This window comes from Helianthus annuus, chromosome 9 (genome assembly GCF_002127325.2).
Source record: "Helianthus annuus cultivar XRQ/B chromosome 9, HanXRQr2.0-SUNRISE, whole genome shotgun sequence".
Classification (NCBI taxonomy): domain Eukaryota; kingdom Viridiplantae; phylum Streptophyta; class Magnoliopsida; order Asterales; family Asteraceae; genus Helianthus; species Helianthus annuus.
The window spans coordinates 61,706,705-61,778,793 of NC_035441.2; the positions used below are offsets into that span (position 1 = coordinate 61,706,705).

At 35.4% G+C, this 72,089-nt stretch overlaps 2 long non-coding RNA genes across 2 annotated transcripts; one reads left to right on the plus strand and one right to left on the minus strand.

Annotated features, from left to right (window-relative positions):
• Window positions 1–35,180: 35,180 nt before the first annotated feature.
• LOC110874390 lies at window positions 35,181–36,961 on the minus strand. Its single transcript, XR_002555909.2, has 2 exons — window positions 36,285–36,961; window positions 35,181–36,184 (listed from the first exon to the last, which is right to left on the minus strand). It is a non-coding gene; the product is annotated as an uncharacterized LOC110874390 (long non-coding RNA).
• Window positions 36,962–43,278: 6,317 nt separating this feature from the next.
• On the plus strand, window positions 43,279–44,112 carry LOC118482008. The gene is made up of 4 exons (XR_004866713.1): window positions 43,279–43,377; window positions 43,506–43,563; window positions 43,858–43,974; window positions 44,069–44,112. It is a non-coding gene; the product is annotated as an uncharacterized LOC118482008 (long non-coding RNA).
• The last annotated feature ends 27,977 nt before the right edge of the window (window positions 44,113–72,089 follow it).

Sequence of the window (72,089 nt, forward strand, 5' to 3'; positions counted from 1 at the left end):
TGTAAATGAATTATCCTTTGAACTTCTAGGTCACATTGATTAGTTCGAGGATCAAGATGAGATAATGATAATTCATTCCAAATAATACTATTATCCAACTGTTTTTTTGTCTCCCCCTAATGTTGGAATGTTGATTCAACAAATGACAATCACTAAATCGAGCTGTAAATAAATCACCCGTTGCAGGTTCTAAATACTTAATAATTGATGGTGATTCATACCCATCATATATTCCTAACCTCCTTTGAGGCCCCATCTGTGTGCGTTGTGGTGGAGCGATTGGAACATATACAACATAACCAAAAATCGTTAGATGGGAAATATTTGGTTCCTGACCAAGAACCAACTTTAATGGGGATGAAGTATGATAACTCGTTGGCCTGATGCGAATTAGTGTTGCTGCATGTAAAATTGCATGTCCCCAAGCAGATGCTGGTAGTTTTGATTTCATAATCATTCGTCTTGCAACCATTTTAAGTCGCTTGATAAGCGATTCAGCAAGCCCATTTTGTGTATGTACATGAGGTACAGGATGCTCTACATTTATACCAATAGACATGCAATAATCATTAAATGTTTGGGATGTAAATTCACCAGCATTGTCTAATCGAATATTCTTGATGGGGTAATCAGGAAAATGTGCTCTTAGCCTTATTAATTGAGCAAGTAGTCGTGCAAATGCCATGACTTGATAGTAGGCACACGTGTGACCATCTAGTTGATGCATCAATTAAGACCATAAAATATCTAAATGGTCCACTAGAAGGATGTATAGGTCCACAAATATCCCCATGTATTCTTTCCAAAAAAATCAGGGATTTAGTCCCCACCTTCATTGGTGATGGGCGAGTAATCAACTTCCCTTGTGAACATGCAACACATGTAATATCCTTGGACTGAAGAATCTTCTGGTTCTTCAAAGAATGCCCAACTGAATTTTCTATAATTTTTTGCATCATTGTTGATCCGGGATGGCCTAACCAGTCATGCCGTATGATAAAATTTTCTTGGTCTATAAACTTCTTGTTTATGACTGCATTTGATTCGATTGCATTAATATTAGTATAATACAAACCAGAAGCAAGTGCGGGCAACTTTTCTAACACATGTTTTTTACCCGAACTTATATTTGTGATATGAAGGTACTCATCATGTCCCTCAGATGTAGTCTCAAGATGATATCTGTTTAAACGAACATCTTTAAAACTTATTAGATTTCTTTGAGACATGGGGGAAAATAACGCATTGGTTATTTTAAATGGTATTCCACCTGGCAACACTACATAAGCTTCTCCAAAGCCTTCAATTAATTTTGATTTACCAGATATAGTACCAACATTTGCCTTTTTCATGGTTAAAGTAGAGAAATAATTCTTTTCCTTAAGAATTGTATACGTTGATACGCTGTCTATTAGACATATATCTTCTCCATTAATATGAATCTTAATTAAACACTCCATATGCTTCAAAACAAAACAAAATCATATAAATAAAATGTCTAAAATGCTTCAAACATAACAAATCCCAAATGTTTCATACGCATAAAAACAAAACAAAATACTCAAACAAAATGTCTTAAAGATATGAAGGAAATAACATAACTTAAAAACTAATAATTCATATGTAAGGAAAATTGCAAGCATCCAACTGGGTTGTATCAGCCACGATATCACCAGAATCCAAGTTAGTTCGCTCAATAAGGAAATCATCATAATCCAGGTTAGTTGTATCATTATGGTCTTTAAAAACATTTGCAATCTCACATGTAAAATTTGTCTCTATTTCTTTTGCTTTGTCTTTGATGGATTGTTGATAAAGTTCCACCAAGTGTTTAGCCGTACGATAAGTCTTCGACCAATGATTGTTACTTTCAAATCGGTAACATGCATTCGATGAAGATCGCACCTTCTTTTTATTTTTTCATCACTGGATTTATTTTCATTATTATGCCACTTTTGGTGAGTCCCTTTGTTTTTAAACTAAACACTATGATAATTTCCTCGGCCACGTCCACAACCATGAACACGACCACGACCATGTCCACGACCACGACCACGACCACGACCACAATGATAACCTCGACCACGTCCGTAACTTTCACTTTGGTCATTATATGTTGCCATATTAGCTTCAGGGATTGAGGTTGCTCCAACCGGACGAGTCTCATGATTTTTCGTTAAACATGATATTAGTTCACTATATTTGGTGAAACCCCTTTCACGATATTGTTGTTGTAGTATCACATTTGAGGGGTGAAAGGTTAAGAATGTTTTTCCAACATTTCTTTATCAGTAATATTTTTACCACATAGAATCAATTGTGATGTGATTCTAAACATTGCCGAGTTGTACTCGCTTATAGACTTAAAGTCTTGCAACCTTAAATTGATCCACTCGTAACGAGCTCTCGGTAATATTACCGTTTTCTCTGGTGGTCATACCTTTCTTTCAGGTTGGTCCAAAGGACAAGTGGATCCTTGATAGTGAGATACTTCACTTTTCAAAGCCTCATGAATATGATGGCGTAAGAAGATCATAGCTTTTGCCTTATCTTGGGTACTTGCTTTATTTCCTTCTTTAATAGTTTCACCCAGATTATTGGCATTCAAATGTATTTCAGCATCCAATACCCATGACAAATAGTTTTTCCCAGTAATATCTAAAGTCATGAACTCAAATTTTGCAAGATTTGTCATGATGAACTGTGTTAAAAAGATACATATTAATTAAAACTATAAACAACATTGATTGGAATATAATTATTGTATTCATTATTACATTTAAATAATAGGTTTAAACATTTAAAACAAATCCTTAACAAAACACTAAATTAGATCTATGTAGTCCTTTCTTTTTCTAAAGGGTGAATGTTACAACTTATAATAATTCGATTCTTAAATGGATTGTCAAGTTTCACTATTAAAATTTTTCTTAATTGCTCTAATCCTTTGGTGATTGAATAATCTCCCCCTTTTACCAATAATTTTATATCGTTTAAAGTGTTTGAAAGGAAAAAAAAATTCGACAGTTTCAATTTTAAGCACGACAGATTAAAAAAAAATGAATGCATACATTGATTCTGAACGTAAACTTGTATACTAACAAATATATAAACAATATTTTATTAATCAAAGACTATGTATAACTGTATATAATTAACAATATTAGAGTTTTGATTAGGCATATATAACTGTATATAATTAACAATATTATAGTTTTGATTAGGCATAGCAGATTAAACTCATTCAATGAAGCATCAATGAAAATTGATAGAAATTCAAAAGAATAATAACATGAATCTCTAACATAACCCACAATCGTATGAATTACAATATAGATTATGTATGAGTGTGATGAATAATGATAAAATATTTAGAGAATATGATATACCTTATGATGTGTGATCCAAAACAAGCGTGATGATAACGTGTTATAAACAAGCCTAATAGCAAGAAGATGAGAAGAGATAATTGGGAGAGAAAGAGATGTTTAATATTAAATGGTGCATCTTTTACATTAGAATACATTGAGTATTTATAAGGGGAAAAGGCTTGGAGAACAAGTTGGACTATATTAGGAATTGATAATCACAATATAATTAATTATTTATAACACTAACCAACATATTAGACTCTTATTTATATATTTTTTTTATTCAGTTACTATATTATCTATTTTTTATCATACTTTTATGTTTTTATTGAATCAATTCTTTGTTTTTTTTCTTCCACTTACCCATAATAGTTTATTATAGCAACTCAATATGCTGATATAGGTTTAATCAGGAGCGACATCCTCGATTGAAATTAGAATTAACCATCATGAACTGAATCAGAATTGAAAAAAGGTCAACAACTTTTACACAAGTAATCTTAGATTTTGAAAAAGTCTATTTATGAGATATAATTGAAAGAATCGGTAATTTTATATTGTTTTTGGGCATAACAAAATTATGTGCTCTCCTTGTGCTTTCATAAATTGTTTTGTCATGGTGAAATTAATATTTATTAGATCTTTTATGAAGTTTTCTCTGTGATTCTTTGCTCCTACAGAAATCTTTAAATACATATATGTTGGTAAGAAAAACTAAGTTGACGAAAGAAAAAAAATACTGAAATGATTGAATAAAACATAAAAAAATATAATAAAAAGTAGATAATAGATTAACTCAATAAAAAAATTGTAAAAAAGGCCTAATATGTTGGTTAGAAAATAAAAGATAAATACAAAATATATGAAACACCAGTTTGGTAAATACTTTTTAAGAAACACTATTTAGGTAAATACTTTTTCCATCAACACTAGTTTGTAAAAAAACTCAATTCGTGTGAGCATAGTTATTAATCTTGGCATAAATTTACAAAAAGATTAACAAATAATAAACAAATACAAAACAATTTAATAACAGATATTAAAAAGATATCACAAAATTTAGACTATATAAAAGACCAAACTAGTATTATTATTAAGGAGACAGGAAAAAATAAAAATAATATTACAGAAAGTAGTAACACACCTCTAGAAGTAGAAAAATTTACAGAAGCCTTACAAAACCTAAACATAAATTCAACTAAAAAACCTATTCCTTATACACATTGGCAACCAAGAAAATGAATAATAATAGTTTCTTAGTGTGACAACCCTCACTAAACCAGGTATCCGTACGACTTAATTAATAACTAATTACTGCTTAATTACTGTGCTTACTTGAAATTACTGATGAACTGCTACTTGATTCCTGATACTTGCATATTTCTGCATCATACTTTACATACCGTCACTACATTATTTACATACTGAACCCTAGTGACAAACATGATGCACAAAAGCACAGTAGCACCATGAACGGATAACCTATTGAACATGCTGATAAGCCAGCATCAGGCAGATACTGCCTCTAAGGCCTGTATGAGCCAGAAATACTTTACTACACCCATAGTGAGTGTAGGGATACAAGGGTTGTAGAACTGCGTCTCTAGGAATAAGTTACAATGACTGGATGTGCCTAAAACATACACTGAGCACAAAACACAGCACTTTAATTAACAGTTCAGCAATTGGATAACTAATAAAGTGCCAAAATATGAGAAAAATATTACTAGACACTTTCCAAAGTGTCAGGAATAAGTTGTGTCACTAAAAAGGGTATTAACGACACTTAAAAGCTTTGTTAAGCGCATTAACGGATTACTATCCAACCGAACAATCGGACTATACCCGGAACATGAAAATATTGTCATAAACATTATTTGTCTTTTTCTGAGCCAGTTAGGGTCCCTGAATACCCTAACACCCACCATAAAACACGACACACAACTAACCGGGTTAATACTTAACTTAACTACTAACCTAACTAATAGTTAAAATGGAACTAGAACCCCCCCCCCCCCTGAAACCGGCCCCAACTAGAGGGGACATACCTTGTCCTTCCATGCATTATTTTAATCCCAATGTTTAGTATCTACTTAACACATGATCCATTGGTCCATGATCTCACAATTTGTCTATAAGAACAAGTTAGTGCACAAGTGAACATTCACCATCCAACACCACAAAAACTCACCTCTCTCTCCCTCTACAACTTACGGCCGAACACCCCCCTCCCCCTACATCCATTTTCGAGTTCCCATCTCCTCATTCCAAGATCATACAAGCTTCAAGGGTCACGTATTAGGAGGCTTGGTGCACTCGGAGTTTGAAGGACCTCTTTCTCTAGCTTTTATCCTCTCATTTTGCGCTTACATTCTTCCCTAGCCTCGAGCTAGAGGTATGATGCTTAAAACACTATCTTGAACTAATCTAAGGTGGTTAATATGTTGTGTAACGATTAAAACTCGAAATCTTGCAAAATGAAGCATTAAAGTCTACTAAAAACATGAATAATGATGGTTAAAAGCTTACAAGTTGTGTAAATGTTGTAGTATTTATTTTGTGTGGTTATTTGGACCCGATCTATTTTGTGGTAGCTCGGATCATCGTTTAACCCGGTTTGGTCATGATCATGGATCATGACATAAGGATCTTTTGAATGGAACAAGGGTTAAAAGGTGAAACTCTACACACACGAATCATGAACTTGTGTAAAAGTGTTTTTACTTGTAAAATAGTGTTTAAAACTAGCGGATCTACGTATGTACAAATGGTATTTTCAAAGAACCGAGTGTCAAGAAAATCATGTCTTTCTAAAAACGGATCTTACACATACAAATATGATTTTTAGAACACACAAGTGTGTAAACACTTGTGTAGCACAAAAGTTTCGACAAAATAACAATTATTGTAAAAATGACGAGAAGTTGTAAAGACGGATTTTCTCTAAAAACGAGGTTTTTACGAGATCGAATTACTTTATATAAAGATCCACAAAGTATAATGAGATTTACACCATAGTTTTGGGAAAACTACAAGTTCATGTGATTTATGCGATTTACATAATTGTTAACTAGTTTGTTGTGTTGGAGATTGTTTTGATCAGATAAAGAAAATTGTTGAGTTGATTTGTAAAAGAAAATGATACGCTTGAAAGCGTGGCCACCTCCAGTTACAGAGGAAACTCTGGCGAAATTTTTCTAAAAACCTAACACTTAGAAACATTTTCACTATAAGTGTTAGAAATACTTTTCGACATGTTTTCAAAATATAAGTTTCGCAATGAATTTATTTACAAATATCGGAGGTGGGATTTTCACAAAACTAAACGTGATAAATATATATTTAGTAAATATATTTTCACAACATTGTTTATGATTATTTTGTGAAAATACATAAATATTATTTTTAGAGTAAAAATAATATTATCGAACGTTAACAAATCCAAAATAATACGAACGCATTCACGACAAACACATAAGTTACACCGGTAATTATTATTGCCACTTAATCGTTAAAATGTAACTTACGCATTTTACGGAAATATTATGAACGCGTATTTTGTCAACGTATTATTTTTGGGAAAATTATGTGAAATGAAAATATAATATTTTTGAGAAAAATATTTATATTTTGGAATTAGAAATAAAGTATAATTTAAGTGGGACTTAATAATAGGTTCCGAACGCACATGTATTGAATCCCCCATCCTTGGGAAGGGAAAATAACTACCAAGTATATACGAAAAGTAAACACGAAATAGTTGTCTAACTATTTCCCAAAAACTTAAACTATAAAGCTAAGGCACGGCCGTCCGTCTAAGAGAGTTAGCACATGTAGGTCGTTGCACAGCTGCTTGATTTGCAGTATACTTGGTAGAGACGCACTGACTGTGAGTTCATGTCCCCCTTTTCTCTTAACTGTTTTTTTTTTCAGTTTTCTAAACTGCGGGCGTGAAATACATGTTACTTGATTTATGAATACTTTATACATGGTATGGTTAGTGTCACGACCCCCGACCTGGTTTTACCCGTTTCAGGAGCCGCGAGACAGAAATCCCGTGATATTTATTTATGTGATTTTAGCAGCGGAATTTTAACATCAGGATCGTTTTAAAGCTAAAAACTTTTCCCGATTATTTTATTTCACAACTCGGGTTAAAACACCGATAATTTACAATAATAAGATTTTTCTGATAAATCTTTATTATTAAAACATATTTCTTTATTTTATACTGAGCCACTATCTTAAGCTTGAAATGCTTCCCGACATTTTTTCCTGAATTACAGTAGATCACTTGAAACATGTTTGAAAAAGGTTTTGTCAGCGGGAAATACTGAGTGAATCATTCTATTAACTAAAAACGACACATTTGTTATAATTCACAGTATTAAGAGTTTTTACATATGTTTATTATCAACCAACTACCCACAGTATTTGTCACTCGACCGGATCTGTGACTGTGGTCATATCACCATTGGCTGCCCCAATGAATGACGTATATCACTTAATTTTAGGTTCGCCCACCTAATGTGATTAAAACAGTAGTAATGTGCACAATACCCCACATACTGGCTGTAATTTGGTGATTAAATAAACTTAATCACTGTAATTATAATTCTGAAAAATGATTTGGAGTATTGTAAAACAGTTGATAAAAAGAGAATGACTCACATTGCGGATTTAACACGGACAGAATATGATTTAGCCTCGTTAACCTAATTTAATAATAATGCACACAAAACCGGGTTAGTGATCAATACAGCAGTTACGATAACTCACGAGATCAAATTCTCACAATGAACGACAAAGTGCAATCCTTAAACATTCATCGATTTAACGACGAACGACAAAGTATAACCCTATGTGGGCGGCACTTAAACATTCTTTGGATATGTTGATCTCGGAAAATGAATCGTAATAGCGATCGAGTGATTACCCTGTGTTGCGGCAGCAATTCGATATTAGTGTGTGTGTGTGTATGAACTGATTATACTATAACTTGACGTATACAGCGTATTTGAACGTCATTTCAACTTCTAGATTCAAGTCCCAAGGCCCTCTATTTATACTGAAAATTGGCATCTCTCGCGTGTCGCGGAAGAATTCGGGGAACCTCCCGCGTATCGCCTGGGATGTCAATTTAGGGTAGGGTAGGTTTCGTGTCCAGTAACTTGGGTGAGTTGATAGTTTTGTTTCATTCAATTCAGACAACGAATTTAGAGGATAATATCGATTAGGGTTTAACCCCCCCCCCCCCTGAGTTTTAGGGGCCCTGATCCTGATTCCGATTGTTTCGAAAATTTTAGGGTTAGTGCAGAATTACTCGGGTTTCTCAATTAGGGTTTTCTTAATAGCTAATTACCACCCTAAGCTTTAATTTTAGTGAGAGTTGTTACATCCTCCCCACCTTAAGAAAAATCTCGTCCTCGAGATTTACTGAAATAGATGAGGGTATTTCCGTTTCATTTCTGATTCTAGCTCCCAAGTGTATTCTGGTCCTCTCTTTGAATCCCATTTGACTTTCACCAGTACTAGTCGCTTGTGTTTGAGAAACTTGATCTTCCGGTCTTCTACTTGTAAAGGTTTCTCTATGAATTTCAGTTTTTCATTTACCTCCACATCTTGAAGAGGTACTACCGGGGATTCGTCTGATAGACATTTCTTGAGATTGGATACATGAAATACATCATGTACTCCAGCTAATTCTTCTGGTAGTTGTAAGCGATAAGCAACTGGTCCGATTCGTTGAATCATTGGGAATGGTCCAACATATCTTGGACTCAGTTTTCCTTTCTTACCGAATCGTACTACTCCTTTCCAAGGAGATACTTTCAAAAGTACTTTGTCTCCTATCTGGAATTCGAGTGGCTTGCGATGATTGTCTGCATAGCTCTTTTGGCGATCTCTGGCTGTTTTCAATCTTCCTTTGATTTGAGTTATCTTGTCTGTGGTTTCTTGCACGATTTCTGGACCTGATAATTGACTTTCTCCTATTTCTGCCCAAGATACGGGAGTTCTGCACTTGCGTCCATACAGTGCTTCGAATGGCGCAGCTTCGATGCTTGAGTGATAACTATTGTTATAGGAGAATTCGATTAATGGTAAATGGTTATCCCAATTACCACCAAAGTCAATTACACATGCTCGGAGCATGTCTTCTAGAGTTTGGATCGTCCTTTCACTTTGTCCGTCTGTTTGTGGATGATATGCAGTACTTAAATTGAGTCGAGTTCCCATTGCCTCCTGGAAACTTGTCCAGAAACCAGAAGTGAAACGACTATCTCTATCTGATACAATGGAGAGTGGAACTCCATGTAAGGATACTATTTCATCTACGTACAACTTGGCTAACCTTTCCATGCTAAAGGTTTCCTTTATTGGTAGAAAATGAGCGGATTTGGTTAATCGATCCACGATCACCCAAATGGCATCATTACCTTTTCTGGTTTTGGGTAACTTAGTAACAAAGTCCATTGTTATGAGTTCCCATTTCCATACAGGCATTTCTAACTATTGTAGTAGACCTGAAGGTTTTTGATGTTCGGCTTTAACTTGTGAACAGGTTAGACACTTAGATACGTATTCGGCTATATCCTTTTTCATCCCTATCCACCAGAAATTCTTTCTTAAATCTTGGTACATCTTATTGTTTCCCGGGTGTATAGTATACCTAGATTTATGAGCTTCCTCTAAAATCTTTGATCTTAAATTTCCCTGCTTAGGTACCCAAATTCTGCTTTTGTGGAATTTCCAAATTCTATCATTTCCTTGTGCCAATTCTTTTAGGTAACCTTTCATTCCTTCGGCATCGTCCTTGATTGCCGTTTCCTGAATTTCCTTCAATTGTTCCATTAAATCTACTTGTAGATTTATTCTAAGGGCACGGACTCGCCTTTGCTTCTCATGATACTTACGACTTAAGGCATCTGCGACTACGTTTGCCTTTCCTTCGTGATATTGAATATCACAGTCGTAATCACTCAGGATTTTCATCCATCTTCTTTGTCTCATGTTTAACTCTTTTTGCCCAAATATATATCTTAAACTCTTATGATCTGTATAAACAGTAAACTTACTTCCATACAGATAATGTCTCCATATCTTAAGGGCAAAAACTATAGCTCCTAATTCTAAATCATGAGTCGTATAGTTTTCTTCGTGCTTTTTCAATTGTCTGAAAGCATATGCATCACCTTTTTGCGTTGCATAAGCACACATCCATATCCTAATTTTGAAGCATCACAGTATACTTCAAAGTCTTCTATTCCTTCTGGTAAGGCTAAGATTGGAGCGTTAGTTAATTTCTGCTTTAAGATTCTGAAGGCCTTTTCTTGCTTAGGTCCCCACTCAAACTTAGTGGCTTTACAGGTTAGCTTAGTTAATGGTATAGCTATTTTGGAAAAATCCTTAATAAACCGTCTATAATACCCAGCTAAACCTATAAAACTTCTAATTTCCATTGCAGTTTGCGGAACCTTCCAATTGGTAATTGCTTCTATCTTGGCAGGATCTACGTGAATACCTTCGTGATTCACCATGTGCCCTAAGAATTGCACTTCTTGTAGCCAAAATTCACACTTCGAGAATTTAGCGTACAACTTTTCTTTTCTTAACAAAGTTAAGAGTGCATGCAAGTGCTGACAATATTCGACCTGACTTTTTGAATAAATAAGTATATCGTCTATGAAAACAATTACAAATTTATCCAAATATGGTTTACAGATCCTGTTCATCATGTCCATAATTGTTGCAGGTGCATTAGTTAACCCGAAGGGCATGACTGTAAACTCATAATGTCCATACCTAGTTCTAAAAGCAGTTTTAGGTATGTCCTCTTCTTGAACCTTTAATTGATGATATTCGGAGCGCAAGTCTATCTTAGAAAAATATTTAGCGCCTTGCAATTGATCAAAAAGATCATCAATCCTAGGTAATGGGTATCGATTCTTAATTGTAACTTTATTCAATTCTCTATAATCAATACACATTCTCATTGATCCATCTTTCTTTTTCACAAACAACACTGGTGCACCCCAAGGGGATGAACTAGGTTGTATAAATCCTTTGCTTAGTAATTCATCTAATTGCTTCTTCAATTCTATCATTTCGGTGGGAGCTAATCGATAGGGTGCCTTGGCTATCGGTGTAGTTCCTGGAATTAGATGAATTCTAAATTCTACTTCCCTATCTGGTGGTAACCCAGGTAAATCTTTCGGAAATACATCTGGGTATTCTGAGACTACAGGAATTTCCTTAAGTTCTTTACCTTTAGTACAAATGATTACTGAAATCATATATACTATTCCTTGTTTCCGTTCATAATTAGCAACTTTCATTACTGATATGAACTTCAGCGGCCTTCGAGGTTTATCTCCTGTAATCATGATTACTTCTCCAGTAGGTGCTTGAATTTCTATAGAGTTTCTATCACAAATGATTTGAGCATGGTTGGCTATTAACCAATCCATTCCTAACACAACATCAAATTCAGCTAATTTCATAGGTAATAGGTTTGCAGTAAATTTATGACCTGAGAGTTCTATTTCTACTTTTTGTAAAACCTGATTGATTTTTACTGAATTCCCATCTGCGGTTTCAACTGTAAAAATCTACCTAACGGTAGTTGAAGGTAACTTAAGAGCTTGGCAAAATGAAGTATTTATAAAACTTTGGTTTGCACCAGAGTCAAATAATACTTTTGCATAAACGTTGTGAACTAAAAACGTACCGGCTATCACATCCGGAATGAGCTCCGCTTCTTGAGTAGTTAGCTGGAATGCTCTGGCATTCTTCTTAGTAGTTCCTTCGGCTGCCTTGGGTTTGTTGTCTACTGGGTTGACTAACTTAGGACATTCTGTTTTGAAATGTCCGGCTTCTCCACAATTGTAACAAATTATGGATTTCTTCCTGCAGTTTTCTTCACGATGTCCTATCGTTTTGCAAAAATTGCAAAGTTTGTTACATTTTCCAAAATGTTTCTTTTTGCAAATTTTGCAGAATGGCGAAGTTGAAGATTGCCCTGTTCCTCTTTTCTTGAAATTATTACTATTACCCACCCTAAATCCTTGGGTAATTTTCTGGGCTAGTTCCTTCTTCCTATCTTCATCTCTTGTGCGTATCAGTTCATCAGTTAGGGTGTTAGCTAATTCTACTGCATCGTCAATAGTGCGAGGTCTCGCAGCCTTAACGATATTGCGAATTTCGCTAATTAATCCCCAAATATAGCGAGAAATGAGTACCGGTTCTGGCGAAGCCAGTGTTGGTACCACTCTAGCATATTCAAAGAATGTCGAAGTATAACCACGACAATCTACACCTATCATCCGATGGTTTAGGAACTTATTTGCCATTTGTTCCTTTTCATACTCAGGACAGAATTTTCTTTCTACCAGATTCTTAAATTCTTCCCAAGTCATAGCATAAGCCCTATCTCTTCCTTTAGCTTGTAACACAGTGTTCCACCATTCAAGTGCTCCTTCTTTAAACAGATTTGAGGCGTACATGAGCTGATCATCTTTGGCACACTTACTTATTGCAATTACTGCTTCGGTTTTCTCTAACCAACGTAGTGATGCAGTTGGCCCTTCATTGCCTGCAAATTCAGTGGGTTTACAAGCAAGGAATTCTTTGAAAGTGCAACCAGGTGTTGCAGTCTTCCGTTTCTTAGGAAGCGGCGTGTGCTGGGATTCATTATCATGATTAGCATGATTATTGCCCCCGTTTATACTATTACTGAAGTTATCCTCAGTAGTACGTTTACTGGGAATGATATGTTGCGGTTCGATTAGACTTTTTACAGCAGCAACGAATGTTGGAATAGCATTGGCTATCCCTTGAGCAACAATATTTTCAATATCTTGTCTAGTCATATATTGATCCCCTGGATGTTGCTCCGATTGATTAACCTCATTTACTGGTTCACTACCATTATTTGCCATCTGATAAATAATTTTTTATTAGTATTTGATAAATAACAGTTTATATACAAACAATCAGACAATTCACAATACACGTAAAGTCAAAACTATCGATTTCTCGATTTCATTTTATAATGATTATAGTATGCATCAATACACACCACTATTTTACAACGTTTTATTTGTTATGTTACATACTGATTTCAATCTTTACTTTTACTATTACACAACTATAGTTTTACCATCCTCCTATCCCTCGTCACTTGTCATCCTAAAAATGAAGTTCCCTTTCGTCATACTTCCAGGCAATTTGTCCCCCTATCTCCCTGATTCTATTACCTGCATCCATCAAATCTTCACCGAAATGGCGAAGTTCAGCCATATTCTCAGTGCTCATTGGTGGATTAGGTAGGGGTTCTGGATCGAATTGCGGAAGAAAAGAATAAGGGTCGTTGACAATATTCTGAAATTGCCAATCATTTGTCCACCATTCTTCCATTTCTACAGGTTGGGAGTGGACTATTAGTTCTGGGATTGCTGGTTCAAAATTCATAGGGAGTGGATTTTCAATAGGATAGGTAAAAATATTCATATTGACAGGCTGAATAGTCTCACAGTTTGCCAATAGAATATCTATCTCCTCCTGAAAAGTTATTCTTTGGATTTGGTTGGAGCTCTCTCCGATTTCTACCCGAGTTGGTCTAGAACCTTGCCCTATTTCCACTTCTATTTCTTGAGAATATTCCTCAAACTGTATCTCCATTTGCCTAGAATTTTCCTCGACTTCAATTCCCATCTCCTGCTGTTTACCAGTTTCTTTTTCTATTTCTAAAGGATTGTTTATTTTAGGGAGTTTTGGAGCTGGCTTTTTCCTACGTATACGATTCCCCCATACGTAATTCTTCTTTTTCTTTTGTTTTGGTTTTGTCAAAGGTGGAGCATTGAATTCTAAATGTTGGTCCACATCAGCAAAGTATCCAGTAAATTCTTGGGAAACTTCTATATTCACCGGGTAAAGATTGAGGTTCTAAAAAGCTTCAGATATCTCGTTCATGCTGTGTAGCATATATGCAAAATGCACAAAAATGCTAAGTTAAAACTTTGGAACAAAGTTTAACAAATAAACATCGAAGTTTTATTGCACACTATTTGTACAAAATACAGGAAAGAACACACTCAGATTTATTTATTTATTTACTTACTGGGAAGTGCTATTACTAGATTTAGGGTATTTAAAGATTTACATGTTCTGCTACAGTGGCTAGCATATACAAATTTGCCCATTTCTCATCTAGCTTGTCTTCCCAAGGTGATTTATTGATTAACTCCTGGGTTTCCTTTTTAATCCCCTTTTCTCGGATTTGCTCTTTACTTTTCTTAATAATCATACTCCTTTTTCTAGGAGAAAGCGGTTTCTCATATTGTGATTTTCCCACAAATATTCCTTCTTCAGGAATTGTAGGGAGTTTTGAAAATTTAGTTTTGGATTAACTTCCCTCTTCGTAGACTGACCTATCTAATTTAAGATAGATATCTTGCAACTTTTGTTTACCCATACTGTAACTAACAAATAGTCAGTTTAATAAAACACATAATCACATAATAGTAATCAGAAAAAATTAAGTATCTTTAAATACTTAATTAGCTTAACTCGGTGGCTCTGATACCACCTTATTTCTGTCACGACCCCCGACCCGGTTTTACCCGTTTCAGGAGCCGCGGGACAGAAATCCCGTGATATTTATTTATGTGATTTTAGCAGCAGAATTTTAACATCAGGATCGTTTTAAATCTAAAAACTTTTCCCGATTATTTTATTTCACAACTCGGGTTAAAACCCCGATAATTTACAATAATAAGATTTTTCTGATAAATCTTTATTATTAAAACATATTTCTTTATTTTATACTGAGCCACTATCTTAAGCTTGAAATGCTTCCCGGCATTTTTTCCTGAATTACAGTAGATCACCTGAAACATGTTTGAAAAAGGTTTTGTCAGCGGGAAATTCTGAGTGAATCATTCTATTTACTAAAAACGACACATTTGTTATAATTCACAGTATTAAGAGTTTTTACATATGTTTATTATCAACCAACTACCCACAGTATTTGTCACTCGACCGGATCTGTGACTGTGGTCATATCACCATTGGCTGCCCCAATGAATGACGTATATCACTTAATTTTAGGTTCGCCCACCTAATGTGATTAAAACAGTAGTAATGTGCACAATACCCCACATACTGGCTGTAATTTGGTGATTACATAAACTTAATCACTGTTATTATAATTCTGAAAAATGATTTGGAGTATTGTAAAACAGTTGATAAAAAGAGAATGACTCACATTGCGGATTTAACACGGACAGAATATGATTTAGCCTCGTTAACCTAATTTAATAATAATGCACACAAAACCGGGTTAGTGATTAATACAGCAGTTACGATAACTCACGAGATCAAATTCTCACAATGAACGACAAAGTGCAATCCTTAAACATTCATCGATTTAACGACGAACGACAAAGTATAACCCTATGTGGGCGGCACTTAAACATTCTTTGGATATATTGATCTCGGAAAATGAATCGTAATAGCGATCGAGTGATTACCCTGTGTTGCGGCAGCAATTCGATATTAGTGTGTGTGTGTGTGAACTGATTATACTATAAATTGACGTATACAGCGTATTTGAACGTCGTTTCAACTTCCAGATTCAAGTCCCAAGGCCCTCTATTTATACTGAAAATTGGCATCTCCCGCGTGTCGCGGAAGAATTCGGGGAACCTCCCGCGTATCGCCTGGGATGTCAATTTAGGGTAGGGTAGGTTTCGTGTCCAGTAGCTTGGGTGAGTTGACAGTTTTGTTTAATTCAATTCAGACAACGAATTTAGAGGATAATATCGACTAGGGTTTAACCCTCGCCCCCCCCCCCTGAGTTTTAGGGGCCCTGATCCTGATTCCGATTGTTTCGAAAATTTTAGGGTTAGTGCATGTCACAACCCCCGATCCCAATTTCCGGGGAACGGGGGGCGTGAGCCAGTTTCGGTGGTATCACATTTATTTATCCAATTTGGCAGCGGAATTTTCATCAGGACCGTAGTTAGGAAATATTTAAATCAGAGTAAACCACCATATTTTATAATATTAAACACATGGGTAAAACCCAAATTTTTATTACAAACTGAATTACAGGGATAAATCCCACTTTATTGAAATAAACGCTTTCTTTTATTTAGGTAACTTTTATTGCCACTTTTCCAAGCCTCCAGTGCTGTCCAGCTGGCTTCTATTTGGCTTTCACATTTCGTTACCTGAAACGCGTTGAAAAAAAGTTTTGTCAGTGGGAAATACTGGTGAGTGAATCCCAGTTTAATCAAGTTTAAATAGAAAGTCACAGTGAACAGTATTGAGGGCGCATCCGCAATTACATTTGTTTCCAAGTTATATCAATTATCACCCGTGGTACTGTCGACACCCGACTTGTGGTAATGTTACTCCATAACCAGGTTGTAACCAATTTTGTATACAAAACCCCAACATACCCACGATAATTGTATTCTTACAAATACTCAATAACTGTTATTTGCATAGAAAAGTATGCAAGGTTTTGTAAAAACAGTTAACAAAAAGTGGATCAACTCACATTGCTGTTTTAGGTTATCCTTTATGATTTCCTGGTGAATATCTATAATTTACACAAATGCACGTGTGTTAGTATAATAACCCAATTTAACATTAGTAATACCCTCCCCGAGACGGCATTCCAACGACTACGTCGGGCAGAACCACGACAGCCGTTACGGAACCCTAGATCAATCGGGCAGCGTATCTAATACGTCTCCAGGGGTTATAATACTTACATCGTAGCAGAACCTCGCTATTTTAGGGGGTATTGGACTCGGGTATAATGCCCACTATTTAAAAGTTAGAGAGAAAGAAAGAAAATCGAGCGAAACGGACTGAAGGCCGTTGCCTTCTATTTATAGTGTCTGATCCGAGGTTTCTCGCGGCCCGCGTGACATCTGGGCTAAGCTTACGCGGCCCGCGTCAAAGCTGGGTCAACGCGTAGCTTGGCCCAGTCATTGTATAGCTTCGACGAGTGTTGGGCCAGGTGGCGGCCCAGGGTGTTGCCAGATTTCATGTGCTCGCGGCCCGCCTTCACTTATCCAAACATGTACGCGGCCCGCCTTAACTTATGGTTTTGGCGAAGTCTAGTTACCCACTCGCGCGGCCCGCATGAACTTGAGGTGAGGCCCTACGCGGCCCGCCTCAGCTTAACAATTATTGTTTTTATTTATTTTATATATTATAATCTATTTTGGGACTCGGTTTTCACATACGGGGTACATATAATGACACATTGATATATTTAAAGACATATTAGGGCATCGGAATTATTATGAGGATGTCGGTTTTACCGAGGGTTGTTATATCCTCCCCACCTTGTTTTAGAGCTCGTCCTCGAGATCTACTGGAACAAGTGTGGATATTTCTTTTTCATTTCTGATTCAAGCCCCCACGTGTACTCGGGTCCTCTTTTGGAGTCCCACTTCACTTTGACCAAAACTAGTCTTTTATGCTTGAGATTCTTGATTTTCCTATCTTCAATTTGCAGAGGCTTCTCTACAAACTTGAGTTGTTCATTAACCTCTATATCCTTAAGAGGTACTATGAGTGATTCGTCAGCTAGACACTTTTTGAGATTAGATACATGAAATACATCATGTATTCCTGCCATTTCCTTTGGCAGTCGTAGCTGATAAGCTACAGGTCCTATTCTTCTGATAATTTCAAAAGGTCTAATATATCTGGAACTTAGCTTTCCTCTTTTGATGAATCTTATCACTCCTTTCCAGGGAGAGACTTTTAATAATACTTTATCTCCCACTTGAAATTCTAAGGGTTTACGCCTGTTGTCAGCGTAGCTCTTCTGGCGATCACGTGCGGTTTTTAGTCGTTCCTTGACTTGAATAATTTTGTCGGTTGTTTCTTGTACTATCTCAGGTCCAGATAGTTGCTTTTCTCCAATTTCCGCCCAACAGACTGGGGTTCTGCACTTTCGTCCATAAAGTGCTTCGAATGGTGCAGCATTGATACTTGTGTGATAACTGTTATTATAAGAAAATTCTATCAAAGGTAAGTGTTCGTCCCAATTACCTCCGAAGCCAATTACACAAGCTCTAAGCATGTCTTCCATCGTTTGAATTGTTCTTTCACTTTGCCTGTCTGTTTGAGGATGATAAGCGGTGCTTAGGTTTAGCCTGGTTCCCATTGCTTTTTGAAAACTTGACCAAAAGTGAGAAGTAAAACGGCTATCCCTATCAGAAACAATTGATAAAGGAATGCCATGTAAAGAAATGATTTTATTTACATACAATTTAGCTAATTGTTCCATGCTAAAGGTTTTCTTCATTGGTAAGAAATGAGCTGATTTGGTTAGCCTATCTACAATCACCCAGATTGTATCATTACCTTTTCTTGTTTTGGGTAATTTAGTAACAAAATCCATTGTTATCAATTCCCATTTCCAGACTGGAATTTCTAATTGCTGTAACAAACCTGAGGGTTTCTGGTGTTCAGCTTTAACTTGTGAGCAAGTTAAACATTTAGAAACATAATCTGCTATGTCCCTTTTCATTCCTATCCACCAGAAATTTTTCCTTAAATCCTGGTACATTTTATCACTTCCTGGATGCATCGTATATTTAGATTTATGAGCTTCTTCTAATATACGGTGACGTAAGTTTCCTAATTTAGGTATCCAGGTTCTCTTTTTATGGAATCTCCAAATTCCATCCGTTCCCTGTTCTAATTCCTTAATCATTCCTTTTAATTTTTCAGTATCTTCCTTGATTACTGATTCTTGTGCTTTTCTAATCTGTTCATTTAAATCTACTTGCAGATTTAATTTAAGAGAACGTACCCTTTTTGGCTTTTCATAATATTTTCGACTTAAAGCATCAGCCACCACATTGGCTTTTCCTGCGTGATACTGAATATCGCAGTCATAGTCGCTAAGCAATTCCATCCAGCGTCTTTGTCTCATATTCAACTCTTTTTGCCCGAAAACATATCTTAAACTTTTATGGTCTGTGAATATGGTAAACTTACTACCATAAAGATAATGTCTCCAAATCTTAAGGGCAAAAATTATAGCTCCTAATTCCAAATCATGGGTTGAATAGTTTTCTTCGTGACTCTTAAGCTGTCTAGAAGCGTAAGCTATAACCTTTTGACCTTGCATCAATACACATCCATAACCTAATTTAGAAGCATCACAATAAATTACAAAGTCTTCATTTCCTTCTGGTAATGCTAATATAGGTGCATGGGTTAATCTTTGCTTAAGAATTCTAAAAGCTTCTTCTTGTTTTGGTCCCCATTCAAACTTAACAGATTTACAGGTTAACTTAGTCAAAGGAATGGCTATTCTAGAAAAGTCTCGAATAAATCTTCTATAATAACCGGCCAATCCTAAGAAACTTCTAACCTCGGTTGGAGACTCAGGGGTTTTCCATTTAGTAATTGCTTCAATCTTCGCTGGGTCTACATGAATTCCTTCATGATTCACTAAATGTCTGAGAAATTGTACCTGTTCTAACCAAAACTCGCATTTTGAAAATTTTGCATAAAGCTTTTCTTTTCTTAACAAACTTAAAAGTAATTGCAAGTACTTTGCATGCTCTTCTTTACTTTTAGAGTAAATTAGAATATCATCTATGAAGACAATTATGAATTTATCCAAATATGGCTTACATATTCGGTTCATCATGTCCATAAATGCGGCTGGGGCATTGGTTAAACCAAATGGCATGACAGTAAATTCATAATGACCATACCTTGTTCTGAATGCGGTTTTAGGAATATCCTCTTCCTGTACCTTTAATTGATGATATCCTGATCTTAAATCGATTTTAAAGAAAAATCGAGCTCCTTGAAGTTGATCAAACAAATCGTCGATTCTTGGTAATGGATACCGATTCTTAATCGTGACTTTGTTCAATTCACGGTAGTCAATGCACATACGCATCGACCCGTCCTTCTTTTTGACAAATAATATTGGTGCTCCCCATGGCGATGAACTTGGCTGTATAAATCCTTTTTCCAATAATTCGTCTAATTGTTTCTTCAGTTCTTGCATTTCAGCGGGTGCCAAACGGTAAGGTGCTTTGGCAATTGGTGCTGTTCCTGGTAGCAGATGAATTCTGAATTCAACTTCTCTATCTGGCGGTAATCCTGGCAATTCTTCTGGAAAGACATCTGAAAATTGGGATACAGCAATGACGTCTGGAATCATCTTGGCTTCGTCTGCAGTCAAAACGAATGCTCTAGCATTTTTAGGGTTCTTGTTGTTTGCAGCTGGAGTCAACTTTGGGCAGTTTGTCCTAATATGACCCTTTTCTCCACAATTGTAGCACATTCCATTACTGGCTTTTCTTCTGCAATTTTCTTCCTTGTGACCTGGCGCCTTACAGTAATTGCAGTAAGTGGAGCATCTTCCAGAATGCTTCTTCTAGCAGTTCCTGCAGTATGGTGCAGAGGTAGAACCTATATTTCTACGGTTGGAATTCCCAGAACGGAATTCTTGAGTAAGCCTTTGGGTTAGGTTTCTCCTCTGATCTTCTTCCCTAGTTCTTACTAGTTCATCGGTCAAGGTATTAGCTAGTTCTACAGCTTCTTCTATGGTTTGAGGTCTAGCTGCCTTGACTACATGCCTAATTTCTCCAATTAATCCCCAGATGTAACGGGAAATTAATACCGGTTCAGGTGATGCAAGGCTTGGTACTATCCTAGCATATTCAAAGAATGTGGTAGTATAACCTTTACTATCTACCCCGGTCATTCTAAGATTCAGAAATTTATTTGCTATCTGTTCTTTTTCATTGGGAGGGCAGAATTTTCTTTCTACCATGTTCTTAAATTCTTCCCATTCCATGTTATAAACCCTATCACTTCCTCTTGACTGGAGGATAGTGTTCCACCATTCTAGGGCTGCATTTTTGAACAAATTTGAGGCAAACATTATTTTATCTTCTTCAGCACACTTGCTTATTTTCAGAACTGCCTCAGTTTTCTCTATCCAGCGTAAAGCTGCAATGGGTCCTTCATTGCCCGAGAATTCTATTGGTTTGCAGGACCAGAATTCTTTGTAAGAACAACCAGTTGGCATGGTTCTTCTTCTTTTGGGAATGGGCGCTTGAAGTATAAGTTCATTGTTCACGCTGTTTTCGGGTTCAGTTGGTCGCTTACTGCTATGCTTACTTTTATTATTCGCTTCTTGAACAGTTTGAATAATAAATGGCATCGCATCTATAATTCCCTGTGCCACAATATGCTGAATGGCACTATTATCCATTTGGTTTCCGTTGTTATTGTTACTCTGGTTATCGTTATTCAGATTTTCTTGATTTCCTGCTTCGGCCATCTGAATTTTAAACATTTACCAGATATTAATATCACAAATAATAATTGTATATAACCAATCACATGACACACACTTTTTAACCAAAAGCGTCTAGCATTGCGACTTTTACTCTTTTTATATAGTATGCATCAGTACACACCAGTACAGAAATTTAAAATTATAGTACCGACTGAAATGTAAAGCTACAATACTAATAGTATGCATCTGTAGTTTTTTTTCTAACACATACACACATATATCATTATATTATTATATTATTACTACTACCGTTTTACCATCACATTCACTGATATGGATTCATCCAGAAATCCATATTGCGCTCGTCATACTTCCAGACGAGACGCTCTCCCACCTGTCGCATTCTCTCACTGCTTTCTAAAATTTCCTCCCCAAAAGTCCTAAGTTCTTGGACATTTTCTGCACTCATTGGGGGTGCAGGTTCGAGGACTGGGTTTGGAATCTGTAGTGCGGGTTCCTGGTACGGGGCCTGGTAAGGGTATGGATTTTCTAGGATCTCTCTAATGTTTGCGTCGTTAGTATTGTAGGGATCCTGAGGATCTAACCCGGGGTAGGCTCCTAGATTTGGCATTGGCACGTTTTCCTGAATTGGGTTTTGTTGCACATAGTCCCTAACCTCGTTCCACCAGGGGTCGTAATTGTATGGGTCTAGGGGATTGGGTGCAGGTACCCTAGGTATCTCCTCTGGGTTTTCTACTTCCATGGGTTGATCAGGATTTGGTAATTGTGGTTGGGGTGCAAGCATTTGTTCCAGGTTTGGGTCAGCAGCAGTGGTTGCTAAAATACGGATATTGGCTATACCCCTATTGAGCATGTCCTGGGCATAGGCATCTGTTTCTCTTTTGGCTGCGGCTAACACTCGCTGATCCTGTAACTTTTTCAGACGTTTCCTACGCTCATGTGCTCCCCTACTGAACCATCCCCTCTTTTTCTGAGGAAATGGCTCTTCAGACTGAGCCTTAAACACAAAGATTCCTTCTTCCGTATCAGCAGAGTACCCTGAGAGGGCAGGCTGAGAAGAGGTGCCTTCGCTTCTAGGCGAACCAGACAATTGACGATACGCGTCAGAGGGTCCTTGGTCGCTCATACTGTAAACTAACAAATAGTCAGATAACACATAACAAGTAAATACAATTATGCACGTATTTCCGTAATTTATTTCCAAACAATTTAAATTTTTATGTCAGCGGAACACTCCTGTGGCTGAATCAGTGGCATAGCTCTGATACCACCTTCTGTCACAACCCCCGATCCCAATTTCCGGGGAACGGGCGGCCGTGAGCCAGTTTCGGTGGTATCACATTTATTTATCCAATTTGGCAGCGGAATTTTCATCAGGACCATAGTTAGGAAATATTTAAATCAGAGTAAACCACCATATTTTATAATATTAAACACATGGGTAAAACCCAAGTTTTTATTACAAACTGAATTACAGGGATAAATCCCACTTTATTGAAATAAACGCTTTCTTTTATTTAGGTAACTTTTATTGCCACTTTTCCAAGCCTCCAGTGCTGTCCAGCTGGCTTCTATTTGGCTTTCACATTTCGTTACCTGAAACGCGTTGAAAAAAAGTTTTGTCAGTGGGAAATACTGGTGAGTGAATCCCAGTTTAATCAAGTTTAAATAGAAAGTCACAGTGAACAGTATTGAGGGCGCATCCGCAATTACATTTGTTTCCAAGTTATATCAATTATCACCCGTGGTACTGTCGACACCCGACTTGTGGTAATGTTACTCCATAACCGGGTTGTAACCAATTTTGTATACAAAACCCCAACATACCCACGATAATTGTATTCTTACAAATACTCAATAACTGTTATTTGCATAGAAAAGTATGCAAAGTTTTGTAAAAACAGTTAACAAAAAGTGGATCAACTCACATTGCTGTTTTAGGTTATCCTTTATGATTTCCTGGTGAATATCTATAATTTACACAAATGCACGTGTGTTAGTATAATAACCCAATTTAACATTAGTAATACCCTCCCCGAGACGGCATTCCAACGACTACGTCGGGCAGAACCACGACAGCCGTTACGGAACCCTAGATCAATCGGGCAGCGTATCTAATACGTCTCCAGGGGTTATAATACTTACATCGTAGCAGAACCTCGCTATTTTAGGGGGTATTGGACTCGGGTATAATGCCCACTATTTAAAAGTTAGAGAGAAAGAAAGAAAATCGAGCGAAACGGACTGAAGGCCGTTGCCTTCTATTTATAGTGTCTGATCCGGGGTTTCTCGCGGCCCGCGTGACATCTGGGCTAAGCTTACGCGGCCCGCGTCAAAGCTGGGTCAACGCGTAGCTTGGCCTAGTCATTGTATAGCTTCAACGAGTGTTGGGCCAGGTGGCGGCCCAGGGTGTTGCCAGATTTCATGTGCTCGCGGCCCGCCTTCACTTATCCAAACATGTACGCGACCCGCCTTAACTTATGGTTTTGGCGAAGTCTAGTTACCCACTCGCGCGGCCCGCATGAACTTGAGGTGAGGCCCTACGCGGCCCGCCTCAGCTTAACAATTATTGTTTTTATTTATTTTATATATTATAATCTATTTTGGAACTCGGTTTTCACATACGGGGTACATATAATGACACATTGATATATTTAAAGACATATTAGGGCATCGGAATTATTATGAGGATGTCGGTTTTTTCGAGGGTTGTTATAGTGCAGAATTAATTGGGTTTCTCAATTAGGGTTTTCTTAGTAGCTAATTACCACCCTAAGCATTAATTTTAGTGAGAGTTTTTACAGTTAGCGTAAGGAGGGTTACTGCTTTAGATCATGTGAATGGGTAGGCGGAAACTTGAGGTCATTAATCCTCAGGGTAGGACCGAGGGGCAGGAGCGATAGATCTATTTGGGTGTAGCGAGCCCAGTCCCAGGCCCAGCATAACGGACCTCGGGATGACTTTGTACCAGACGCATAAATCTGCTAGGTTTGAGCGATAGATCTATTTGGGCATGTGCCAATGTCTGTTCCTTTCATGCCACAGTTTCCACCTGTTTCACCATTTGCTTCACCGTTTCATGTGGCACCTTTCGACCCCACCAGTGAGCCTTTACTCTGGTCATCACCACCTGTCATGCCACCGACTGATCCTTACCATCTGTTCCATGTGGGGCACACTATTGAGGACGTTTTGATGTCTTTCGTTTTTCAGCACGAGTCACACGCGCAGCGCAGTCAGGAGCTTGAGAGAGCTCAGCTGCCACCATGCCAGTGTCATGGTCAGACCCATTCTCCTTTGCAGCCCTCTCGACCTGTACCCCCAGATTATGCTGCACGCCTCTTTGCATTAGAGCAGCAAGTTGCTTCTTTCATCCGTACTCAGAGAGCCATGGAGGAGGACTGGCTCCAGTTACGTCGTTTGTTTTACACTCACTTTCCCCCTCCTCGACCGCCATCTGTATAGAGCTCATCAGTGCTGTTTGGGTAGGCGTTGGTGAGAAGACGGCGATTGTTTGACAACACAACATTTTTGGAGACTACATGATGATTCTGACTTTTGTTGACATGTATTTGATGTATTTGACACTGACTTGATATAGTTTTTGGACAGGGGTGATGTAACCCCTAGTTGATTGATGATTGTATGACACAGTGATGTACTGATACACTTACTACGTGGTCTCGGTATATGGCAATCGCAGTATTCTCACCATATTTGATTTGCTTGATTGCTTATTTATATTTTTATGACATGGGATGTTGTGTGTATAATATTTGTGACATGTGATGTTGTGTGATTGATATTTGTGATGTATTGATAACATGAGATGTTATGTGCTATTACTATTACTATTACTATATACGTACGTTTTACTATGGCCTGACCAACGTGAACACATCTTTAGAAGATGCCGTCGAGACGTCAACAACAGCAAATGCCTACCACTCAGGCCGAACTACAGCAAGTCATTGCTGCTGCCATCGCACAATATGTTGCCTCTCAAGGAGGAATGAGTGGAAGCAACTCTGGCAACACCGGCAACAACAACAATCCACCTCATGGGTGCACCTACAAGCAGTTCTTAGACTGCAAGCCCGTAAACTTTGATGGCACAGGAGGTGCTGTCGCCTTTGTCCGTTGGGCTGAGAAAACTGAATCTGTTCTTCGCATGAGCAAATGTGCACTGGATCAGCAAGTCACCTATATCTCTGGGCTATTTTTGGATGGAGCCCTATCTTGGTGGAATTTGCAAGTACAGACACTTGGTGAAGCTGCTGCCTACGCGCTGACCTGGACCAAGCTGAAGGAACTTATGCGCAAAAAGTACTGTTCCCGCGCTGAAATCCAGAGATTGGAGACCGAGTTCTGGCATTTGAAAATGGAAGGTCCAAAGATCGCAGAATACGTTCAGAGATTTCACGACTTATCGCATGTGGTACCCTACATGGTCACTCCGGAGTTCAAGAGAATTGAACGTTTCATTTGGGGATTAGCTCCTCAAATCATAAGCATGGTGACCTCCTCCAAACCTGCTACTATTACTGAGGCCATTGATTTGAGCGTGCTCTCACACAGGAAGCTATTCGCCTGAACAAGTTTGATGAAGAGCCAAAGAAGAAAGAGACTCATGTGGAGTCATCAGGGGGAAACAAGCGGAAGTTTTCAAACTTCAAGCAGGGCACCGGGGTGGTGGTTAAGAAAAGGGAATCAAGTATGCCAGCTCATGTTACAGCTGGTAATGGGAAGAGAGGAAAAGGATACATGGGCACCCAGCCCAAGTGTAATAACTGCCAGAGCCATCATTCTGGCCGTTGTGGGTTGAAGGTTTGTGAAGCATGTGGAAAGACTGGCCATTTGAAGGAATCTTGTTGGGCCACTGCTGGCCAGGGAGGCCAGAGAGGATTTGGAAACAGAAACACCAACCGGGGCGGAAATGGAAATCGCCCCCAAGGGAACAATGGAGGTGATGGAAATCGAGTCAACAATGCTAACCAAGCGGGCGCTGTAAATCGTAATCAGAGGAATAACAAAGCTGATGGAAATGGGCAGAGACCCGGATGTTTCAACTGTGGTGACCTTGGGCATTACAAGAGGAATTGCCCAGAGTTGAACCAAGCCCGCGGAAGGGTTTTCAACATGGAAGCGAGGGAAGCGCGCCAGGATCCCAATGTCGTTACTGGTACGTTCCCTGTAAACCAACGCTATGCATCCGTTTTATTTGATACTGGCGCCGATTATAGCTTCGTATCATTAGAATTTAAGAATATGCTTGGTTTAGCCGCTAGTAAATTAGATGTTCCGTACTCAATCGAATTGGCGAATGGGAAGTTAGTAGAAGCTAATGAGGTGATTCGAGGCTGCGTAATCGAATTGGGAGAGCGTGAGTTCGCTCTGGATCTACTACCAGTCCAGTTGGGAAGCTTCGACGTGGTAGTAGGGATGGATTGGTTATCGAGTAACAAGGCCGAGATAGTTTTTCATGAAAAGGTTGTTCGTATCCCAACCGAAGATGGCGAAACAATTGTGGTTCACGGAGAGAAGCGTGAGACGCCGTTAAGAATTATTAGCTGCCTGAAAGCAAGAAAGTGTTTGCAGAAAGGATGTGTTGCTTTTCTGGCACACATTGTGGATAAGAAAGCTGAAGAACCAAAGATCGAAGACATCCCTGTCGTGAGGGAATACCCAGAAGTCTTCCCAGAAGATTTGCCTGGATTGCCGCCTCAGAGGCAAGTAGAGTTCCGCATTGACTTAGTTCCAGGCGCCGCGCCTGTGGCTAAGGCACCTTACAGACTTGCTTCGTCTGAGATGCAGGAACTGTCGACACAACTTCAAGAGTTGTTAGACAAGGGATTTATCCGACCGAGCTTCTTGCCTTGGGGAGCTCCAGTTTTGTTTGTCAAGAAGAAGGACGGTAGTTTTCGGATGTGCATCGACTACCGGGAGTTGAACAAGCTAACGATCAAGAATAGGTATCCTCTGCCAAGGATTGATGACCTGTTCGACCAGCTTCAAGGTTCAAGCTTCTACTCGAAGATCGATTTGCGATCTGGTTACCATAAGTTAAGGATATAAGAGGAGAGTATCCCAAAGACAGCCTTCAGAACCCGTTATGGGCACTACGAGTTCCTCGTTATGCCGTTTGGGTTGACAAACGCACCTGCAGTGTTCATGGATCTAATGAATCGATTTTGTAAGCCGTACTTGGATAAGTTCGTGATTGTATTCATCGATGATATTTTGATTTATTCAAAGACGAAGGTTGAGCACGAGCAGCATTTAAGAGCCATTCTGGAGCTGCTAAAGAAGGAACAGTTGTATGCCAAGTTCTCTAAGTGCGAGTTTTGGCTACGAGAAGTGCAATTCCTTGGGCACGTGGTAAATAGAGATGGAATCCACGTGGATCCAACCAAGATCGAGGCGATCAAGGATTGGGAAACGCCAAAGACGCCAACCGAGATTCGGCAATTCTTGGGTTTGGCTGGCTATTACCGAAGATTCATTGAGAATTTTTCAAAGATCGCTCAACCATTGACGCTCCTCACGCAGAAGGATAAGAAGTTTGATTGGGGAATCAAACAGGAAGAAGCGTTCCAAATATTGAAAGAGAAGCTCTGCAATGCGCCAGTCTTAGCACTACCCGAGGGTACAGATGATTTTGTGGTATACTGCGACGCTTCGCATCAAGGATTGGGTTGTGTGTTGATGCAACGCCAAAAGGTTATTGCTTACGCATCACGTCAGCTAAAAGTGCACGAAAAGAACTATACCACTCACGATTTGGAGCTTGGCGCAGTGGTTTTTGCTTTAAAGATCTGGAGGCACTACCTTTATGGTACGAAATGTACGATCTTCACAGATCACAAGAGCCTACAGCATATATTCAACCAGAAGGAGTTGAATATGAGGCAAAGACGATGGGTCGAGTTGTTGAATGACTACGACTGCGAGATAAAGTATCACCCAGGGAACGCGAATGTGGTCGCCGATGCCCTAAGTCGAAAGGAGAGGATCAGGCCCATAAGGGTTAGGGCTTTGGAGATGGTTATTCGGACCGATTTTCCTCTGCGCATTTGTGCCACACAGAAAGAAGCTCTCAAAGAAAGAAACCTTGAAGAAGAGTATCTCCGTGGGATGGAGAAGTTATTAGTACCAAACAAGGAAGGAACGTTGTGTTTTGAGAAAAGGATTTAGGTTCCTTTGTTTGGAGGTCTAAGGAAGGTTATTTTCGATGAAGCTCACAAGTCGCGGTACTCTATCCACCCTGGAGCGGATAAGATGTACCAGGATCTTAAAGATTATTATTGGTGGCCTAGGATGAAAGGCGATGTTGCTATTTATGTGAGCAAGTGTTTAACATGCGCCAAGGTTAAGGCGGAATACCAGAAGCCTTCAGGACTTCTGCAACAACCAGAGATTCCCAAGTGGAAGTGGGAACAAATCTCCATGGATTTTGTTACAAAGTTGCCAAGAACGCCAAGAGGCCATGACACTATCTGGGTGATAGTGGATCGATTAACGAAATCAGCGCACTTCTTGCCTATCCGAGAAAAGGATAATACGAGCAAGTTGGCCAAAATTTACATGAGAGAGATTGTCACACGCCATGGAGTACCCCTCTCGATCATCTCTGATAGAGATGGGAGGTTCGTGTCAAGGATATGGCAATCCTTCCAAGAAGCTTTTGGCTCGAAGTTGAATATGAGCACCGTGTTTCACCCGCAGACCGACGGTCAAAGCGAGCGGACGATACAGACATTGGAAGACATGCTGAGAGCGTGTGTCATGGATTTGGGCGGTAGTTGGGATAAGCATTTACCCCTGGTTGAGTTTTCATACAACAACAGCTACCATACCAGTATTGGTGCCGCGCCATTCGAAGCATTATATGGGCGCAAGTGCAGATCACCGCTCTGTTGGTCTGACGCAGGTGATAGACAGTTGGTTGGTCCTGATGTAGTCCAGGAAACCACAGATAAGATTGCACAGATCCGAGATCGCATCAGTGCGGCTCGTGACCGTCAAAAAGCCTACGCGGATCGAAGCAGGAAACCTCTAGAGTTTGAGGTAGGTGATATGGTTTTGCTAAAGGTATCACCCTGGAAGGGTGTAGCACGCTTTGGGAAGCGTGGGAAGTTGAATCCACGGTATATTGGTCCGCTCAGGATTCTGGAAAGAATTGGGTCCGTAGCATACAAGTTAGATCTACCTACTGAACTAAATGGAGTTCACGATACATTTCATGTATCCAACCTGAAGAGAAGTCCAACACAAGATACCGTTGTCATTCCTACCGACGAAATTCATGTTGACGACACGCTCCACTTCGTTGAGGAACCTGTTGAGGTCACAGATTGGAAAGTGAACAAGACCCGCCGGAGCAGTGTCAAGCTTGTCAAAGTTCGTTGGAATGCTAGACATGGTCCTGAATTCACCTGGGAGCGTGAGGACCGGATGAAAGAGAAATACCCCCATCTATTTCCCAAGAGCCCTGCTTCTACAAGCAGAACTTAAAATTTCGGGACGAAATTTTTCTAACGGGGGGAGAATGTGACAACCCTCACTAAACCAGGTATCCGTACGACTTAATTAATAACTAATTACTGCTTAATTACTCTGCTTACTTGAAATTACTGATGAACTGCTACTTGATTCCTGATACTTGTATATTCCTGCATCATACTTTACATACCGTCACTACATTATTTACATACTGAACCTTAGTGACAAACATGATGCACAAAAGCACAGTAGCACCATGAACAGATAACCTATTGAACATGCTGATAAGCCAGCATCAGGCAGATACTGCCTCTAAGGCCTGTATGAGCCAGAAATACTTTACTACACCCATAATGAGTGTAGGGATACAAGGGTTGTAGAACTGCGTCTCTAGGAATAAGTTACAATGACTGGATGTGCCTAAAACATACACTGAGCACAAAACACAGCACTTTAATTAACAGTTCAGCAATTGGTTAACTAATAAAGTGCCAAAACATGAGAAAAATATTACTAGACACTTTCCAAAGTGTCAGGAATAAGTTGTGTCACTAAAAAGGGTATTAGCGACACTTAAAAGCTTTGTTAAGCGCATTAACGGATTACTATCCAACCGAACAATCGGACTATACCCGGAACATGAAAATATTGTCATAAACATTATTTGTCTTTTTCTGAGCCAGTTAGGGTCCCTGAATACCCTAACACCCGCCATAAAACACGACACACAACTAACTGGGTTAATACTTAACTAACCTACTTAACTTAACTACTAACCTAACTAATAGTTAAAATGGAACTAGAACCCCCCCCCCATTGAAACCGGCCCCAACTAGAGGGGACATACCTTGTCCTTCCATGCATTATTTTAATCCCAATGTTTAGTATCTACTTAACACATGATCCATTGGTCCTTGATCTCACAATTTGTCTATAAGAACAAGTTAGTGCACAAGTGAACATTCACCATCCAACACCACAAAAACTCACCTCTCTCTCCCCTCTACAACTTACGACTGAACACCCCCCCTCCCCCTACATCCATTTTCGAGTTCCCATCTCCTTATTCCAAGATCATACAAGCTTCAAGGGTCACGTATTAGGAGGCTTGGTGCACTCGGAGTTTGAAGGACCTCTTTCTCTAGCTTTTATCCTCTCATTTTGCGCTTACATTCTTCCCTAGCCTCGAGCTAGAGGTATGATGCTTAAAACACTATCTTGAACTAATCTAAGGTGGTTAATATGTTGTGTAACGATTAAAACTCGAAATCTTGAGAAATGAAGCATTAAAGTCTACTAAAACATGAATAATGATGGTTAAAAGCTTACAAGTTGTGTAAATGTTGTAGTATTTATTTTGTGTGGTTATTTGGACCCGATCTATGTTGTGGTAGCTCGGATCATCGTTTAACCCGGTTTGGTCATGATCATGGATCATGACATAAGGATCTTTTGAATGGAACAAGGGTTAAAAGGTGAAACTCTACCACACACGAATCATGAACTTGTGTAAAAGTGTTTTTACTTGTAAAATAGTGTTTAAAACTAGCGGATCTACGTATGTACAAATGGTATTTTCAAAGAACCGAGTGTCAAGAAAATCATGTCTTTCTAAAAACGGATCTTACACATACAAATATGATTTTTAGAACACACAAGTGTGTAAACACTTGTGTAGCACAAAAGTTTTGACAAAATAACAATTATTGTAAAAATGACGAGAAGTTGTAAAGACGGATTTTCTCTAAAAACGAGGTTTTTACGAGATCGAATTACTTTATATAAAGATCCACAAAGTATAATGAGATTTACACCACAGTTTTGGGAAAACTACAAGTTCATGTGATTTATGCGATTTACATAATTGTTAACTAGTTTGTTGTGTTGGAGATTGTTTTGATCAAATAAAGAAAATTGTTGAGTTGATTTGTAAAAGAAAATGATACGCTTGAAAGCGTGGCCACCTCCAGTTACAGAGGAAACTCTGGCGAAATTTTTCTAAAAACCTAACACTTAGAAACATTTTCACTATAAGTGTTAGAAATACTTTTCGACATGTTTTCAAAATATAAGTTTCGCCACGAATTTATTTACAAATATCGGAGGTGGGATTTTCACAAAACTAAACGTGATAAATATATATTTAGTAAATATATTTTCACAACATTGTTTATGATTATTTTGTGAAAATACATAAATATTATTTTTAGAGTAAAAATAATATTATCGAACGTTAACGAATCCAAAATAATACGAACGCATTCACGACAAACACATAAGTTACACCGGTAATTATTATTACCACTTAATCGTTAAAACGTAACTTACGCATTTTACGGAAATATTATGAACGCGTATTTTGTCAACGTATTATTTTTGGGAAAATTATGTGAAATGAAAATATAATATTTTTGAGAAAAATATTTATATTTTGGAATTAGAAATAAAGTATAATTTAAGTGGGACTTAATAATATGTTCCGAACGCACATGTATTGAATCCACCATCCTTGGGAAGGGAAAATAACTACCAAGTATATACGAAAAGTAAACACGAAATAGTTGTCTAACTATTTCCCAAAAACTTAAACTATAAAGCTAAGGCACGGCCGTCCGTCTAATAGAGTTAGCACATGTAGGTCGTTGCACAGCTGCTTGATTTGGAGTATACTTGGTAGAGACGCACTGACTGTAAGTTCATGTCCCCCTTTTCTCTTAACTGTTTTTTTCAGTTTTCTAAACTGCGGGGGTGAAATACATGTTACTTGATTTATGAATACTTTATACATGGTATGGTTAGCGTAAGGAGGGTTACTGCTTTAGATCATGTGAATGGGTAGGCGGAAACTTGAGGTCATTAATCCTCAGGGTAGGACCGAGGGGCAGCAGAGATAGATCTATTTGGGTGTAGCGAGCCTAGTCCCAGGCCCAGCATAACGGACCTCGGGATGACTTTGTACCCGACGCATAAATCTGCTAGGTTTGAGCCTTCCTACTTGCATTTCACACATATCAATGGCCTTGCAAACCATTGGTGATCTCTTTTACCTTATTTGCTACATACCAGGGTTTTGATAAATACAAAGGTTTATTTACTCACTTACGCATGAACTCGCTCAACATTATTGTTGATTTTTCAACTTACATGTATTTCAGGGAATTAAAGGATCTGGCACGGTATGGCACGTTTTCCCGCTGCACTAGTTTCCGAGGTCATCCGGGGTTTAGGGAATGTGACTCTTTCCTGGACAAGTCACAGACCTTAAACTGTGTTTTCGTTATGTTGATGTTTGTGTTGTTGAAACAATGTTTATGTCGTTAGGGTGTGTTCCCGTGGATACAATGTTGTTGTATTTGGTTTTTAAAACTTAATTAAATGGATGATCTTGCATGATTTTACTTCATATAGCTTTGTTATGATTAAGCTATGGTATTAAGAAGTCACACCAAATTAACCACGCTTCCGCAAAGCCAGGGAGTGACACTTAGGAAGAAGTAGAACTTTACAAGAAGCTAGAAATTCCACTAGTAATATACATGATAGCATAACATCAGATAGTTTTCTAAACAGAATAGTTAGAAGAGGATCAGGATTTAATAGTAACAGACATATAGTACAATTAGAAGAAGAAATAGATTTAGACAGAAATCTGGAGTTATATAACCAACATCAGTTACATATATTAAATCCAAGGGTATTGTATAAAACTGGAAGATTAAACATAAATACAACCTTAATAAGAAGTTGTAAAGAAGAAAGTTTAAGGGTAACAGACAATATAGTAACCATAGATCTCTTATCACCAGAAACTAGAAAAAATCAAAAAGCCAAACAAAAATTTTGTACATACAGGTTTAATAGTAATAAGTGTTAAAGCTCTAGGAAGATAAAACCTAGGAACAAAATTACTAGCCTTAATACTTGATAAAAGTTGGAAATCAGAAATGAAAAAAGCTATAATCACAGGAATGGAAGTAGATCTAAGTCAGAATATAGCAATATTTTATTGTACACCCAATATTTTAAGAGATATAAAAGATTTGCAAAACATAAAAATAGCTTTAAAAACAAAAGGATATGAAGACTATCAAGGAAATAATTTAGTGGTAAGTATAGGAGTACTAGGGAAAGCTAGTAACAATAGAAGGAATAGTAAAAACAATTGCATCAAAATCTATACAAATGATAGAACCAATAAAAATAGATTCAGAACAATTAACAGGATTAGAATGGGATCTAGAAGATTTACAAGAAAATGAAGAAAATACAGTTTTAGTATCTAAAAGAAGTTATATATGAAAAGACTGATGGTAAACAAAGCTTAAGATTTACAGATTTCAAAGAAAAACAAACAGAGAAAAATGATAATGAGGAATATCATTTTATGAATATAGAGGAAGAAAACGAAGAAGAGGAAACATTACCTATATATGATACAGAAAATGAAGAAGATGAGATAGATATAGACTTCTTAAATTTTGAACAAAGAAGAAACGATGAATTACACATTAATAGATTATGAAGAAGAATCCGTAGATTGTTTTAAAATTGAAGAAACAAACAAAACAATAGAACAAATTATAAACAGAAAATTTACAGAAATAAATATACAAGAAGAAGTAGATGATATGATTATAGAATGCATGACAGATTTAGAAATGACTTATGAAGAAAGCTATAAAAAGTTACAAGAATATTATAATCTACCATTAGTAGAAGATATTATTAATGGAAAAATAGTGTTGCTCAAGAATATAACCTCTGACTCAGCTTCATGGAAAGCTCTTTACATTTGAAAGAGAGCTTATCCATAAAAAGAAGCTCCAGAAAAACTCTGTCATGCATTAACAGGCCAACATAAATTTCATTAGCGTTGTTTCTATGCTTTCTTTATTAGCGTTTCTTAAGAAAAACTCTCTACGTTAAGACCTGGGGTGACTAAGGTTTTCTTCCATTCTCTAATACTAACAAGAGCAAATGAGTGTTCAAGAAATGATCAAGCTTATTTTTAAATCCACAATTGCATCATTTTTGTTTGAAATAATAACTGACTAGTATTGCCCGTTACCTATATTTCAGGACCCTTTCTTTTTCACGCGAACGACTTGGACAAATGAAATACATTCTCCTAGGGGCCATTAAAACTGAAAACCCTTAGGTTGGGATGTTGTTACATGGAACTGGGCACGGGAGTATCATTGTCATTGCATCTGGTTGAAGATGACACTGAAGAGAGCAAGTATATGGCCCTTGGTAGTTTATCTTACTCCAAGCTTCTCAACTTTGCTGCAAGTATATGGCCCTTGGTATCTTTTCTTGTATACATTGAACAACATTTATTCGCACACATATATGCATGCATATGACCGTTATTGATTTATAATTGTAACAGCAACCTGATGGGGATGTGCCTGAGCAATCGCTTTTGCTGGAATATCTCAAGAAATCTACTATGTAGTCTTTGTAATCACCGGTTCAGTCAGATTTGACCTGGGTATCTTATGTTCAAACCCTGATTTTTGTCTATCTCGTGGAATCCCTACTTTGAAGGTTATAAACCCTTAATCCACTGTTGTTGCAAGACATTACAATAACACAAGGGCTTTGCCACAATCTAGTAACTTTTGCTAATGAATCTCTTAAACTTAATTGTCTACTTTGATATTTTTAAAGACTTAGCTGATTCTTCAAAAGTACAAACTTACTTTTTCTAAAGGAAAATTACAAGTTTTATCCTTTATCTTAATACCATATATCAGGCGGTATCCTTTTCAACGAATGTTGACAAGTTTTGCACTTTACAGAGAATTTTGTTGCACATTTTGTCCTTTACACCCAACTCAGTTAAAAAAAAGTCCGTTAAGTCTTGTCATGTGATACGCACACGAGGGTAAAACAGTCTTTCCTCATTCTCTCTCTACTCATCTCTTCCTACCACCCCCACCTGCCACAATCATCCACCACTTTCAACACCCTCACAATAAACCTAAATCAATAAATCAAAATCCGCAATGCATTAATCAAACCTAGAAATTAAACTAAACTAAATCAAATAAAACAAAACAAAACAAATGAATCAAAATTACCTCATTGCAAATATCACCACAAATATCATCTGACTTTTTAGAGCAATAATGAGATCCCCCTTCAGCCATGGCACAAACTTGATTAGAAATTTTCATCAAAGCAGACGTCATTTGAATCTTGAACACCCAACCAAACAGATCACCCAAATGAATGAATGAAACAATGAAAGAACTTTTTGACCTCGATCTCAAAGATGATAACCCTAGATCTTTGGCCGCATAAGGAAAGAAATGAAAAAAATTTGGTTTTTAGATACAAACAAAAAAACCCAAATGGGGGAGATAGAGGAGCATAGGGGATGTTGAAAAAGCTCTGGTGAGGTGTTGTTTCTCTCTCTAGAAATGGGTTTCTTTATCTAGAAATTAAAAAACCCTTTGTGTGTAAGTTTCTTATCTGGTTAACGTGCGGCGGCGACAAAGGTGTTTGTGGTTGTTTTTTGACAAGAAATCAGGAGTGATGACTCCTATGGGTTCGGATTAGAGAATTACAGAAGAGTTTAAAGATATTAGTCGTTGTTTCAGGTTTGAGGCGGTGGTTTGGGGTTTTAGGGTTGGCGGTGGATGGTTGCAGGGAGGAGGGACAGTGGTGGATAGGTGGTGGTAGATGGGTGGAGTTGGGTTTTTAGAAAGAGAGATAGTGTGGGTGTCTGGTTTGTAGAGAGAGAAAGGATAGGGTGGGTGGGTGGGAAGGGTAGAATGGGGTTATGTATTAAATAAAAAAAACTTTATTTGTATATTAGGATGTGAAAATACTAAATTACCCTTATATGGGGTCCACATGTCCAAACTTGACACACTTTTTTAACTGAGTTGGGTGGAAAGGACAAAACGTGCGACAAAACTCTCTGTAAAGTGCAAATCTTGTCACCATTCATTGAAAAGGACACCGCCTGAGTATTAAGATAAAGAAAAAAACTTGTAATTTTTCCTTTTCTAAGTCATACATATGTGTATTCAAAACACGCCCTTACTTTATTTAATACAACAAAACTAGGTGACATGTTATATATATATATATATAAGCCATAGTTATCAAAAAAATGCTCGCTTTTCCCGCCTAGATAAAAAAAATGCCACATGATTTTTCTTAGAAATCCTATCTTATATATACACCAGATTACCAGTATTTATTTATTTATTTTGGAAATTATATCTCAACCAAATCAAATCTTATTACTTATATATTTAAAAAATATATTTGAATTTTGAAAAAAGTTAAGATATCATATATTTTTATTCAAAAGTTATATTGATATAACAATATTCTGATAAACAAACGTTCAAAATAATCTTCTGCTCTTTTTATTTGCCGGCAAAACATAATATTATAGGTATTCTTCAACGTTACGAGGATTCTACACTATATTTAACTATTCTCACTTTTAATAAAATATTTATGACTTATTTCTTATGTATTTATTATTTAAATTTTGATTCATATTCTCTAAGAAATTTGGTATTAGGATATTTTGGTGATTCATAATGATTTTGATTTATGGTATTGAAGAAAGTGTTCTTTTCAATACATAATATTATCATTTAATCTTTATATTTGCTTGCATTTTTTTTCTCAAGCCCCGGTTTTTTTTTGCACTTCTCGCCTAGGCGACAGGCGCGGCTTATGCGCCTAGTGTGCACCTAGCGCATTTGATAACTATGATACAAGCCAGGTGACTAACTACAAAAATCATTTACTATAAAAAATTCTCAAAAAATTTAAAAAAAAAATCAATTGTTCCAGCCAGAAAAAATCCCATGAAAAATTAACATCAGATGTAAAAATATTTACATCGCCGTAAACAAAAATTACATCAGGCGTAACTATCGACTCGATATGATTTTTTGTTTTTTGTTTTTACAGTTGTGTTTATAACATTTTTATCTACATTTGTGCAAAAAATGGTTGCCCAACTCCCGCTAGAAGTAGGAGTTCTCACTGTGGTGGTTCTTAATTGAACCGAATCCTATATATATATATATATATATATATATATATATATATATATATATATATATATATATATATATATATATATGAACCGTGTGAACCAATCTGAGCCATTGATCATTTTTTTAGATGTAAAGGATATGATGGTAATTAATCATTTTAAATTAGGAAGTTATATATTTTTGTTAACATTAAACTAACTACCCCTTATGATCTTTAAATCGTTATAAATTTTTCATACGTTAATAATTTTTTATTTAAATACACCATACAAACGATTTTTTTATTCCCTTTAATTTGAGTATGATATTGCTATAGTTTTTTTTTTAATAAAAACGAACAACATATGCATTTTTTTCGTTTTCCAGCGTTTGATTGTTTATATACACAGGTGTACATGAGTACAATATCCAGATGTACAACAATGTACAACGAACAACAGCCTATACACTTGTATACATGAGTACAATACATTTATGGACAACAATGTACATTGTAGGAACAACGGACTGTACACTTGTGTACTCATATCTTTAATTAATAACTGACATCCCTGGTTTAAAGGGATTTGATTTTGTTTTATTAAAAAAAACAATATTAAGTTATGATAGGATATCAAAATTACCAATAGTACAAATTTACGTGAATGCCCCTATCAACCTCATTTCTTTCTTATATTTAATTTAATATTAATATTTACAAGTTTGCTATTAGTATTAATTTTGATCATCTAACAAACGAAGGGCCAAGATCTGTTCATTTTGTTCACAAGTTAACCATTGTTCACTCTAAACCCTACCCTATATATATAGGGGAGAGTTTAAATGAGAACGCTAAATATCGCGAGAACCGTGAAAACAAATAAAAAACCGCAAAACTTGGTCAAAAACATCTCAAATTCAAAAAAAAAATTTAACAGTTATTATTATTATTCGAATACAATGTTAGAAATTTAATTAACACGTTTAAATTTACATGTATTCATAAATATGGAAAATTTACACATATGTAACTTTTCTGATTTACACATGTGTAAATTTGTTTTTTTAACAAATTTACACATGTGTAAAAAATCTAATTAGAGTGATTTTAAGAGAATAAATGAATTATTTGATGTTGTAAATTATTTTTTTAATGTTTTATCTTAATTACAAATGATATGGCGGAACCCCAAGCTGTGGGGAGATGTTACCTGCTTGTTCAAGAAGATAGTTTTCCTTTTATAATAGTATATAATGGGCCTTAACCCTAATGGATTGGCCCAAGAGTGGTTTTAGTAGAATCAGACCCACATGGACCTATTAAGCGTGTGGGGAAAATCTAAATGGGCTCAAGCCCAGTCACCATTTTATAGGAGTAAGCCCATGCGAGGAGCCTAAGCAGGGACCCTCGTCAACAATAGTAACTACAAATGGCTCATATTTCGGTTCACCAAACAAAAGTATATCATCATTAAATTTTAAAAGTTAAATTAAACTACGAACTTGGACATAGTTCCAAGTGGTGAATCAAACTCTCCATGTATTTTGTGGCTTGTAATATCCATAAGCTGCCAAGATTTACCTTCACATCATATGTCTCATACGATTCTTTCAACATGTCATATATTCTTATTTGCTTTAGCTTCCGATTAACATTCCCCTTAACAATTTTTCAATCATGTAAAATGGATAAAGGTTTGAAACCGAAGTAACTATATGACGCCAAAAAAAAGTTCATAAACATCACAAAATGTTCTAGGATCCATCTTTCTTAGTGTAAGCATATTATTACCGAATACGTTTCACTAGCTTTGGACTACTCACAAAACCTCGAGTGGCTCAATGCCGGTTTTAATCGTGAAATCTGATAATATATCCACAAACACTTTTTATTCTTTCATTATTATCATCGGTGCTTTTAAATAACTAATATGATCACATACCATATTATCAGTATACTTCTGAAAATAAACTTGTATGCATTTGGATACATTTCGGGACCATTTTCAAAGTTTTTGAGGTTAACCCATTTGACTTACCTTTTTAGTTGATTGTTAATTAGCTGGTCACATTAGACCCTTTGAAAAACACCCCAGAGCTACTACTACAGAGTTTACAAGCCGCTTGATATGCTGTAAGTAAAACGTAATCCAATCCAAACCATTTGCATACATGCATGTAGCATGATTTCAACCTGCTTGACTCATTTGAATTGATTTCCTTTGTAGTTACATATTTCAACTCACCATACCACTTGTATACGTACATTTCAAAGGACTTTCCCCAACCGGATCCTGTTCTCTTAGTGTGTATGTATTGTGCAATTTATTTTGTAGATGATGATGAGCTTAGCTAATCCGGTTGATTTGTATTCTTGAGTTTTAAATGTAAAGAATATAGGTGGAAAATAAGTGAAAGGAAGTGAAGGAATCGGTCTTCGTGTTATATATGTAGTCTGAGAGAAACTCTCAAATTGAAGGAACCTAATTATTATTTCTTTTACTTTTTCCCTTTCTTTTCCTAACTGGAAAAAAAAAACAGTAAACACAAACAACCTTAGGCCCGATTTTGCTAACCAGAACCCCTTAAGCATATATGGATGGTAAAAAATAAATCTGAAATTAGCAGACTTTTTTTTTTAATTAGACGCAGCCTCTTTCCTAACTGTGGCATGCCATTTTGCAAAGCAATGCGTGTCTCTCTAGTTAAATATTGTTTTAAAATTCGCCTTATATCAGCATAATATAGATGACATTATTTTTTTGCTGAGGCGAAGATGCTGGTAAAACTGCTCAAAACGCAAGAGATTGCATAGATAACAATGGATATTAACACCACCTCCTCTCATAGATAACTTACGATCCAATAACAGTATACACACTTACATTATACCTTTGTTTTTTTAGTCGAGAAGAGGATGTTTCTTTATATTTTTATTTTGGGAAAACATATTCACGCGTCTATGTAATTCCAAGTGGAAGAGGTTATTAATAACATGAAAACATCCCTTCAATGGGGCTAGAATAAAACAGAAAGCATACTTTTAACCATAGTCACATGGATCGGGGTACGTTCCGGTACGCGGTTCGTCCATTTCTAAAATCCGGTACGAGGGGTATGTTCATTGAGAACGCCAACTCGGTACGTGGTACGGTGTACCATATAGTCTATAATGTATCACATATCAAACGAATGTAGGTACCGAATCATGAAAATAACACTTTAAGACAGAGACAAAAATCAGTACTACAAAGTAATGGACATAAAAAAAATACTATGATATTCGTACCAATGAGTAACGAAAGTATAAAAGTTTACTACGATGGAAAGAAAACAGAATTCGTACCTTAGTTTAGCAAAGCCAAGCAAAAGCAAAACAAATCAACTAGTCCTTAACAAACACAAAAACCTACAATTTATTATAGCCGTATAAACTTTATGGACTTTAATACATATCTAATTCGTGGACTTAAAATACTAGTTTATAAGAGTGTCTTGATAATTGTCTAAATTTTATTTAAAATTGTATGGCATGAATAATGCCAACAGACTTATTTACAAAACTTAATTTAATAATTGGTAAACTAATTATTGGCTTTTACTAAATTAAATAAATCATTTGCCTAACCAAGATTACACCACAAAGGTATACCTTTTCTAATTAACCGAATAATAATCTCTATATCTTCATTCACGTAGGTGTAAAAATAATATAATAATCCTTATTATCCAAACCAAGAGGTCCCTCTTTTTTCAAGCCATTCCTGTAACTCTTTCTCCCTTCATACTTTTTTTTCTTTTCCGTAATAAAAAATGTTGATTTTTAATTATTATTCATAGCAATAGTGTAACCCAATCCAAGGCTTACTTAATGTATAAAACGGGTATAGAATATCACAAAATATATAAAGTCAGATTCAAACTTTTCTTCAAAAGCATTAGATCCTTGTTTAAGAACCAACAAATTATTTTACTAGAGTAAATAATAGTATAAGTTTTAGTACGGAAATTATAGGGTAATAAGAAATACATACATAATATATTTTATAATCAACATGGCGTCGGCTTCTTTTTTTTCAACTTCTTTGCATCTCACATATCAATTTAAATGAAAACGGAGAACACAAGAACGGGGTATCGGATCCTTACCTTATTATCGGCACGGATAAGAGAGGGCGAGATAGTCGTGGTGCACGAGTAAGACGACGAACTTAAACGGTGGTTGCGGTGTCTCGAGTGTCAGCTTAGGCGATCGTTTGCTAGGCCAGAGAGCAAGAGTACAAGTGGTGGTGCTAGTAAACGAAACCAGAAATGGTGGTATACGGTGGCAACGAACCTTAACAGAGAGTAATAAAGTATGGTTGTGTCTTGTGTGAAACTTGTGAAACAAATGGGAATATTGTACAAGGATCGATTCAAATCATGTTCATAAGTTGCGAATTGAGAATAACATTGATTAGCCTATCAATTGTTGATCATAATTGCCGAAATATGAAAGGTGATTTATTAACAAATATGTATTTACCATAATCAGTTTAGAATTATGTATTTACCATAATTAGTTTCATCTCAATATAATATTATTTTGCTTTATCATACATGCATATGCACAGATCTTGGATAAAAAAACAACTAAATTGTGTTGTCATGTTTATTATATTTTAAATTTATATTTATAATAACTTACGGTTGTGCTCTTGCCATTTGTGTATATCATGACATGATATAATGAAAATATTATACATTTGTGTTATAATATAATTCTAATAATTATTGTTAATTGTCGATTTAGTTATCTATTTCAAAATATAAAATTGCAAAGTAAAACTATCAAATAAGACGATAATTATTTAATCATAAAAATTTTTTACTACGATGTGTTAATTCCACTAAAATATTCATAATTAAATCGAATTTATTATTTTAGGGTTTTAAAATTTTCGGATCTACTATTCTAATAAAGCAAAACAAGCTTAAGCCACATGGCATTAGCTTAAACCATTACTTGCCACGTGGTATTTGATTAGACCACTTTATTTTGCTTTTTCCGCCAAAACCATCCTCATTAGCTTCTTTAATACGCTTCACTTCACTCCAAAACCCTAATACCCATCTCCTGCATCCGGTTCTTCCTTCTTCATCGATTGATCTTCGAAAAACATAGGTATGTTATTTTTCTTTTCTCTCTTTGATTTTTCTTTGTCATTGTTAAACAATACATATTTCTTCCTTAAACCCTAGATATCATCTATCGATCTTTAAATATGTTATTTGCAATCTCCAGAACCCTAGATTTCTTCATCTTCAATCGCGAGTGGAAGCAACCAGTCCTTATTATGCGGCGTATAAGGTATGTATCCGTGTTTTTAATTTTCTTTTTGCGGCATTGTTGGTGTCTGGAAGACCTAGCCGCCGCCTCTTCTTAGGGTTTCAGTGATTTCTAACTTATGCATTCATCAATACCTATATTCATTTCTTGAGTGCTTCTGTGATATTTTTCAAGATTTGGTGCCTTTTGAAAGATGGGATCTATCACTGTCTTCTCCAAACGATTCAACAAATAGGTAACAATTCTTCAAATATCGATTCATGTTTGATAATCTCGCTTACTGTTTGATGTTCTCTATCATATGTTCATCTTTAGGTTTTCCGATTAAATTCACGTATTGAAGTAGATTTTGAGCAATTGTCAGAGGTGACGTTGTTTGCTGACACTATTACAGTTCAACAATTGGGAGTGATGATTTGGCATACCAGAAAGGTTATAGTACAGATTATTGTTTAAGCTTAAGCAATGTTTCATCCATCATTCTCTATTTAAATCCTTAAAATTGTGATGTCTTTGTTGACAACAGGTCCTTTAGAGAGCTGATCATTCTTCCAATCGATTGCAAGCAGGTTCGTTTTCAATAGATTTGGTGTTATTTTGAGTCTTCTTTATTGTTCTTTAGGTAAATTATTTTGATTGATTATTTCAAAATTTGAAGTTTTGAAATTTATATCAATTATGGATACTTATCAAAGTTGTCTAAATTGTAACGTATTTCCAAATTTATCAAGATAACTTATATTAAAGTTTTAATTGCTTCCAAATTTTGTGTTAGTTTCCATAATTTTCGACAATCACATAAATTTTCAAGTTTCTTAGAATTTGTTCTTCTTCTTTTTTTTGTAGATCGTTCCACTTATTCTGAAGGTATGTAAACTAGATTAGATTGTTACGTATTTTAAATGCTTAATCGCACTTTTTTAATCATTTTTCTGTATTTTTTGTGATTGATTTTTTTTTCACAATCATTTAGATATTGATTATAATATGAATATATTAACCTTATTGGTTTTGAATTTAAGTTTGAATAATATTTAACTATTTAGGTAAATTGTTTTGACTGTTTATTTCAAAATTTGAATTTTTGAAATTTATATCAATTATGGATACTTATCAAAGTTGTCTAAATTGTAACGTATTTCCAAATTTACCAAGATAACTTATATTAAAGTTTTAATTGCTTCCAAATTTTGTGTTAGTTTCCATAATTTTCGACATTCACATTAATTTTCAAGTTTCTCAGAATTTTTTCTTCTTCTTTTTTTGTAGACAATTCCACTTATTCTGCAGGTATGTAAACTAGATTAGATTGTTATGTATTTTAAATGCTTAATCGCACTTTTTTTAATCATTTTTCTGTATTTTTTGTGATTGATTTGTTTTTCACAATCATTTAGATATTGATTATATTATGAATATATTAACCTCATTGGTTTTGAATTTAAGTTTGAATAATATTTAAATATTTAGGTAAATTGTTTTTGACTGATTATTTCAAAATCTGAATTTTTGAAATTTATATCAATTATGGATCCTTATCAAAGTTGTCTAAATTGTAACGTATTTCCAAATTTATCAAGATAACTTATATTAAAGTTTTAATTGCTTCCAAATTTTGTGTTAGTTTCCATAATTTTCGACAATCACATTAATTTTCAAGTTTCTCAGAATTTATTCTTCTTCTTTTTTTGTAGATCATTCCACTTATTCTGCAGGTATGTAAACTAGATTAGATTGTTATTTATTTTAAATGCTTAATCTTACTTTTTTTTAATCATTTTTCTGTATTTTTGTGTTGATGATAATGATTTAAATTTTTCTAATCTAATCTTATTAATGGATATATTCTTGATGTCTTTGAAAGAGTGATGCTCTTACTGATTTTTTTTATTTTATTTTTTGTTTTTTCATGATAAACCCTAATTTTTATGCAATTGCTGGAGTCTGAATCTTCTTCGAACACAAGAGGTAAGTTTAATATTATCGTGTTTTTGGTGTTTTTTATCCGGTATAATGATAGTTTTCATTATTTATGCTAATCTCTATAATTTTTAAGTTATTTTGTTTTTTATTTTGGCAAATCAAACTATGATATTTTTTGAAATCTGAAAATCTTTGTTTTCTTACTAATAAATTTTGTATTGTATTAATATGTATTAATGATTCTTTTGTTTTGTTTTTTTATTTTTTCATGGTTAACCCTAAATTTTATGCGATTGCCGGAATATTAAACTTCGTCGGACATGTTAATAAAAGATTTTAGTTTTATTGTTTTTTTTTTTTCCTATTTTATATCCGGTATAATGCTTGGTTTCATCCTTTTTGCTCATTTAATTTTGGCTGTATTTTTTAGTTACTAATAAATTTGGTATTGTATTAATTTCCCGAAAATTTGTAGTGTTTCTATAAATAAATTCATTTACGTTTTTTGAAACCCCTCCTTTTGTTTGTTTTATATTTTTTTTCCCTCTCTTATGAGTTTGTTTCTATGTCGGTTGGTTTTGCTTGGCAAGGTTAGATTTTCCTAATAAGTTTGCTTGATTTACGGGATTGGATATTAATGATTTGATTTTCAGATTTTAAATTTTAAATTTTGAAGTCAATCATTATTTTAAATTTAAATTTTGAAGTAAACCATTATTGTGTTTGATTTTAAATTTTCAATTTCGAAGTCAATTATTATTTTAAATTTAAATTTGAAAATTTGCCATTAATGTGTTTGATTTTAAATTTCGAATCTGTAAATTGAATTTAAATTTGAAAAGTTAGACTTTCCTAATAAGTTTGCTTGATTTACGGGATTGGATATTAGTGATTTGATTTTCAGATTTTAAATTTTAAATTTTGAAGTCAATCATTATTTTAAATTTAAATTTTGAAGTATACCATTATTGTGTTTGATTTTAAATTTTGAATGCTTTGAAATCTTGATGTTTTTTTATGAGATGCTTTGACTATATTATTTGTAGTTTTAGGGATGCTTCGAGTCTTCTTCGACTATTGTTTTTGTACTCGAGTTGCATATCTAATTCAAATTGTGTTTTGTAATTTTAGGTGATGAGCTTCTTTCAGACTCCTTCCCCTACAAGGAACTCTTGAATGAAATCCTATGAGAAGTTGAAGGAAAGGTATATCTTGCACCGTTCTTTATCTATATCTATATATCTATATATCTTAAATGGGATCCTATGGGAAATTGATCTCTATTCGATTCACTGATGTATATTCTTCTCCTCACCATTTTGTTCCATCAATCAACTCATGTGTGCTGTTATGTTTGATACCCGATCTTATTCCAGTGATTAATATCCGCTTGAGTAACCCAATCTGAGGCTGATTTTTTTCGTTAACGATTCAGGTAAACTTTCCCGATTTGGGTTTTCTGCAAGGCTAATCATTTAAATTAAGTTGTTATTTTTATGGTTTACATCCTAAACCCCAGTTTTACAGTATCTCATGATAATCTTTCTTCGTTTTTTAGAATCTGGTCAAATTGGGCCATAATCTGAAGAAATGTGTTTAAGCTACGACAAGGTGTGTATAGCATTATGATTGATATTATAAAAAAATAACTATAACAATTTCTCTTCCTGTAATTTTGTATAACATTATTTATAAAATGATTACAGGTATGATAAAAAATATAAAAGCTGCTCTTCCTGTCTTTTGTTCACTTCACGTATCTTCGCTAAATCAATATGTTGGAAGGTTTGTGTATGTAGAATTAGTCTGGATACGCCCACGAAAAAAAATGCCGATTTATATTGTATTTCTCATGGCAGTATGAAGGCTATGGTTAAGGATAAATGATAAGATCTTCAAAGGGGTCGATGCTTTTCAAACTAAAATAGTGCAAGACATTAAGGAGGCTACTCTCTGGTGGATGATTAACAGATCGATAGGCGTCAATCTCTCAATCTGGTCCACTTTCTCTGGTTTAGACTTTGGTTAGTGTATGTGTATAGATAATTTTTTTAAAGTGATTAGATGTGTAATGGGGTATGAGTATTTTGGATGTATCTTAGTGTGTTTTTTTTGGAAGCTTAATTGTTGTTTGTATGCCTCTTTTGGTGATTAATAAAGTGTGGTTTACTGAAAAAAAAAACGCAATTTCAACCGTTTTTACCTAACGGGTGATTTTCTTTATATTTATCTCTAATTGCTCAAGTAGGTAAACTTTAAAAAATTGTTTAAAGACGGACTTATGATTAGTTTGTTTGGATTTATTTTATGTATAGATGTCAAAAGATATTTAGAGGATAACCTGTGATTAACTCGATTAAAACAGGTTGTGATGAAATGAGTCTTTTTTTAAAAATTGGTCTTTTCAAAATTGGTGAGGCTGTGGTATAAATGAAGCTTTTCAAAATCATATTAGATATTACACACTCGGAATAATAATATTGAGGGTTGAATATATGTGACCCTATAAATATAGAGTTGTACTTTACTTTAATTTTTTTCTATTATAGAAATTCCAATGTGATGGTATTTTTGTTGTTTCCTCTATTATTTTCTCTATATAATATAGAATAGAGGTTCCAATGTAAATGCTCTAAATATAGACGTTTACTTTACATTCTTGCTTTCGCATGTTTTTATGCTCTTTACAACAAGAAAAAGTTTAAGAAACCAATTAAAAATTTATGATGAAGAAAAGGGAAAGAGGATATTTTAGATGTTAAAGTGTTATTTTTATACTTTTATTTGTTATAAATTAAATTTTCCTACCCGGAAAATTTCCGGGTTAGAACCTTATTTTTTCTATAACAGTAAAAGGGATTTATAACAAATCAAGTGTTGGAGGGTAGCCAACCAGTTGATATCTCTAAGAACCCGTTTGAGTTGTTCTTACACTTAAGTAAGAATATATTTTTTTTTCAAATTAATTTCATGTATATAAAACAATAATTAACGCTTTTGAGTTAATTACTGTTTTCGTCCTATGGTTTGTTAAAAATCACTATTTCAGTCCATTAGTTTAAAAATTGCGATTTCAGTCCGTGTGGTTTCACTTTCGTGACCATTTCAGTTCCTGTGGTTTCACTTTCGTAACCATTTCAATCCAATTATTCTGTAAGTACAGGGACTGAAATGGTTACGAGGTGGACTGAAATGGTTACGAAAGTGAAACCACAAGGACTGAAATCGCAATTTTTAAACTAATGGATTGAAATAGTGATTTTTGACAAACCACATGGACGAAAACAGTAATTAACTCTTTTTAGTAATCTAGCAATAGAGCTTTAAATTCTAAGTCGTCCTGATTGGAATTGATAATGTCAGATGATGAATGCGATAGCGGAGTTAAAGAATACATCATGAAAACATCATGAAGGTTTAGTTAACAAAAACTGAATTTGTAACGAACATTATGTAGATGTACTATTGGGACGTGCTCAACTGTCTCAAAATATTAGGCTTAACAAATCACACTTTAACGCTTCTACGTTTAAATTATTTTATGTGTTCAGTTGGTGTTTAGCCACCCGCGAAGCTCGCGGGGTCTTAGGCTAGTATTATCTGTATCAATGTCCAAAACTGGCGAACTACTGCCACTTGGATCTTTATTCAAAGGCCCGCTTCCTTTCCTACAATATGATTGTTTCCACATCTCATGAGTTGCCAGTACGGCCCATTATCTTAGCCTATAAAAGAAAAAATTATGAAGTTAGTAAACTTGGTAATATTCACATAGTATATATTGTTTAGACTTGTGCATGACACCTCTATAAACATAATAGATAATACAACATATTTCTGTAAATACCAAACTCTTTATATTGCTTAGACTTGTTTATCAGATTCAAAGTTACGCATAAACTAACCTGTGTAGATAATCCTATTAAAATATAGTTTTTCTTAAATCTTTTACCGCTTTTCTTTTTGCAGTCGCATAGCTCGAGATCCTAATGTCTGTTTGCCTCCGGTTGTCGTGCTTCTAATTCTTTTATTCTTTTACCAGCAATGCACTTCTCCAAACACCTATGAATATCTGCATCGCATTTCTCCTCCCACAGAAAATAATTCTTTGGAAAATAAAAGCTTTTAATATAATGATAATATGGAAACGACTTTTAATCAAATTTCTCAAACAGCTGTAAGTAGGGCAATATGTAATATGAAAACAAAACACACATGTTAACCGGTAGTTTCTAATGTTTTTTTTCTTCAAGTATTTGCACCGATAAATAAGAACTAATTAGTAATACCTTGCACTTTTCTTCAAGATAATTTTGATCGGATCACTTTTCATGAGATCAATATCATGATAGCATCATGCCCTAATTTATCTAGTTTAGTTGATAAGTAGAAATATTGATATGATCATTTTATTTTGTACTCAATTACTGATTCACTACTTTAGAAGATCATAAATAATGCCTTATTATTTATTATAAGAAATGTGTAACATTCAATTTTTGAATTTGTGCTTATTTAGGGATGGAAATTTAAAATGTGTTATGATTAGTATCTCAGTTTGGCTCACCTTTTAAGCTAAATTTTGAAGACATTTTGATTTTTTTTAAACGGCGAACAAACACACTCGTATAAAATCTACTCCTAAAATCAATCTATTGTTCACTTTGCGGGACTTGAACCGACATAACTTTGATAACGACAGCAAAGCCCAATAACCCTCTATGTATAGAAAACTAAGAAAAATCTGCCATGTAGGAACAGACTTAACTTTCGTAAGGAAGACTTAACTTTTCTAAACTGTTCTTTGTTTCATAAAAGTTTTTGGGGAGCTTATTCTCTTCGGCTAGTAATGCATTAACCATGGATATTTTATAGTTGTAAGCTGTTGTGGGCACGTTGAAAAGTGATTTCCATGTCAAGAAATTTGTGATGGCTTGTCACTTTGAACAAATTATAGACTTCTCCCCATCCCACAAAGGTTCATCGACAACTTTTAGCATGTCATAGAATCATTTTGCCTCGGGATTTAGTACATGGCCTTCCAAAGTACTAGAAGTATAACCATAGTTATCAAATGCGCTAGGCGCACTCAAGGCGCATAAGCCTCGCCTAGGGCCTAGGCGCAAAGCGCAAAAAAAGCGAGGGCCTTAGAAAAATAAATGCACTAAAATGAAAAAAAATAAAATATATTATGTAGTAAAAAATAATAAATTTATGTTGTTGGTATATAAAACTAAGGAATAATTGCATATTTCCCCTTAAAAAACTGCTTAATTATGTATTTACCCAACTTAAAATTAAAATTGCATATATCCCCTTACTTAACTATTCAAATTGCATATATCCCCTTCCTTAACTAATAAAATTGCAAATTTACCCATTTTGATTTATTTTATTAAAAACAAGTTATATAATGACTCTTTTTCCCTTATTTTTACTAAAACTTAAAAAATACAAATTTGTTCATTTTTACTAGTCTTTGTGGTTTATGTTTTTACCGTAAATATATTCATTTTTATTAGTCTTTTTTACCCTTTAAACGAAAGTCGCAAAACTGGCCAAACCTCAGAGACGAAAATGACATTTTACCCTGTATTAAAACTTGAAAAGATTTGTGGAAAACAAAAACAAAGAGGTTCTGTGTATGTCACAATGACATGTGAAATGAAATGCCAATGTACCTCAACTGCACGAACAATGTTACTATATCCCTTGATTCCTGCAACAACAAGTGCAGTTATCATTCATCACCAATGCATTAGCTGAATGTTTCGATAGTAAATAATGTATTAACTGATAATAACAAACAAGCGGCCCGTAACAGGATCGATCGATGTCAAAAAAACAGAAAAAATCGAACCGAACCGAAAAACCTAAAAAATCACTTTTTGATGTTTATTATATATTAATTTAGGAATTATTAGTTTTATTCTTGAATATTAAATATTTATAAAAAAGCATTAACACGTTTATTTATCCGTGAAATGATTTATCCATTTCCTACAAGAGATAACAAAATTAAAAATATAAATTAAATGAGTTTCAAAGTATTATAAGAGAAATACCTTAACAAAAACATAAAAATAGATTAGAAGTTAGGTTTATGTGAACAATGGAACTCAATGAATAAATTTGTATTTCTTAAGTTTTGGTAAAAATAAGGGTAAAAAAGTCATTATATAACTTGTTTTTAATAAAATAAATCAAAATGGGTAAATTTGCAACTATATTAGTTCAGGAAGGGGATATATGCAATTTTAACAGTTAAGGAAGGGGATATATGCAATTTTAATTTTAAGTTGGGTAAATACGTAATTAAGCAGTTTTTTAAGGGGAAATATGCAATTGTCCCTAAAACTAATATTACTCTCTAAATATATTTAAAATCATCTAACTGCTTATAGAGTAAAAGAAACTTTTAAAATAATATAGTAAGAGAAAAATGCCCGGATAGTCCCTGTGGTTTCGCATTTTTTCACCTATAGTCCCCAACTTTCTAAAACTACCTGAATAGTCCCCAACTTTTCATTTTTTGTTCCCGGATAGTCCCTGGGTCTAACTTCAGTTTGTTTTCTCTGTTAAGTGGGTGTGAAATGACCAATTTACCCTTTCCTTTAAAAGACCAAACCACGGGGACTATCCGGGCATCTTCTTCAAATGGCCTTAGTTCTCTAACCCTAATCTAAATACACACATACATCCACAGAAACACCACAACTCAGCCAAAAACTACCTGAATACTGCTGTGTGACGTCGTGCGACGCCACCGTGGAACCGAGCACCATCATCTTCATCTTCTGCTGCCAATATCCACCGTGAGGCGCCACCACCGAATGGTGGTTGACTGTTTGTTTAGAGCGAGAGGAGAGTGAGTGCAAGGAGAGAGAGAGAGAGATGTCGCTGACGGAAGATGTCGGAGAAATCTCGTCTGCAAGCACACCTCCGCCACCGCTCATCGTTGGTTGGCTCCGTTCTATTCACCGGAATTTACAGAGAGGGAACGGGAGGTGAAAGGGGGGGGGTCTGGGGTGTTGTATGCGACCAGAGTAGAAGCCGCATATTACTCCGGTGATTATGTTGATGCTGCTGCTACTGTTGTTGTTCCATATAGAGAGGCTATGGTGATGGGAATTATTTGATGTTGCTGCTACTGTTGTTGTTCCATATAGAGAGGCTATGGTGTTTGTAGCCATGGCGGATTTCGACAATAAAGTCCGATGATAACCTTTATCCTTGAAGATAAGAACATCTATCTACCTAGAGGTGCACATTTCGGTATTTTGACTTTTTCCCAAACTAGTTCAGGTTGGAATTGTTTTGGTTTCAACAATTGTCAAAACTGGTATTTGGTGAAACCGATTTACAAGTGGAAAAGGATCGGTTTGGTTTGAAACTAGTTCTGGTTATTAATTGGTTTCAAGGGATAAGTTCTCGAACCGGTAGTCGGTTTGAAACAGGGACCAGTTTCACCAAACCTGTTACATTGTGTTATTCTCATGTTGTTCTGTGTTTACGAATCATAATCTGGCTCCCTTGCTAGTACAATGTTGTTATGAGGCGGAGATGATGAAATGATTTTTGAGCAAAATAGGAGTATGAAGACCCGATCCGTATCTTGGCGGCGGTGGAGGTGGAGGTGACGGTGACGGTGGTGGTGGTACCAGAGAGAGCAGGGATGAAGAGAAAGGGATAATATGGGTTTTTATAAATAAATATGAAGAAGATGCCCGGATAGTCCCTGTGGTTTGGTCTTTTAAAGGAAAGGGTAAATTGGTCATTTCACACCCTACTTAACAGAGAAAACAAACTGAAGTTAGACCCAGGGACTATCCGGGAACAAAAAATGAAAAGTTGGGGACTATTCAGATAGTTTTAGAAAGTTGGGGACTATAGGTGAAAAAAGGCGAAACCACAGGGACTATCCGGGCATTTTTCTCATATAGTAATTTAAAATACTTTGAAAGAGTTATAGAAAAAAAAATTAAGATAATATAGTACTTTAAAATACTTTGAAAAAAAATTGTTAATATAAAATATCTTTTCTGCAAAAGTATTGAAAAAGTATCTTTTCTGCAAAGTCAACAGTGCCAAACTTTTTGCAAAACAAATTTTAAGTGTTTTTTTTAGGTGTCGTCCTTTTCATTTCTTATCTTCTTCTTTCTCTCCTCTTTAAGAGGTTCTTCGGTGATGCAACCGCAATCACAACCACATATATGTTCCAGACGGAATTTGGCATCAGTTTGCCAAAGTTTGTCGGAAACCAGCAAGAGTTTGGCCGGAAAGGTCACCGGAAAGTCGATTTTGGCCAAAAACTTACTAGAAGAGCGCCTTTAATGGCGCAAGGTGGCATGGTTGCGCCTCGCCTGAAAATTGCGCCGAGGCGCACCAGGCGAGTGCTTTTGATAACTATAAGTATAACCGCATGCATACATGTTATCTAACACCATGCATCTGTAACCATCGTCATTATTATCAACTTCCATTGTTGAAGAAGATTCTCTAACCTTGCGAATGAAATTTCCAGCATGCTCTGCTTTATAATGAAGCATGAAACCATCCTCATATACGTGTTTTTGAACAATCGCTCTGTCTCTATAACTTATATTTTTGCATTTATAACATGGACATTTTATCTCACGTATCGTATCACCGTGCATATTGACCCTCTTATCAACAACTACATCATTAGAAAACGTAAAGTCCAAAAACAAATCTACATTGTTGTAGTATTCCTAAATATGTTCCTTCATGACTTAGAAGTGTCGTACCGAAAACATATTCGTCGAACACTTTTCCAGTTTACTGGAGCTTTTTTTTCTGGATAAGCTCTCTTTCAAATGTTAAAAGCATTCCATAAAGTTGAGTCAGAGTCATGTCCTTGAAGTCTGGGGTTGTTCACCTCACTATGGCAATAGTGTCCCATTTCTTAGGTAGAGATCTCAAAGATCGGTTACGTAAAGTTGATTTGGGAAGTTTACCAACTTTAATTCATTGATTAAACATGAAAATTGTTCAAACTATTGTGTAAGGGTTTCTCCATCGACGTGTGTAATAGTTTCATATTGTTGGTTAAGGATTTCTTGAGTGTTTTCGAGCACTTCCTCTATTCCATCAAACTGCTTTTTCAATGCATCTCATAACTATTTTGCATTGTTGCAATGCAACAGGCCAGCCTAAATTTCATTAGCGTTGTTTCTATGCTTTCTTTACTAGCGTTGCTCAAGAAAAACTCTCTACGTCAAGACCTCAGGTGACTAAGCTTTTCTTCCATTCTCTAATACTAACAAGAGCAAATGAGTGTTCAAGAACAGATCAAGCTTATTTTTATATCAACAATTGCATCATTTGTGTTGGAAATAATAACTGGCTAGTATGAAATCGCTACCTATATTTGAGGACTTTTTCTTTTTCACACAAACAACTTGGACAAATGAAATACATTCTCCTAGGGGCCATTAAAACTGAAAACCCCTTAGGTCGGGATGTTGTTACATTGTTCATGTAACCGGGCACGAGAGTATCATTGTCATTGTATCTGGTTGAAGATGACACTAAAGAGAGCAAGTATGTGGCCCTTGGTAGTGTATTTTGCTCCAAGCTTCTCAAATTTGTTGCAAGTATATGGCCCTTGGTATCTTTTCTTGTATACATTGAACAACATTTGTTCGCACACATATATGCATGCATATGACTGTTATTGATATATAATTGTAACAACAACCTGATGGGGATGTGCCTGAAGCTGATACTGATGAGCAATCGCTTATGAAGATCTCAAGAAATCTACGAAGTAGTCTTTGTAACCACCAGTTCAGTAAGATTTGACCTGGGTATCTTATGTTCAAACCCTGATTTTTGTCCATCTCATGGAATCCCTATTTTGAAGCATATAAACCCTTAATGCACTGTTGTTGCAAGACATTACAATAACACGGGGGCTTTGCCATAATCTGGTAACTTTTGCTGATGAATCTCTTAAACTTAATTGTCTACTTTAATATTCTTAAAGGAGTTAACTGTCATTTTCGTCCTTGTGGTTTGGTGGAAAATGCCACTTCAATCAATAAAAAAAATTGCGCCAGTTCCGTCCTCAACATTTTTGAAACGTGCCACTTCGGTCCAAAAAGATAACGCGCTGTTAAAAACGTTGAGAACAGAACTGGCCAAGGCGTTATCTTTTTGGACTGAAGTGGCACATTTCAAAATGTTGAGGACGAAACTAGTGCAATTTTTTTTGGACTGAAGTGACAGGGATGAAAATGACAGTTAACTTTTCTTAAAGACTTAGTTTATTCTTCAAAAGTACAAACTTACTTTTTCAAAATTTATACATATGTCTATTTTTGAAATGCCCTTACTGTATTTAATATAACAAAACTGGATGACATGTTTTATATATACAAGATATAGTTATCAAAAATGCTCGCTTTTCCCGCCTAGGCGACATTTTTGGGCGAGTCGACCTTCCTGCGCTTTTCCCTCCTAGGTAAAAAAAGTCACGTGATTTTTTTAGAAATCTTATCTTATATATAGACCACATTACAGATACTTATCTATTTATATTGGAAATCATATCTCGATCAAATCAAATCTTATTACTTATATATATTTAAAAAATATATTTGAATTTTGAAAAAGTTAAGATATCATATTTTTTATTCAAAAGTTATGTTGACATAACAATATTCTGATAAACAAACGTTCATAATAATCTTCTGCTCTTTTTTTTGCCGGCAAAACATACAATAACACTATAGGTATTTTTCAACCTTATTAGGATTCTACACTGTATTCAGCCATTCTCACTTCTAATAAATGAGTTTTGAAAATAACACGAAAATTTATTTTTTCAAGGGGTGCGCCCGCCCACCCTCGACTTGGGGTGGGTACGCCCTTGCTACCAAAACATATCACCCCAAGCCGAGGTTGGGCGGGCGCAACCCTTGAAAAAATAAATTTTAGTGTTATTTTGTTGGTATTGTTGATGCATGTTCTCTTGTACTATTTAACAAGAGCAAAAACGCTATAAGACCATGCATCAACAAGATATCAACATCCTATTATAACATACCACAATCACCGACTTCTGTAAAGCAGAGCTTAAGCATTTTACAAAATGCAAAGTACAAGAGAACATGCATCAACAATACTAACAAAATGAAAACCTGAATTACAGGATGGATCTGCTATGGTGGAACTTGTATTGCATCACCACCACCTCCTAAACATGCCAAGCTTTCAACATAACGTGTGATAGCAGACTTAAAGTCAACATCTCCTAAGCATAGAAAGGGATGATTGAGAGTGAGTTGAATGGATTTAAAGCACCCGTTCTTTATGTTATAAACGAGTAGACTGATCAGATTCTCAGACTGCTTCTTCCTTGGCTCAAAGATAATCTCGTCAATGTTGCAATAAGCTACCGGGAAAAGGTAACCATGTTCGCTCCAAGGCTCAACGAAGGTTAAGGTCTCTTTATCTAAACACAATTATTGTGGTCTTATATAATCCAGATATCCATTTCGTTGCTTTCCAGGTGACAGGGTTAAAACTTTTCCTTTCTTCACCAACCCATCACCCGTCATCGTCTATTCTTCGTCTTCTATTTCCAATTTTCTGGGGGTGGGTGGGTGGGGTTTCAGAGAGAATGCTAAAGTTTAGGGTTTCTTTCTTTTTTTGAAATTGAATTCAATGACAGCTCGCTGCTTTTGGATACAAAGAAAGATATGTGTAATGTATTATTTTCTATTAACCGTGACTCGATCTTAAACCCTTTGAATACGTTTTGAATAAAACTAAAATAATGGTTAGAGTTGTTGTATTATTAATTAAAGTGGGTCATGTATACATATAAATCATAAACAAAATCTCATGTATCTCACTAAATATGTTAAGAATATCATTATCTACTTTAACATCCTTTAAATATTTTCTAGATTCTGAACTAAAATAACGCTAGCAGACTCTAATCCAAACAAACAAACAATGATAGGGAGGTTTCGAACATAAACATTGATTTTACTGTAATTTATGTCTATGGATGCAAATTCAAATAATTAACACAAACTTTAGTTTTCTCAATCACCATTCCTAGTCAATTATCCTCGGGTAGCGTTTGGTATGAAGTAATAGAGGAAGGAATGGAGTAACTCATTCAGGGGCAATGAAAATAGACTTATTTGGTTGCTTAGTGGAATGGAATAAAGCATTACAAAGGTCATTCTATTCCTTTTAAAATAGCCCCAAAGTATTCCAGCGCTCCCCCTATTTTTTTATAAGTTGTTGATTTATAATTTACCAATTGTTTTCTATTAATTGCAATTCCAATTAAATACAGTAGAATGTTCATCTTTTGAAACACCAGTTTGCAATTTCCTTGTGTGTTCATATGATCATCATTGTTTTTTTTATGTTTTTATTTAGGGGGGGGGGGATTGGCATACTCTATGCATACTGAATTAATTTGTAGTATCACCAGCACAAGAATTTGTTTAATTCTTATATATGGTATCCTCAAAGCATGTTTCTTGCTCTCTTTTTTTCATTGATGTCGTGTAGGATTCTGTTATTGTTTCTTACTAATGTTTTGTTCCTTTTTGTTTAAAAATACCTTAAAATTTACATTATTTATATATTAACGACGTTTGCAGTAAACTAATTGGTGACAAAAATTATTAGGCATTATAGGTAAAGTCAGATCCTTCAGTGAACAATACACAACCATAAAATGCATGATAGTCATGTGTTATCAACTGTAGGTGATAAATTTGTTCTAGGAGTGACTTTTATTGGAGTTTTTATTGACAATGGCTAAAAGAACTAGACAAAAAGTTGGATCTCGGCTCAAATATAAGATTTTAACTCAAGTCAATACTTAAGTCCAACACATTTATTCAGTTAATAACCGGAAACCGAGCCGACTCCATATCTATAAGCGATTTGACCAGACCGAATTAACCAAACCCGAATGGTTATGGTTTTTTGATAACCGAAGTATGCGGTTATGGTTACGGTTTTAGGCCGAACCAACCTATGCTCACACATTACACATATAATAGTGACCAGCTCAGATCTAGTTCAGTTATTTAAAAGATTCATTAGTTCAGGTAGATACACTATCTTCTTATCATTTAGTTTTTCCAAATCATTTTAAAATTTCCCTTTAGTTGAGGTACATGTTGACATGTAATAGCGACCAACTCAGACCAGTGGCGGACCCAGGAATTTTTTCCTAGGGTGCCGAATATTTTCAAAGATTTTAGGCCCCTAGCTGTATAAAAATATCGATTCATAGCGGGTCGGGTCGGATCATGTAAGACAAAAGAACATCAAACTAAAATTTATAAATTATCAAAAACACGTCAAACGTCATTACAAATTACAAATGTATTTAAAATTGTGCCCTACATGTTTTTTTGAAATATATCCAAAATATCATCTAAAAATACTAAACACGCCATAAGTTCATTACATCCTAACACATATAATTTGCTCCATAAGTTCATAAAACAACACTAAACACCTAAACAAAATAAACAATCATGTTCAACCATAGTCCATAACTTTCAATTATATTTTTAAACATTCAAGCCTTAATATTAATACTTGTAACTAATCATTTAAACAAACAAAGCTATAAATAAAACAACAAAATCATTTGACTACAAGTCTAGAACAACAAAAAAATAAAAATATAAAATATAAAAAGATCAAACCCTTACACATCTATATTTTCTCCTAATCATCACATAAAACAAAATAAAGTTTTCCGGTGAAAAAAGCCACCAGGTCGTGAGCAGTGGCGTCAAGTAGCTGAGAGTTTTTTTTTTTTTTTTTTTTGGGGGGGGGGATTTGGAAATGGAATGGGTGGATGGGTTTGGGTTATTTTATTTAGTTCAAATTTCTTTAGGTTGGGTTTAGGCTTGTGTTAATAAAAATTGATTGCATATTGGGATTTGATTGGATTAAATAATTAAGTGAAAATAAGTGGTTAATAATAATTTTTTTAAAGTGGGGCGGTTGAAAATTTTCAAGGGGTGCGGGTGAAAAATTCCAAGGGATGCGGTCGGGATTTCCGACGAAAAATAACACTAAAAAATATTTTTTCATGGGGTGCGCCCGCCCACCCTTGACTTAGGGTGGGTACGCCCCTGACTCAGACCTAGTTCAATTTAATTGTTACAGAAGTTAAAAATATATTAACACATGAAAAGAAACTTTAGTTCCTATTATATCTTTTATGTTGCTTTCATTTCTTTTGGTTTGAAAACGACAGCGCCCTACAGCTGCACTAGTGTTGTGAGAGAATGCACAAAAAACCCCATGTACAAGAAGCGCGCACCTCAGTTAGATTTTCTTTCCAAAAAAACTCGCTTTTTGCATGCTTCGTGTACACAACTCGCCTTATGATAACAAAAACGTAGGGCCTTGCGCATGAGGTCTCCTTTCGCCTCAGGCGCGCTTTTTAAAACCGAGATATTCACAAGATGAGCTGGAACTGTGCACATCAAACTTGAACTTGAACTCTTTACATAATTTACTAAAGTTTATGTATAAGTTGGATTTACTATATAAATATTTGTGTTTCGCCTATATGTAGATTTACAGCTTTAAAGTAATACTTAACGTAACCAATTTGTAGTATCACAGGTACAAGAATAGGGGTGTTCATGAGCCGATCTGATCCGATCGAGGGTCTGCTCATGCTCGGATTGAATTACAATCGAGCCGGTCCGATCGGATCGAATCGAATTTGCAAAACCGAGCACAAAAGTGATGCTCATGCTCAGATTGAATTTGAATCGATTGGATGGTTTTCGCTCTTTTTTTATTAAATCCAAACTAAAATCGAGCGGATCGTTTTCGCTCGGTGTCGCTCGATTGAATTATAAGGCTGCGTTCAACAAAAACAAATCCTAACTTAATTAAAACATGTCGAACACTTTACTAACAGAAGCAATACATAACTAAAATCACGATTCTAAAAATGTTCTTAACAATATCAAGAAGAACAAAAGAAAGTGTGAAATACAAATTGTCATTTAGTTCAAAAGCCACAAACTTCTTCTTTAAGCTTGATCATCTCCATCCATAAAATTCAACTTCAAATCAACATATAACCTATAAGTTGGGCTAGTATATATTTTGGGCTTTTAATTTTTTTGGGCTAGTATATTTTTTAGTCTTTTAATCTTTAAAATCTATAATATATATATATCTATATATATATATATATTATTAATAAAAATAATTCGAGCGAAACCGAACGATCGACGAGCGAGCGGACCTTTGCTCATGCTTGGATTGAATTTGAATCGAACCGATCCGAGCGGCTCATTTACAAACTGAGAGGGAATCAAACGAGCATTTTTCGAGCGATCGTCGAGCAGTTTGGACAGCCCTATACAAGAATGTGTTTTATTGAATCTGTTTAATCTTTAAAGTAATACTAAACCAATTTGCTGTTGGTTTAAGTTCCATTAGTTGAGGGCCATAGGTTATAATTCTTTAATGAAATTCCATTATATTAAGCTTAACAATATTGTCGAATTAAATAATACAACTTATTAATTTTGGTTTCCTTAGGTCTTGGATTTTTTGCTGAAGTTATATCATCCAAATACTTGGCTAAATGGACAAAGACCGGAAAAGTCGGAAGTGTAGTTCAACTTGAAGCACTCAGCAACACGGAATGTCATCAAACGATGTTTTGGCGTTTTAAAAAAAAGATGGGCTATGCTTAGACGTCCGTCATTCTATCCGATCAAAACACCAAAGAAGATTATACTTACATGTTGTATTATGCATTACTTTATTCGAAGAGAAATGCCATATGATCTTCAAGATGATGAATTTACTGAAACAAATAATGATGCGGATGACGAAGATCGTGGTTCACATGTGGAACATATTACAACAATTGGGACCTCGAATGAATGGACAAACTTTAGACAAAATTTGGCAACATCTATGTTTGAAGATACCACTTGACATGATATATAATGACTCTTGGATTATTTATAATTTTTGAGTTGGCTTTTAGAATTTTTTGGTCGGGAACTTTTGGATGATTTTAAATTTTATTGGTTTAAAAGTTTATAGTTTGTAATTTTTAATTGGATAATGTTGTAAAAAGTGGTAAATTTTGTTATTTTAAGATAGGGGTATTTTTGTCTTTTCCAATAAATTGTATTTCATTCCTTTGTCTTTTTCACCTTACCAAACAACACAAAGTAATATTTCATTCCATTCCTACATGGTAACCAAACTGGACAATGGAATGGTAATGATCCTTCAATTACCTCCTCCATTCCATTACCCCATTTATTTCATTCTGTCGTTCATTCCATTACCTCATACCAAACAAACCCTGGGTGTGTAAACAAAAGTTATCAAGAATGAATTTGACAATCATAGGGGTTTTCTAACATGCCAATATCAATTAATCCACACAAAACAATGTTTTTAACCACTTTAAGTCGAATACACATATTATTTATATATTATGAAAGGATAAAATAATTCGGTTAATTTTGACAACTTGTTTCACTAAATATGATTAGTTGCATGAAAGATGCATGGCTGTCTTCAGTTGCTAACTTTTTAGATTGTGTATAATTTGAATTAGTGGCGTAAATGAGTGAATCCGAACTCAACTCATTTGTTATCTATACAACTATTTCTTTATTATAATCATTTACATATATATTTATAATTGTAATTATATATATAATATAATATGTATTATTTATATATTTATCCATATTCATCATTATTATATACATATATATATATATATACATTTAATATATTAGGATTGGGTTCAAATGTGAACAACTTCTTGAAAGTGAACTGTGTGAACTAATCTTAACCCTTGATTTTGTTTAAGATGATAAGGGGTAGGATTGTCATTAACCATATAAAGTTAATTTTATTTTTTAAATTATATATCAACTTTTAAAGAGATTTATCACAATCTAATTCCTATAATCGGGTAGGGATATTGTACATTAGTTCAGAAGTGTGAGAAGTGTATTATAACACTATATATAACACTATATAACACAATATAAACACCGTATAACACTATGTAACAGCATATAACACCATATAACATTATATAACAAATATGACACTATACATCTATCATAGACATGCTATCAGACAAAATATAGTGTTATATTTGTTATATAAGGTTATATAGTCTTACATAGTGTTATATAGTGTTATATGGTGTTACATAATGTTATACGGTGTTTATATGGTGTTATATAGTGTGATATATAGTGTTATAATACACTTCTCACACTTCTGAATTAATGTACAGGATCGTCTACCCCTATAATCTTATGATTTCAATATCATCAGAATATCATCATCAACATCAATCTCGTCTCTCTCTACACTTCAATTTGGTTTTAGAACATCATCATCAACATCAATCCCGTTCTCTCTTTACACTTCGATTTGGTTTTAGAACATCAGATCATCATCAACATTAATCTCGTTCTTCTCTCTACACCATCTGCAGTTGTTGGTGCATACGTCTATCGACTTCGTCTTGTATCGAGTCATGTATTATATTAGATAGATCAGGGCACGTAGTACGAGAAAACTGTCAAATATGGGTTAGATGGTAATTTCGCACGAAATATCAAACTGGTAATTTCGCACGAAATTACTTGCTGATTTTGCATGAAATTGTTATTTCGTGTGAATGTGATTTCTTGTGAACAATTCCGTGCGAAATACCACAACCTATAAATAGGTGCCTTCTGATTTCGTTTAGAGGAGTTCAAACTTTCCGGTTTCAGTTCCGAACTGCTGCCGAAGTGTCTACTCGCTGTAATTTGTTGTCAAATCAATCAAAAGACAGTTTAAAGTGAATATCTAGCTGAATTGAACTCGATACGTTTGTTTCCGCCACTCGTATTGAGCAAAAACTCTTCTGAAAGACTCGTTTGGTCGGTAAAACGATCCTACAGGTGGTATCAGAGCTCAGGAGGAAGAGTTCTTACCAATTCAGCTGCAAATTCTGATTTCTACACCTTCTTTTTCAAAATTAACAAGTTTTCATGGTCAAAATGTCTTGAATTTCTCACATTATATGCACAAGAGTGTTTTAACAAAGCCTTGAAAGTTTCAGACCTAAAATTGGCTTAAAACCTGATCAAGTTTGACAATAACAGCTCGAGATGATGACATCAGCAGTATTTCGCACGAAATAAGAGATTTGATTTCGCACGAAATCACATTTTGTGATTTTTTTCGCTTGAAATTGCCACTAATTTCGCACGAAATTAATATTTCGTTTGAAATATTGGTTGATTTCGCACGAAAAATCAGTATTTCGTATGAGTATTTCGTACGAAATTAGTTGATTTCGCACGAAACCGTCTTTCGTTTGGTTATCTCGCACGAAATCACCTATTTCGTGTGAAACTTCTGTTTTCGTTTGAAATAATTTCGCTTGAAGTTGTCTTGCAGGTTGATTTCGTTTGAGAAGGATATTTCGCTTGAATTGTATATTTCGTTTGACTTTGATTAGTTCGTTTAAAAGATCAAGTTTGTGAAATTTTAAAACCGAATCATGGAAGAGGAATTCTACAACGCGTTGGCTACTCCGATTACCATTACTCAGCAAGCAACGTTGGAAAATGAAACGGGCACTATGCAAAAACCGCCTAAGCTCATGAATATCGAGGAGTATAAAGGATGGGAAGAACGATTTGAGAATTGGGTTCAAGCAAATTATTTGGATGCCTCGGAATGTGTTGAAACAAAGTATGTTAGACCAATGAATGATGATGAGGAGATTATTTCAATTAAAGATCTTAGTGCTGAAGAGAAAAAGAAATACAAAGATGAAAAAATGATGACAAGTTTATTGCATCAAGGTGTTAAGGAAGATATCTTGGTTTTATTGCAACACAATGGAACTGCTTATTCAATTTGGAAAGCTTTAAAATCAAAGTTTGTTGGAAGCAAAGAAATGATCAAGAACAAGAAATCTCTTTTGAAGAAAGAATTTGATCTATTTCGTGGGTTGAGAACAGAGAGCACTAAGCAGATCATCGAAAGATATTGCAATCTGTTAGTCAGCATGAAGAGGGTGAGCATCACAAAATATAATGAAGAATTGATTGAAAAGTTGGCTGATGCATTGCCACATGAAACTTGGGGCACATACCTCATGATGTTGAGAAACAAGAAAGATTTTGGGAATCTAACACTAAGTAAGTTCATTGAAAAGCTTGAAGCTCAGGAGATGGAACAACGTAAGATCTCAAGAATGAAAGATTTTGATGGAGAACAAGATATCGGTCTTTATTACAAAGGAGGTATCAGTGATAAAACCAGTATGTCACCAATGGTTGAGACTGCATAAAAGTTCATCTGGAGGGTCATCTAAAGAATCAAATAGCAAAACGAGTTTTTCTTCGTATCCATCATTTGATCCAAACATTTCTGCAACCAAGAATGGCAAGATGTTACAATGCAATATTGTATTAAACTTTGAAAATGATCAGAATTTCTCGGAAGAGGTTGCAAAAAGTCACATGTCTTTGTTGGGGACTGTGTTAGAGCTATATGGGAGTTTAGTGGTGTGAAGGATCGGGAATCCAATGTTGACAAAAGAGGATTACGATCAGATTGATGCTGAGGAAATGGAGTTGATGGATATAAAGTGGTGTTTTGCAAGTGTGTTGAGAAGAGCTGAAAAGTTTAAACAAATTACAGGAAGAGATGATTTCCGTGATGCAAATGTTTCTACTTTAGGATTTGATAAATCTAAAGTCACTTGTTTTCGTTGCAGGGAAAAAGGACACTTCAAAAGGGAGTGCAAAAACCGCGAAGCAAGTGGAGCACAAAATCCATTCAACAACAATGACTATTATAGGAAAGCGATTTATCATCAAGGTGCTCAACAATCACATCAACAACAAGAACCACAAACTGCACATGCTAAGAAGGCGATCGAAGAATCATCAAAGAAAGCTTATTTGATGAGCAAAATATTTGATCAAGATGATGAAAAATTACCATAAGGGTTTAGCTGGGCAAATTTCAGTTGGCATGATCATGATCCTAACAAAACATCAAATCACAAAGCTTTTGTTGCTCGAGTTGCTGATTATAGTGATAATGATGATGACTATTATGCAAGGAGAATGGAAGAGCATTTGAGAATGATGGAAGAGAGTGACAGTGATAATGGAAAGGTTAAAAAGAAAAAGAAGAAAGTTAAAAAAACAGTCAGCAGTGATGATGAAGAAGTTCTTGTAATAAAGAGAAAGGTAAAAGAAGTTCCAGTTTTCAAAGTTGATGCAGAAGCTGATGCACAAAAGATTCCTGTGAAATGTGAAAACTGTAAAGTAATGAAAAAGCAGAATAGTACATTGATTCACAACATGAACAGATTGAAATAATCATATGATGTTCTGAACAAAGCCATGAATCAATACAACGAATCAAGCAGTGAACAAGCAACAGCAATGAAAACATTTCAAGGAGCATTCATGACAAAGCAGAAAGTCGTCAACAATTATATTCAGAAGTGTGTTGTGCTGGAACAAAAACTGGAAACTCAAAGGATTGAAACAGAAAGAGTTAATAGGTTGTTAAAAAGTTACTCATGTACTTCTTATGTTATTGACAGGATTTATCCAACTGTTGAAGGCATGAAGGCATTTGAAGAAGAGGCATCTGAAGAAAAGAATTCTAAAAAGAAAAGGGATACTGAAGTGAAAATTTCTGGTAAGAAACAGAGTGTCAGCTACAAAAAATGTCCACCCCCTCTTGAAAATAGATATTCGCCACGAAATCCAAATTCAGAAAGAGTCGAAAAGGCAACCAACTTAAAGTGGTAATCTGAACTATCAGATAATTTGCCAGAAAACATTGATATCATTTTTACATCGTCTGACACTGATCAACAATCTCAATTGATGAAGAAAGTGGTGGATCATGTGTTAGATAACGACGAAATGGAGGAGTCTAAGTCAGAGTCAAAGTCTGAGTCTGGTACTCCAAGCCAAACAGTCAAAAAGGAAAAAAAGGGTTTACAATAAAGAATTTTTGTTATCAAAATCTAATTTGAATGATGAAACATACAAAGTAGCTTATACTTTGAATGATTCTGACAAATTATATTCTGATGAAGAATTTCCAATAAGAGGTGTTAAACCAGAAATGATAAAAAAGGTTTTCAAACTAACAGAAATTAATATTTCTGAAATAAAAGATGTAAATATTAATGAAAAACCTAAAAAATACACCTCAAGAGTTCAACAAAGAGAAAACAAGAAAAAGGGTTACAGTTCTGGTTCTGGTTATCAAAAGAAACCAAACCATAACGGTAATTTCAAAAAGAAAGGTCTTGGATTTATTCCACCAGAAAATCATAAAAATGAAAAAATATATAAACCAAAAACTGTATTTGTTTCAGGAGCAAGCTCGGAAGAAGAAGAGAAAAGTTCATTCTGGAAACTGACAAACAGAGAATTCCTTGCTAGAAAGAAGCAAGAAGAAATGAAGAATGAAGCTGTTCAAGAGAAAGAGACAAGAACTTGTTTTCAGTACAAAACAATTGGTCATATTGCCAGGAATTGTCCAAAGGCAATCCAACCAAAACAGGGAGTGTCTCTTAAAATGAAAGAGAAGATAGGTGAAAATGAACCACCAACCAAACAGTTTATAGTTTTCAAAAACTCAAAATTTGAGGTTGGTGAATGTTCAAAGAGGTTTTACAAGAGAAAAGCAAATCTTGACAACCAAAAATGGGTTGTTAAAAAATCGGATGATAGTTCTAGCAATGATTCTGTTTCATCAAAATCAAAGGAGCTATCTTCTGGCGATGAATTTGATTCCACAAAATCAGAGGAGTTACAGGTTGAATCAAAAGGTGAAAAATCAGTTCCGCCATTGGATGATGAAAATTTTCCACCATTGCGGGCTGAAAATTTAAAATTAAAAATTGGCAAAGTTGAAATTTCAAATCAATTATTTTCTGAGAAGAAAGAATTTGATGTTGAAAAGGCCTTTAACCCCACAGTTCACAATATTTTTGGAAAAATGATTGATGGGAAAGCCAAAGGGGTTAAAGAATTTTATGAGAAGAGAATGAAAGGAAAGAAACCGAGTGTTGGTAACTCGGAATCTCCCAAGGTCTGTCAGGCTTGGGAGAATCTCTTTAACTGAAAAACCTGACTTGCCAGAGCTCCCAAGTTGGTAATCGTGGAGCATGAATCGACATCTTTCTTGAAAAAAAATTTTTTTGTGAAAAATTAAAATTATTAAATTTTGTCCAGTGTGATTTTCCGGAACTCCCAGGTTGGTAATTGGGGAGTAGGAATCGGCATCTTTCTTGAGAAATTCACAGGTTGGTAACTGTGATATTTCATTCTACAAGTGGTTAATCAGGGACATTAAGTTGTACTTGATTTTCTACAAGTGGTATTTGTCGGTCGAACCTAAAATTGTTAAATTTTTCAAGTGGTTGAAAAAGGGGATTCATTCATAAGTTGTTAATGAAACAAAATGATGAACTAGAACCCATTTTTACAAGTGATAAAAATCAACAAAACTTATTTTCCAGAAAACCATTTTGATTAAAACAAACTTCAGTGTTTTGAAATCATAATGGGAAAATAGTTTGTTGTAAGCGGGAGTTCTGATTGTTTATGCCAAGTGGATTGAGAATTGAAGCGATTTGAATCAGTTTGTCATGTTTATACAGTTTGTTTTCAAATTTTCACAGAAAATCAAAATTGAAATATATTTTGATTTTAGGGGGAGTAAAAATTTTTAGAAATTTTGAAAATTTGAAAAATTCAAAAAAAAAAAAAAACATGATAATATCCAAAAAGCCAAAAACATTGATAATATTTCAAAAATGAGTTTTGTTGAGAAAAAGAGGAAATGATAATACATCAGTGGACTATCATAACATGCTAAAGATATGGAATGCTTAATGTGATAAACGATCTCACTGAGGATATGTCGGTAGAATTTTACTCATTTAGTAGATTGTTTTCGAGATATAAACATAAACTAATATGCTTACTTATCTCGTGGGGAACATATCTCGGATATATGGGTAACCCCCCGAAATCTTGGTTGAAAGATTTTCTATTTCTGACATACTAGGTCTTTGTGCGTGATGATATCTGGGGTATTATACCAGGACTTCTGATTTTGCGGGAGCAATAGCCTAGTCCTCGTATAATACTTTGCATATGCTTTAATCTTAAAGCCAGCCCTCAGCATAAAAAATGATAAACCATTGAAAAATGTTAATCATGTGTTGTTGAAGAAAAGATCCCCAAACAGGACACACCGAAAGTCGAGTCGTCACCTCTTTGTACGAATGGAAGTTCTAGCCTGAGCTCTCACAGTTTCGCATTTACCTATATATCATTAGTGTACATTCACCTGTAAGACTGAATATAGAAATCTGGATACGGGAGTATATTCTGAGGTGGGACAGGCGAATAAGTTTAAGTTCTTAAAACACTAAATTCGTATCTCGAAACAGTTGAACCTTGTGAAAAATTTAAGTGGATCAGTATACTGACAATCTACGTGAATCGTTTAGAACTTAAAATGTTTAAAGCTTAACGGTGTTGGTGATTTGTCTCATAAACTGATATGATCCTCTTACGTAAACTCACAAAAATATTGTTTGTAAATATTTCTGCATTTCATTAAAATCAAAAACCCAAAAAGATTTTCGGAGTGTTTTAGCATAAAATTTTGAAAAAAATTCAAAAAGATTTTCGACAACTGATGTTGGATAGCTGATTTTCAAAATTCCAAGTGCTAAACATGATGAACATCAATTTGAGGGGGAGTCTGTGTATATTGAGAAAAGATTTAAAAATGTTATTTCCACAAGTGGTTCATCAGAAATTAAAATTGTCAATTAATTCTATTTCTGCAAGTGGAATATAAATTTGTGAAATTTATTGTGAGGTAGAGATGTGTGCAGGTTTGAAGAATAAAAATAGCCAGATTTCAATTCCTGAAGATTTTGTTTCTAAGCAGAGAGCTAGCTCACGATCTTGAACCTGTGAAAGCCAGACTGTGATCCCAAGTACAACTTAAGGGGGAGTTTGCTAGCTAAAGAGAGTCAAAAGATGCTAAGAGCCAGGTTACAGTTCTGACTAAATGAGAGCCAAGCTTCGATCCTGGAACTAAAGTTCATGCTAGTTGATGATGCTGGTGAACTTAAGGAATATGAGATCTGATCAAGAGAATTAGAGTGAGATAAGAGCCAGGCCAAGATCCTGGAAATGAAGAGAAGAGACAGAGATTGAGGATGTTTACATTGTTAGATACTTCAAGAGAGTTCGAGAGGACTGATAAAGACTGAAGATTGAAGACTTGACACTGAAGACTCGTCAATATCCGAGGGGGAGTATGTTGGTGCATACGTCTGTCGACTTCGTCTTGTATCGAGTCATGTATTATATTAGATAGATCAGGGCACGTAGTACGAGAAAACTGTCAAATATAGGTTAGATGGTAATTTCGCACGAAATATCAAACGGGTAATTTCGCACGAAATTACTTGCTGATTTCGCACGAAATTGTTATTTCATGTGAATGTGATTTCGTGTGAACAATTCCGTGCGAAATACCACAGCCTATAAATAGGTGCCTTCTGATTTCGTTTGGAGGAGTTCAAACTTTCCGGTTTCAGTGCCGAACTGCTGCCGAAGTGTCTTCTCGTTGTAATTTGTTGTCAAATCAATCAAAAGACAGTTTAAAGTGAATATCTAGCTGAATTGAACTCGATACGTTTGTTTCCGCCACTCGTATTGAGCAAAAACTCTTCTGAACGACTCGTTTGGTCGGTAAAACGATCCTACAGCAGTGGTATGTTTACTTTCGGTACATCGTTTTCAGTTGTGTATGCTTGCTACTTCTTTTTAATTATAAGAAATCGGAAATTAGTGTCACAACCCCCGATCCCTAGTTCCTGGGAACGGGCGGCCGTGTCACACCCCGATTTCCACGTGTCTCACCGGTGGGCCCGGTGGGGGATTATCGTGACGTAGTTGGCAACATTATAGTCAAACCACACAGTATATAAATGCACAGCGGAAGCATAAAGATAAATAAAATTCAACCATTGATTGTAATATCGAATGTATCACAAGTGGTCGAATGGCATCCACAGGGGATCAAAATAATAATAAAAGTATTGTTCCACAGATAAGACATCAAAAGCTTGCGAGACTCTTATGGATGCTAAGGAGTAATACCAGCCGATTTTGTCTAGTACCTGCAGTTAATCTTTTTGGGGAAAATATGTCAGTTTACACTGGTAAATACATTCAATCGACACTTTTGAAAAATGTTTACTAAAAATTGATTTGAATGCACAAGGCACAAACTCTTTTATAACTTGGGATAATTTATAATTAAATCTTGTAAACGAATTACATGTTTGCTATGCGTTCGGTCGCCCGGGTCGTGCCGGGTTAAAGTTTAATAGACACACCACATTGCGTAAAACCGTGGTGGGTAAACCAACGGCTATGTCTTTAATTAATATAGACATAATGCCGGGTGTACGCCTACACCCGGATGTCGAGGTCGTGGCCATTTCGTAAAATGATGCCGAGGATATCCGGGACATGGTCATTAAGCCCCCAAAGGCGTTAAGCCAACAAATCAAATTTTAAACGGGTCACATTGATAATACCCAACTACAAATGAGTTGGGGTCAATTGCCCGACCAAGCGGTATTTTAGATACCGTAACCCAAGCCCGTATATCGGAAAATAAGTTAAAAGTATTTACCTTTGCAAGTATAGTCCTTAATCGATTTAATCACAGATATCTTTTACTGGGCTCCTATTCTGGAACGAAGGTTTTAAAATAACCTATTAGAATTCTAACGGGTCTTTATATTAGCCGTAGCCTAGACCGGTCAGTCTCAAAGGATAGATACGGTTTAATCGCGTGAAAGGCGAAACCGGGAATGGAATGCAATTCTGACCCACAAGTTCAGAGACTTGTTTTATATGGGTTTAATATTCACATTCTGGATTTTGGGGTCAAAATAATATGGTTTGACCCGTATCGGCTAATTTATGTAAACTAGTTACATAAGCCGAACCGTGCGCGCAATAGATGCTACGGGTAACCGTAAGAGTCCTACATTGTTTCCTAAGTCAATATGCCTTAAAGAGGTTGTGGTACCAGTAGGATACCTTCCGCGATGCCCGTAACGAGTTTAAGTTTATTATACGCCCCGTAGGAGTTTTTCGGTCATTTTAAAGTCTTTTAAAGGGCTTTCCGAGTTCTACAGGAAATCTGAGTTTCCCGTACAGTTTACAAAGTCTAAAATACTTTATTTATTATTTAAAATCAGTAGCAACTGGAATCGGGTCAAAAGACCTTGTAGAACTCAAGTTTTGGCCGAAAAGGGCATGTTCGGTATTTACCGAACCGTAGCCATAACCGCAGGTTATGAGCAGGTTAAAATTTATTAAAAATCTTTAAAATTCCCAAAATATTATTTTACAACAGTGGGTAAAAGTTTTGGTGACGAAATCTTGATTTAGATAAGCGTTATGCTAATTGCGCCGTTTATTACAAAAGTTTACTTTAAT